At 47.0% G+C, this 72089-nt stretch overlaps 1 protein-coding gene across 1 annotated transcript; it reads left to right on the top strand.

Moving 5' to 3' along the window:
- Positions 1 to 51200: 51200 nt before the first annotated feature.
- On the top strand, positions 51201 to 54529 carry LOC109787494 (uncharacterized). The gene is made up of 6 exons (XM_020346040.4): positions 51201 to 51513; positions 52463 to 52545; positions 53032 to 53118; positions 53258 to 53406; positions 53595 to 53726; positions 54080 to 54529. The coding sequence occupies exons 1-6, from the start codon at positions 51384 to 51386 to the stop codon at positions 54267 to 54269; spliced, it is 771 nt and encodes a 256-aa protein (XP_020201629.3). The 5' UTR covers positions 51201 to 51383; the 3' UTR covers positions 54270 to 54529.
- Positions 54530 to 72089: the final 17560 nt, after the last annotated feature.

Below are 72089 nucleotides of genomic sequence, written 5' to 3'. Positions count from 1 at the left end.
GCTTGTACTAGCTGCCCCCCTTCAAATCCGCCCGCTGTTGTTGGCTCCCTTCCCGCTCAATATTTGGGGAGGGGACCAGGGCCTATATAAGTAGAGCTAGCCACCACAGTAGAAGGGGGGTTCTCATCCGCCAGTTCACCGAGCACAAGAACACCTCAACCTCAGGAGGTTGTTCTTCCCCTTGTATTGTTCATCATCAGCCCAAGAGGCAATCCACCACCGCCACACTGGAGTAGGGTATTACACCACAACAGTGGCCCAAACCAGTATAAATCTCGTGTCCTTCTGTGTTGCGAGTTCGTCGAGTTCGTCCGCGAGATCTTAGTGAGCTAGGGCGTGGATCGGTAGGAGGGAAAGACTTCGCGCGCACCCCAGAGTTCGAACCTTAAGGGTTTGCCGGAACCCCACCTCCGACATTTGGCGCGCCAAGTAGGGGTGCGCCGTAGCTCCTCTCCACCAGTCTGCGCCCCGCGCCGCTGCACTTCGCCCCCATGGCAGGTGCCCCACCATCCGCCCCTACGGCCGACATCGACAGCGGGGCATCTAGGTACCGAGCCCTGGCCCCGCCCTACGGCGGGTGCGGTGGCCGACCAAGTTCAAGCCAGAGATGCCGCCACATTACGACGGCGCGGCAGACCCGTCGTCGTTCCTGTTGGCGTACGAGGAGGCTGTCCTCGAGGCCAGAGGCGACGACAAGATCATAGCCAACTGGTTCCCCATGGCCCTCGCCGGCGAGCCATGCGCCTGGCTGCTCAACCTCCCTGGGTCCACGGTGGCGTCCTGGGGGAGCTCCGCGACCTCTTCGCTGCCCGCTACGCGGTGCCGGCGCACCACGCAGTCGCGGCCCTGCTGGGCGGCTCTCAAGCACCGCCTTCAGATCGCCACGTCAAGCCATTCCTCCGTCAGATCGGGGCCACCTCGAAGCACCCGGGGGCTCCGCCGGGCTGGGCTGCACCAGAGGCCAACCTCACTTTCGGCTCAGAAGACCACCCCGACTCCACCGCCGGCTCGTGCATGCTCCCAATGCTCTACATGCCCACCATCTGGAACGTGGCCGTTACCAAGACCCTCATCGATGGCGGTGCCGGCCTCAACTTGCTCTCCGTAGAAGCCTTCAGCCTTCTTCACGTGTCGCTCGAGCGGCTCAGCCTCAGCAAGCCCTTCTCAGGAGTTGGTGGTGGAGCTGCCCACTCTCTGGGGCAGATCCGCCTCCCCGTCACCTTCGGCACTCGCGACAACTACCGCACCAGGCTGGTGGACTTCGACATCGCACGCATCGGTCTCCCGTACAACGCCATCCTCGGGTACCCATCTCTCGCTCAGTTCATGGCGGCGACTCACCCGGCCTACAACCTCATGAAGATGCGAGGGAGCAAGGGCGTCCTCACCATCAAGGGGGACACTAAGGAGGCCATGACGGCACTCAGGCTTGCCTTCAAGACCGCGGCAGCAGCACAGCCCGCAGGCGCCGATACCCCCGAGGCCAAGGAGGCCGCGCCTGCCAAGAAGAAGAAGCTGTTCACCCAAGACAAGGCGGAAACCAAGCAGGTGCCGGTCAACGAGGACGGGTCTTCGGGAGCCACCTTTACCATAGGCGCCGGCCTTGACCCGAGTCAAGAGGAGGCCTTGGTGAGGTTCTTGCACGCGAACAAGGAGATATTCGCGTGGGAGCCCAATCAGCTGGTAGGGGTCCCGAGGGAGGTGATTCAGCATCATCTGAGGGTATGTCCCAACATACGCCTCGTCAAGCAACGAGCGAGATGGCAGTCCACTGAGAAGCAGGCCTTCATCGTCCAGGAGACACGCAAGCTGGAGGCGGCAGGTGCCATTCGCGAAGTTCGATATCCCGAATGGCTGGCGAACCCCGTCGTAGTGCCGAAGAAAGGCGGGAAGGAACGGATGTGCGTCGACTTCACCAACCTTAACAAAGCCTGCCCCCAAGATCCGTTCCCGCTCCCGCGCATCGACCAGATCATCGACTCCACCGCCGAGTGCGACATGTTGTGCTTCCTAGATGCATTCTCAGGGTATCATCAGATCAAGATGGCGGTGGAAGATGTGGAGAAGATAGCCTTCCTGACACCATGTGGGGTGTACTGCTACACCTGCATGCCCTTCGGGCTGCGCAACGCGGGCGCGACTCTTCAGCGGCTGATGCACATCGCCCTGGGGCGGTAGCTCGGGAGAAACACAGAGGCCTACGTCGACAACATAGTGGTAAAGTCCCGCGAGGCGAGGACATTGATTCAAGACTTGGAGGAGACCTTCGAAAGCCTGCGCCAAGTGAACTTGAGGCTTAACCCGGAGAAGTGCGTGTTCGGCGTCCCCTCCGGCAAGCTGCTGGGATTCCTCGTATCCCATAGAGGGATCGAGGCGAACCCGGAGAAGATCAAGGCCATCGAGGACATGAGCCCACCACAGACCCTCAAAGAGATGCAGAAGCTAGCAGGGCAGGTGACCGCATTGGGGCATTTCATCTCCAAACTGGGACAGCGCGCCTTACCCTTCTTCAAGCTCATGAAGAAGAAGGGCATGTTCGAGTGGACCCCGGAGGCCGACCAGGCCTTCCAATACCTCAAGAAATACCTTACCAGCCCTCCGGTGATGGTGGCACCACGGCCTCTCGAGCCCCTAGTACTCTACCTTGCCGCCACCCCATACTCCGCCAGCGCGGAGCTGGTGGCGGTTCGGGAGGAGCGCCAAGCCAAGGGCGCACTGCGCCAAGCCAGAGCTAAAGTGGTGCAGGGTCAGGAAGGCGCAGGAAAGGCCTCAGCGGCAGAAGACCAAGCTCAGCAGGACAACGTCGCAGAAACTCCCGAAGACATTCAGGTCTCAGGAACCCCTCCATCTCAGGAGATGCCCCAATCCCCGCAGGACCCGGGCCTCGATAGTGTGCCAGCCCTCGTCGAACACCCGGTGTACTTCGTCAGCATCATGCTGCGGGATGCGAGGGCACGCTACCCCATGCCTCAGAAACTCCTACTCGCACTCTTGGTGGCCTCACGAAAGATGCGACACTACTTCCAGGGCCACCCCATCAAGGTCGTCTCAGCCTACCTATTGGAGAGGGTGCTCAGGAGCCCCAACTCAGCTGGAAGGGTCGCTAAGTGGAACATCGAGCTGCAAGCATTCCAGTTGGAGTTCAGCACTACCAGGGTTATCAAGGGGGCCGCGCTCGCTGATTTTGTGGCAGAATGGATGGATACCCCCGACACTTGAGGAAGGCGAAGACCGGTCCACCTCACCAAGGAGCGAGGCTCTAAACAACTGGGTCATGTATTTCGATGGCGCCTTCGCGCACCAGGGCGCGGGAGCTGGAGCAGTGCTCATCTCGCACACTCAGGACAAGCTCTACTACGTCGTGCAACTCTGCTTTCAGCACGGCGAGAAGGTCTCCAACAATATCGCTGAATACGAAGGCCTCATAGTTGGCCTGAAGGCTGCGACAGCTCTAGGGGTGAAGCGTCTTACCGTCAGAGGCGACTCGCAACTCCTCGTCAACTTCTCCAACAAGGTATACGAGCCAAAGGACGAGCATATGGAGGCATACCTCGCAAAGGTGCGCAAGATGGGAAAGCAGTTCTCGGGCCTGGAGCTGAACCACGTGCCCCGGGGCACCAACAAGGAAGCCGACGACATCGCCAGGAGAGTATCCAAGCGGCAACCGCAAGAGCCCGGTGTCTTTGAGGAGCGGCTCTTCAAGCCATCAGCTACACCACCACTTTCAAGCACGACTCAGCCTCGAGAGGAGCTCCCACAGCCTCCAGCCACGGGAGCCCCAGCCTGTGGCCCGACCTCAGGAGCTCGGCTGCTCTTGGCGCTCGAGCCCCAGGAGGAATGCTGGATCAAGGAATTCAAGGAGTACCTGATGCAAGGGAAACTGTCGGAAAGGGAAGAGGACGCAAAGCGCGTGGCCTGGCAGGCCACGGCATACTGTATCCAAGACGGCGAGTTGTACAGGTAACGACCGAACGATGTCACGCTGCGCTGCATCTCCAGTGATCAAGGAAGGGAGTTGCTGGTTGACATACACGATGGGGACTGTGGGCACCATTCGTCGTCATGGACCCTCGTCGGCAAGGTGTTCCGCAGTGGATTCTACTGGCCTACGGCACTCAACGACGCAGCCGAGCTGGTGAAGTCCTCCGAGGCTTGCCAATTCCACGCCAAGCAAATTCACCAGCCAGCTCAGGGCCTCCAGACCATCCCGCTCACGTGGTCATTCGCGGTCTGGGGCCTGGACATCTTAGGCCCGTTCCCTCGGGCGCCAGGGGGCTACCGCTATCTCTACATCGCCATTGACAAGTTCACCAAGTGGGCGGAAGTGGAAGCTGTCCGTACCATCCCGGCCGGCTCTGCTGTCAAGTTCATCAAGGGCCTCGTGAGCCGCTTCGGGGTCCCCAACCACATCATCACAGATAATGGCTCGCAGTTTACTAGTAACCTCTTCAAAACCTACTGTGCTAACCTTGGAACGCAGATCTGCTAGACTTCGGTGGCGCACCCCAGGAGCAATGGCCAGGCCGAACGCGCCAACACGGAGGTCCTGAGGGGCCTCAAGACCAGGACCTTCAAGAAGAAGCTGGAGGCCTGCAGCGGGGGCTGGCACGACGAGCTCCAGTCCGTGTTGTGGTCCATCCGCACCACCGCCACCAAGCCAACGGGCGAGACTCCTTTCTTCCTCGTCTACGGAGCTGAAGCAGTCCTTCCTCACGAGGTCAAGCATCACTCCGCATGGGTCCTAGCATTCGACAAAACGCAGCAGGACGCCACGCGGGGATGGATCTCGTGCTGGGGGAGGAACGCCATCGCGAAGCTGCATTGAGGGCGGCAAGGTACCAACAAGCGCTGCGGCGATACCACTGCCGCAACGTTCGCTCCAGGACGCTCGAGGTGGGCGACCTCGTCCTGAGGCGGGTCCTCTCTAGGGAAGAGCTGCATAAGCTTTCGCCCATGTGGGAGGGCCCGTTCAGGGTCGTCCATGTCTCCAGGCCTGGTGTAGATTGCCTGGAGACGCAGGACGGGATGCCCATCCAGAACGCCTGGAGCATCCAGCACCTCCGGAAGTTCTACCCATGAAGCAAGGCCGAGAGCCTGTGAAGCAAGGCCCAGAGCCTGTGAAGAAAGGCCCAGAGCCTGTAAAGAAGGCCCGGTGCCTATGAAGAATCGCCGCCCGTGACACTCTCACGTAATAATGAGTGGGGTTGTACACACCCCGGACTCTCAGGAGCGCCGGCCTCAGGCCCTGGGGCTCCCGCCCATGCCTAGTGGCAGCACTAAGCTCCGCGCTGGTGAGAAGACTTGAAGACTAGACTAGGCGCCGGATGCGGCTTTTCATTTGCTTTCCGTGGTTGGCTCGCTTTTTCTTAAATCGAAGTTCGCCTTTGGTGTTCCTTGCTAATTCGGTTCCCTCGCCTCTTACTACATTTTCCGGCTTTGGTTCGCTTGTGTTCTTTCTCTCGCATACCTCGCGAGGGGGCTAGGCAGGTGCCCTCGCGAGCATTCCTCTCCTCTCTGCCTTCTCGCGAGCCACCCTCGTGCGAACCTAGAAACTGGCGCATCCCTCCTAGTCCGTGCCCCTCAGGTACCGCGACGCAAAGCGCCAGGTCAAGGCTCGGGGTGAACGGCGAACCTCTTAGCGCACCTCCTAACGAATTTTTGCAGTTCCTGAGCAAACAGGTCAAGATGGACACAAGGAAATAAATGCCTCACAAGGAGGAGGGCGCCCCGAACGTACCAGGTTAAGTTATCTTTGCGCAAAATGGCCACACAGCACTAAAACAACAAGCGTAGCATAATGGTTGATAGGTTATGGTTCGATACATGCCCCTCTGGGCCCATGCCAGTTTCATTTCGATGCAGGAAGGAAAAGGGAAACATAATAAAAGTGGCATTAGCCCCTGCAGCAGCCGACGGGGGCAGGGACGCAGTGACGTCTCGGGTCTAGTCGGACCCCTCTTCACGCTTCACCGATGCGCGGCGACGAGACGACCCGCTACCACCATCAAGGCGGGCGCGGCGGCTGATCAAGGCCGCCGCTGCTGGAACTGTCGTCGAGGGAGGAGTCACCATAGCCAGACGAGGCGCGGCCGGCGGTTCGTCCTCCTCCTCGTCCCGACCATCGCCAAGGCCGAGCACCTCCTCGCCGTCGTTCACCTCGGGGCAGCATCCGGTGCGACGACCGTCTTCCCCGAACACCCTCACGAAGAGGGTCGCGTCGCCGTCGAACTTGAAGTGGAGGGTGCACAAACTGCCCAGGCCGCGCGCGCGTGAAAACATCTGCCAACCGCGGGCCAGAGCTATGTTGCCCGCGATGGAAACCTCGACCGCGACCCAGGAAGCCCGGCTGCAGCAACCGTCCGTCTGCAACCAAAGCCCGCCGGGACCGGAGGCCGGCAGCTCGTCGGCGAAGAAGCGAGGGAGCTGCAGCCAGTTGCCGTCCGGATTCTCCAACCAGACAACAAACTCCGGCAACACCTCTGAAGCATGGAACCGCGGGCGGGGGGGGGTCGCGCAACCACGGCGCGCCTCCTCTTGTCGACAGAACTGCCGCGACCAGAGCGACTCCTGCCACGCAACGCGGCGCCGCCCTGGGAGCCGGGGGTCACGGCGGGGGTCGCGGCATGCTTGCGGGGACGGCCACGTCCTCGCTTGGGCGCCGGGGAGCCGGGCCCCTCCTGAGGGGCCTTGCCCTTCTCCGCAGCAGGGAACCTCTTCGACGGCGCCATTGTCGCTAGCAGTGGAGCGAGGAGGAAGAAGCAAGCAAGCAAGGAAGAGATGGGCGACGGGGGCTCCGCCCCCCTCCCCATTTATAGCAAAAGAAGACCAACCGGCGCCTCCCACGATCGTAGGTAATGATGGTTTTCCTTGCATGTCGCAGGGACTTGTCAAGTCATGCAGTTGCCAAGGCAGCGTGCGGAAGCGGAGATGCCCACGTCCAATAAACCGCCATGCGTCAACCGAGGCCGCGGGCTTTTGGGGCCCGCGGCGCTCCGTACTTGACCCTTGGCTTCGCCGCGAAACCAAGCCCGAGCGCACCTTGGGCCCAGGGGCTACTGTCGGCGTTCTGGGAACGGGGGTCCCCAGACTTGCCTGCCTGCGGCCCACGGCATGGCTAAGTCAGCGGGCCGTACGGCCCATCTTCATCAACAAGGCATCCAAGACCCTCGCGAGGGGCCAAGCCTCGTGAGGCGGATGATGCAAGACCTCCTCAGGAGTGGCCTAGCCAGGCAGGGTCACGAGGAGCGGAGATATCAAGGCGGGGCAAACCTCACGAGGCTCTCGTGACGTGAGCCATGACGATCGGCACCAGGCGGGCACCAGCGCGCAGCGTCCTTGTTTCCTCTTTGGTGCTAAGGAGGCGAGCGCGGGCGAGGAGTACCGTGGCATTAGGCAAAGGTCGCCATATCGGTGCAACAAGACCAAGACCAGAAGGACGGCAGGACGGAGGTCATCGCGGAGCCCAAGACGGTGTCACCACCAGAGCCTTTCGCAGGCGAATACCACTTTTGTCAGGATAGCTTGTACTAGCCGTCCCCCTTCAAATTCGCCCGCCGTTGTTGGCTCCCTTCCCGCTCAATATTTGGGGAGGGGACCAGGGCCTATATAAGTAGAGCTAGCCACCACAGTAGAAGGGGGGTTCTCATCCGCCAGTTCACCGAGCACAAGAACACCTCAACCTCAGGAAGCTGTTCTTCCCCAATATTGTTCATCATCAGCCCAAGAGGCAATCCACCACCACCACACTGGAGTAGGGTATTACACCACAATGGTGGCCCGAACTAGTATAAAATCTTGTGTCCTTCTGAGTTGCGAGTTCGTCGAGTTCGTCCGCGAGATCTTAGTGAGCTAGAGCGTGGATCGGTAGGAGGGAAAGACTTCGCGCGCACCCCAGAGTTCGAACCTTAAGGGTTTGCCAGAACCCCACCTCCGACACATGTGTTGTCATTTGATAACGGGATCACATCATTAGGAGAATGATGTGATGGATAAGACCCATCCGTTAGCTTAGCATATTGATCGTTCAGTTTATTGCTATTGCTTTCTTCATGTCAAATACATATTCCTTCGACTATGAGATTATGCAACTCCCGGATACCGGAGGAATACCTTGTGTGCTATCAAACGCCACAACATAACTGGGTGATCATAAAGATGCTCTACAGGTATCTCCGAAGGTGTTTGTTGAGTTGACATATATTGAGATTAGGATTTGTCACTCCAAGTATCGGAGAGGTATCACTGGGCCCTCTCGGTAATACACATCACAAGATTGCAAGCAAATGACTAAGGAGTTAGTCCCGAGGTGATGTATTATGGAACGAGTAAAGATACTTGTCGGTAACGAGATTAAACTAGGTATAGAGATACCGATGATCGAATCTCGGGCAAGTAACATACTGATGGACAAAGGGAATTACATATGTTGTCATAACGGCTTGACCAATAAAGATGTTCATAGAATAAGTAGGAGCCAATATGGGCATCCAGGTTCCGCTATTGGTTATTGACCGGAGAGGTGTCTCGGTCATGTCTACATAGTTCTCGAACCCGTAGGGTCCGCACGCTTAACGTTCGTTGACGATATAATGTTGTATGAGTTATGTGATTTGGTGACTGAATGTTGTTTGGAGTCGCAGATGAGATCACGGACATGACGAGGAGTCTCGAAATGGTTGAGAGGTAAAGATTGATATATAGGACGATGGTATTCGGACACCGGAAGTGTTTCGGAGGGTACCAGGTACTTATCGGGTCACCGGAAAGGAGTTTCGGGCACCCCCAGCAAAGATATGGGCCTTATGGGCCAAGAGAGGGAACACACCATCCCACAAGGGGCTGGTGTGCCCCTACAGAGGCTGGCCCTATGAGGAGGAGAAGGAAAGAGGGGAGGGACAGGAAAGTGTGGAGTAGGACTCCCCCTTCCTTCCCTCTCCCCCCTTTCCTTCCCCCTTCTTCATACAAAGAAAGGGGGCGCAGGAGGGTTGGAGCCCTAGGGCCGGCTGCCAGCCCCTTGGGGCGCGCCCTGGCTGTCCAAGGCTGCCTCCTCTCCCCTCCCACCTATATATATGTGTGACTTAACATGGCAGATGCCCTAGCAAAAGGACTTAGGTGTGGAGCCATCGCAGCTAGGTTAACTTGAAGGGGTTAAACGGGACAAAGGACACAAAGAATTTACCCAGGTTCGGCCCCTCTCAACGAGGTAAAAGCCTACTCCTGCTTTAGGTTGTATTGCTTGGGTTTCGATTACCAGGGAGCGAATACGCTTGACCTAGTTCTCGATGAGTTGTTTCTTGAGTTAACTCGCCGTCGGGTCACTACTTTATATACAGGTTGATGCCCGGCGGCTTACAGAGTCTCGACTGGCTCACAAAAACGTGACCGGCTCGACTTTTAACTAAGCTTGCCTTACAGATCAAGCTAAACATACAGCAGCTCACACCCGTGGGCCTCAAGTTGTCCCCGGGTCTTGGGCCTTCAATTGGTTTGCTTTATTAACCGCCAACTCCATATCTCCTTGGACCTTTAATTATCGGGCTTCTTCACCTATGAGCCGCCAATGGCATGACCCGGCCCCTCCTGCGCGGGTCATACCTAGTAGTTATATCCCCAACATTAGGCCCCAGGTTGATTTGTACTTGTTCACATCAATCTTCACTTCTTGACTTAGCAGAATCTTCCATCACCAATTCCTCATGAGTTTGCTATAACCCGCCATGACGTCACCTCATGGAACCACGGTAACCCGCCATGACATGAGGCGCATTAACTGCGCACAAAACCCAGGATATCTTAACAAATCCTTATCTTAATGAACCAACAAAAACCGAGGCGTCTTTGTAGCCACATAATCATTTTTCGGCCTCCGCGATTCCCGCGCATGCCATCTATTCACTTCCTTATAAATAGGGACAGGGGGTCCTCCTTTTCACTTTTTACCCTTGCTTCCTTGCCTTCATCTTCCTCCTCGCGACACCTCTATAGACCCGAGCTCCGACGCCACCGTCTTCCTCCAACGTCAATAACTCCGGCCGCTGCATCAACCTGAACGAACCAGAGAGACGCGGTGCCCTTCCGCTGCTCATCAGCATCAGCAAGTACTCATTTTGCTTCACCTCAAATTTGCACTAGGGTTTGCTCAGTTCATCGGATTCTTCGCCATTCTTCCTTTTCCTCTTTAGATCGCGTAGTTGGATCTGAATACAGTACTGAAGTTATGCAGTAGCAGTTTTAGCATTCGTTTCCAATCGCAGAAGATATCCCCTCTGTACAAGATCTCCTCTGAGCCCACGAGTTCTTCTGCTGTCGCCACCTTAGGTTTAGAATTTATTTTATTTTCTGAACTGCTGCAGATCCAAAATAATAGAACTGATCTATGGAACCTGTTCGTCCATCACTTAGCAAAAATTCACTTAGAGATCTGTCATACTGAAAACGTGTGGGCGGCTTTATATGATAAGCCGTAACCCGCCATATATCATTAGTCCCCTTTTTAAGCCGCCAGTACATGTTCACAATCTGTATAACCCGGCATTGTCTTCCATTTTAACCATGCCGATCTTTATAGCACTTATTCTTCTGCCTATGAACTGGCCTGGCATAATGTACTTACTTGTTGATCACTGGCCGACTTAACAATATAATCTTAAATTGGTAATATTTTCCTTTTTAGGATTTCATCAACAAAATGAAAAAACTATCACCTCATGCAACTAGGTTGCCTCCTGGGTTACCGAGCAGATGCTGAACGAGCATGTTCAAGTGGGCATCTTAGCCGCAAAGAACATGATTCACCGGAGAGTCCCAGGCACAGAAACCACTCCTGACCCCAAAGAGGGCAAAGTCATTGTTTTTACTGATCATATGCTCCGGGGGTTTACCCCACTCGGCTCAAAATTGTTTCGTGATGTGCTGCATTTCTTCAAGCTTCATCCTCAAGATATCGGGCCCAATTCTGTTTCAAACATTTGCAATTTTCAAGTGTTTTGTGAAGTGTACCATAAACAGGAGCCCACTATAGAACTGTTTAGAGAATTTTATTACTTAAACCGCCAGACCGAGTTCACGGACGGGCCCAGCTTAGAACTAGGTGGCATCTCAATTTAAAGGCGGAAAGAAGCCACGTTTCCTGCTGCCGCGCTTCCCAGCCATCCTAAGGACTGGAACCAGACTTGGTTCTATTGCAAAGACACCTCTCTAGAGGGCGAAAATCCTCTGCCGGGTTACCGTGACAGCCGGCTTAGCAACAGACATCCTCTCCCAGAGCGGATCAGCATAGAAGAGCAGGCCAAATATATGCCCATATTTTCAAAGAGAAGAGCCTTGATGGCCAATGGCTTGACTGGAGTTGATCTGGTTCGTTGCTGGGTTGCATGGTGAATCTTGCCGTTAAGTCGCCGGTCCGGCTTAATGTGCGAATATACCGGCAATGTGAAAGATCCGCTGTGTTACTCTCCAATCCGCCTGGATGACCAACAGATTAATGATATGACTAAGACTCTGCTCCATGAGAGCTTAGTGACTTGCAGCAAAGTGGGGCTGAACCCCTTCTGGACCCTCAACAAGCCGCCGGCTGTAAGTATTTTTCGAGCAACTTTCACTAACTCATTATTTATCAATCTGCCTTCTCATTATTACTTGAATTTCTGCAGGATGACTCCCCCTTCTGGAGCAGAAAACTTCAGGATAAGCTGGCCAAGAAAACCAGGACAAAGAATAAGGCTCCCAAAAAGCCTTCCAAGAAGAAAACAAACACCATAGAGCTTTTTTGCTTTGAATGACGCCAAGTCGGAGGTAGAACTTGACTCCCTTGGCTCTTTCTTTGTACACCTTATTGATGCTGAAAACTATTAGGATGATGCAGAAAGAAGTCAAGCGGATGTTGAAGAGGTAACTATCCTTTCCTCCGACTCTGGCTCAATCATTGATCCATTCATGAAACACACTCTCATATTAGCTACACCCAATGCTCAAGTACGATCATAGTGCCCCCTAGTTGGTGCTTTATAAGAGAAGATGGAGACTCAAATTAAAAAAATTGCATAAAGTAAACGAAAGGCCCTTCACGGAGGGAAGTAGGGATTTGTAGAGGTGCCAGAGCTCAAAGCGAAAATTGAGAGATAAAAAACATTTTGAGAGGCATACTTTTCCCACCAACGAAAACGACTTAGAGCTCCCAACATTTTCCATGCTAGATATATCATAGGCATTTCCCAAACAGAAAATAAAATGTATTCCTTTTTCAACCATATATTCACTTTCCATGGCTAGCCGTATCCACGGGTGCCTTCCATACCAACACTTTCCAAGGAATTTATTATTTGACAACATAAATTAAATTCATTTTCATTTCGAGACTGGGCATCCCTAATACCTTTGCCTTACTCTCGTGCAATGACAAGTGAATAAACACTCATCGTGAGAATAACACATCTAGCATGGAAAATATTGGCCACCCCTCACCGCCTCGCGAGCGGTACGAGCACACAAAAGAGAAATTTATTTTGAAATCAGAGATGGCACATACAAATTTGCTTAGAACGGCAAAAGAATACCGCATATAGGTAGATATAGTGGACTCATGTGGCAAAACTGGTTTAAAGGATTTTGGATGCACAAGTAGTGATCATACTTAGTGCAAAATGAAGGCTAGCAAAATATTGAGAAGCGACCAACCAAGAAACGAATAATCTGATAAGCGAGCATTGTGCATAATTAACACCGAATAATGCACCACAAGTAGGATGTAATTTCATTGCACAACTATTGACTTTCGTGCTTGTAAAGGGAATCACAAACCTTAACACCAATATTCTTACTCATCAACATGAGTCACATATCACATCATCATATCTCAAAACTATTACAAGGAATCAAGTTTATTTTGTCCAATGATCTTCATGAAAGTTTTTATTATATCCTTCTTGGATATCTATCACTTTGGAACTAATTTTCATGTGTTGCTTTTGATAAACTCAAACAAATATAAGTGAAGATCATGAGCATAATATTTCTTTCTCGCAAATTAGTTTAAGTGAAGCAAGAGAGAATTTCTTGAAAATTTTACTAACTCTCAAATAAATCTAAGTGAAGCAAGAGAGCATTTCTTCAAAAATACTAAAGCACACTGTGCTAAAAAAGATATAAGTGAAGCACTAGAGCAATTCCATAGCTCACAAAGATTTAAGTGAAGCCTAGAGAGCAATTCTAAAAAGTCATGGCACAATTTTGGCTCTCTAAAATAGGTGTGTCCAGCAAGGAATCAAGACTAAAAATAAAAAGCAAAACAAGCAAAGACTCATATCATACAAGACGCTCCAAGAAAAACTCATAGTATGTGACGAATAAAAATATAGCTTCGAGTAAAATACCGATTGTCATTAGAAGAAACAGGGGATGCCACTCGGGGTATCCCCAAGCTTAGTTGCTTCCTTCTCTTTGGATAATAGCTTGGGATGCCATGGGCATCCCCAAGCTTAGGCTCTTCTTACTCCTTATTCCTTCGTCCATTGTAACATCACCCAAAACTTGAAAACTTCAATCACACAAAACTCAACAAAACCTCCGTGAGATCCGTTGGTATAAGAAAACAAATCACTACTATAAGTATTGTTGCAACCCATTCATATTTTACTCTTGCATTATATCTACTGTATTCCAACTTTTCTATGGCAAAAACTCTTCAAAGAAAACCATATAATCATCAAAACAAGCACACAACGCAAAGAAAACAGAATCTGTCAAGAACAGAACAGCCTGTAGTAATCTGAATTGTTCGAATACTTCTGTGACTCCAAAAATTCTGAAACATTAGGAAAACCAGGGCAATTTGTATATAAATCTACTGTAGAAAATTCAACGTTTTTCGTCGCTTCTGTGAATATTAAAAATTGTAACTCTGGGTGCAAAAGTTTCTGTTTTTCAGCAAGATTAAACAACTATCACCCAAGAAGATCCTAAAGGCTTTACTTGGCACAAACACTAATTAAAACACAAAAAACACAATCATAACAGTAGCATAATTGTGCAAACACTCAAGAACAAAAAGCGAAAGACAAAAATAAATTTTATTCATTGGGTTGCCTCCCAACAAGAGCTATTGTTTCACGCCCCTAGCTAGGCATAAAGCAAGGATCTAAGTATTGTCATCCTTGTTTCTAGATCCATAAGATGCCCTCATGATTGATTCATATGGTGGCCTAATTCTTGTCCTAGGGAAGTGTTCCATACCCTTCCTTAGTGGAAATTGGAACTTAATATTGCCTTCTTTCATATCAATCACGGCACCAATAGTGCGTAAAAACGGTCTACCAAGAATAATTGGACAAGACGGATTGCAATCAATATCAAGAACAATAAAATCTATGGGCACATAATTCCTATTTGCAAGAATAAGAACATCATTAATGCTTCCCATAGGCTTTTTAATAGTAGAATCCGCCAAGTGAAAATTTAAAGAACATTCTTCAATATCAGTAAGACCAAACACATCACATAAAGATTTCGGTATTGTAGAAACACTAGCACCCAAGTCACATAAAGCAAAACACTCATAATTTTTAATCTTGACTTTGATAGTAGGTTCCCACTCATCATGTAATTTTCTAGGAATTGAAACTTCTAATTCCAACTTTTCTTCCAAAGCGTTCATCAGAGCATCAAAAATATGTTTAGTAAAAGCTTTGTTTTGTTCATAAGCATGGGGTGAATTTAGCATGGATTGCAACAAAGAAATACAATAAATCAAAGAGCAACTATCATAATTAAAGTCTTTGTAATCCAAAATAGTGGGTGCATCACTAACTAAAGTTTTGGCCTCTCCAAACCCACTTTCATCAATTTTCTCCAGAAGATTTTCACCCTCCGAATTATCGGGAGGCCTTCTAGCTAAAGTTGACTCTTCTTTAGTCCCTTTTTCATCAATCTTAATTTTACTAAACAAGGAATCAATAGAAGAAACACCAATCATTTTAAGATCTTCATCACTTTTATGAAAGCAATCACTAGAAAACGCTTTTCTAAAAATTCTCTTCTGGCTCTAAGCATAGCGGTTCTTTTCTTACTTTCATCCATAGATACATAAAGAGCTTTAATTGATTCCTCAACCTTAGGCACAAAAATTTTCATCTTGAGATTTTCTACATCATGAGAAATTCTATCAACACTTCTACACAAATCATCAATCTTATTCAACTTTTCTTCCATTGTAGTGTTGAAAACTTTTTGAGTGTTGATAAATTCTTTAATATTATTCTCAAGATCATAGGTGTTCCTATTATTATAAGAAGGATTTCCATAGGAATTACCATAATTTTTTTGAGGGATTTGACAGTAGGAGAGAACTCCTACTGTGTTTTTTCATATATCTATATAAATGGGGTGTTTACATAGACATACACGTCACATACATGAGACATCCACTCCTGGTGTCACCACCAGGAGTGGATAGCAAATACATCACTACTGTTTTTGCTAAACTGTGGTTACCAAAAGTGGGTCTAGAGTAAGCATGACCTAGTCAAGCGTGGCACAGTAGGAGAGCAGGGCAGCTCTACGAGATTCTTTGACCCTATGTTGCAACAGTCCAAGGTCTTCTTTGAAGCGTGTATGCCAAGATCCAATGCTGGGGTTGACTCCTCTAAAATGCTTGTTATTTCTTTCTTTCCACAGACTCCAAGCAGCAGTTAGGAATATCTTGGTGAAGAAGGGGTTAGGCCAATCTGTTTGGGCAGTCTGTAAAGCAGTGAGCCTGTTCTCAAAGTCAGGACACTCAATGTGCAGTTTGGCCCAACATCTCTTGCTGAACTGGCACATAAACACCATGTGGTCCACTATTTCTTCAATGTTTTGCCCGCAGAGAAGACAAGTAAAGTCATTTCCAATGTTGCAGTGTCTCCTCCGAAGCATGTTGCGTGTGTTGAGCCTGTCATGGAACAGTAACCAACCAAACACTTTGATCTTCATAGTACAATTGGACTTCCACAAACGTCGGAAGGCAGGGTGTGTTGTTGCATCGCGGAAGAAGTTGGTGTAGTAGTATTTTGGTCTGAACTCTACAGCGCCCCAGATATAGTGCCAGATGTCTGTCAAAGATGACGAGGGGGATAATCTGGTCGATTCCTCTTGTATTTCCTACATCTCTCGAAGGGCATGTGGCGATAGTGGTGGCTGAAAGGTTTCATGCAGAGTGGTGGCGGCACAGAGGTCAGCGACCATCATATCTTCACGAGAGGCAAATGAAAAGGCACGTGGGTGTGAGATTTCCAAAACTTCATGAGACCAGAGGTCTTTCCAGAGTAGCACAGTCGTGCCATCCACTACCTGTACACGAGAAATCCCTCTATATATAGGTGTTAACTTGAGAATGTCTCTCCACCAAAAGGACCCCACCGGGTCCACCACATGCGGCACTTGATCTGTATATTGGTTATCCCAGAGCATATTGACCCAAGGCACGTCATGCTTGTTGAAGAATTTATGCAGAAATTTCAATAGGAGGGCTTCATTATCGATTTTGATATTAATCACCCCCAGGCTCCCCTTGCTCTTGGGTATACATGCCAAATCCCAGGCCACCAGGGAATTACCATAATTATTAGAGGAATTACTAGGAAAAGGCCTAGGATTAAAATTACATCTATAAGCATTGTTATTGAAATTGTTTCGCGAGATAAAATTCACATCTACGGCATCACTATTTTGCTCAATCAAGGTGGACAAAGGCATATCATTGAAATCAATAGGAGCACTTTTACTAGCAACCAATTTCATAAGAGCATCAACTTCTTCACTCAAAGAAGAAATTTCTTCAACCTAATTAACTTTTTTACTAGTAGGAGCTCTTTCGGTATGCCATTATGAATAATTTGCCATGACATTATCAAGAAATTTGGTGGCTTCACCCAAAGTAATTTCCATAAACGTACCACCCGCGGCGGAATCTAAAAGATTACGATAAACAAAATTCAACCCCGCATAAAAATTTTGTATGATCATCCAAAGATTTAACCCATGAGTTGGGCAATTCCTTAGCATCATTTTCATCCTTTCCCAAGATTGTGCAACATGCTCATGTTCAAGTTGCTTGAAATTCATTATCTGGGTTCTAAGGGAGATAATTTTTTTGGGGAGAAAATACTTAGTAATAAAAGCATCTTTGCACTTATTCCAAGAATCGATACTATTGCGAGGCAAAGAAGAAAACCAAATTTTTGCATGATCTCGCAAAGAAAACGGAAATAAGTTCATCTTTACACATTATTGTCCACATCTTTTTTCTTTTGCATGTCGCATAATTCCACGAATGTGCTAATATGGGACGCGACATCCTCATTAGGAGTACCAGAAAATTGATCATTCATAACAAGATTCAGCAAAGCAGTATTAATATCACAAGATTCCGCCCTAGTGGCGGGAGCAATCGGAGTGCCAATAAAATCATTGTTGTTGGTATTTGAGAAATCACACAACTTGGTGTTCTCTTGAGTCATTGTGACTACGCAACAAGATTGCACTCAAAAACAGATCCGATGAGAAAATGGCGAACGAAAAAGAGGGCGAATAAAACGGAAATTTTTTGGGAAGTGGGGGAGAGGAAAACGAGAGGCAAATGGCAAATAATGTAATTGCAAGGAGATGAGATTTGTGATTAGGAACCTAGTAGATGTTGATGGTGTCTCCCCGGCAACGGCGCCAGAAATTGGCACATGGCCGGGAGACTATCTTGACGTGATCCTCCCCAACAACGGCGCCAGAAATTCCTTTTGATGTCTGCTAGACTACGTCGGTATTTCCCCAAAGAGGAAGGGATGATGCAGCACAACGACGGTAGGTATTTCCCTCAGTGACGAGACCAAGGTTATCGAACCAGTAGGAGAACCAAGCAACACTACGTAAACAGCACATGCACACAAATAACAAATACTCGCAACCCGACGTGTTAAAGGGGTTGTCAATCCCTTTCGGGTAACGGCGCCAGAAATTGGCAAACGGACGTGAGAAAGTTGTAATAATTTTATAGATAGATCTCGTGGGAATGCGGAATAAAATAAATTGCAGCAAGGTATTTTTGTATTTTTGGTTTAATAGATCTGAAAATAAAAGCAAATAAAATAGATCGCAAAGGCAAATATATTAAAGAAGAGACCCAGGTACCGTAGATTTCACTAGTGGCTTCTCTCGAGAAAAATAGCAAACGGTTGGTAAACTAATTACTGTTGGGCAATTGATAGAACTTCAAATAATCATGACAATATCCAGGCAATGATCATTATATAGGCATCATGTCCAAGATTAGTAGACCGACTCCTGCCTGCATCTACTACTATTACTCCACACATCGACCGCTATCTAGCATGCATCTAGTGTATTAAGTTCATGGAGAAATGGAGTAATGCAATAAGAATGATGACATGATGTAGACAAGATCTATTTATGTAGAAATAGACCCCATCTTGTTATCCTTAATAGCAACGATACATACGTGTCGGTTCCCCTTCTGTCACAGGGATCAAGCACCGTAAGATCGAACCCATCACAAAGCACCTCTTCCCATTGCAAGATAAATAGATCAAGTTGGCCAAACAAAACCCAAACATCGGAGAAGAAATATGAGGCCATAAGCAATCATGCATATAAGAGATCAAAGAAGACTCAAATAACTTTCATGGATAAAAGATAGATCTAATCATAAACGCAAAGTTCATCCCATCCCAACAAACACACCGCAAAAAGAGTTACATCATATGGATTTCCAAGAGACCATTGTATTGAGAATCAAACGAGAGAGAGGAAGGCATCTAGCTACTAACTACGGACCCGTAGGTCTACAAAGAACTACTCACGCATCATCAGAGAGGCACCAATGGACATGATGAACCCCTCCGTGATGGTGTCTAGATTGGATCTGGTGGTTCTGGAACAATTGATTTTTGTCGACACCCCTAGTGTTTCTGGAATATTGGGGTATTTATAGAGTAAAGAGGCGGTCTAGGGGGCACCCGAGGTGGGCACAACCCACCAGGGCGCGCCTGGAGGCCCAGGCGCGCCCTGGTGGGTTGTGCTCCCCTCGGAGCAGCCCCCAGGTGCTTCTTTGGCCCACTGGATGTCTTCTGGTCCATAAAAAATCCACAAAAAGTTTCACTGCGTTTGGACTCTATTTGGTATTGATTTCCTGCAATGTAAAAAACATGCAAAAAACAGCAACCGGCACTTGGCACTATGTTAATAGGTTAGTACCAAAAAATGATATAAAATGTCTACGAAATGATTATAAAACATCCAAGAATGATAATATAACCGCATCATGTTGGAAATATACCCTAGAGGCAATAATAAAGTGGTTATTATTATATTTCCTTCATGATAATTGTCTATTGTTCATGCTATAATTGTGTTATCCGGAAATCGTAATACATGTGTGAATACATAGACCACAACATGTCCCTAGTGAGCGTCTAGTTGACTAGCTCATTGATCAATAGATGGTTACGGTTTCCTGACCATGGACATTGGATGTCGTTGATAACGGGGTCACATCATTAGGAGAATGATGTAATGGACAAGACCCAATCCTAAGCATAGCACAAGATCGTGTAGTTCGTCTGCTAAAGCTTTTCTAATGTCAAGTATCTTTTCCTTAGATCATGAGATTGTGCAACTCCCGGATACTGTAGGAATGCTTTGGTTGTGCCAAACGTCACAATGTAACTGGGTGGCTGTAAAGGTGCACTACGGGTATCTTCGAAAGTGTCTGTTGGGTTGGCTCGAATCAACACTGGGATTTATCACTCCGTATGACGGAGAGGTATCTCTGGGCCCACTCGGTAATGCATCATCATAATGAGCTCAGAGTGACTAAGGAGTTGGTCACGGGATCATGCATTACGTAACGAGTAAAGAGACTTGCCGATAACGAGACTGAACAAGGTATTGGGATACCGACGATCGAATCTCGGGCAAGTAGCATACCGATGGACAAAGGGAATTGCATACGGGATTGATTGAATCCCCGACATCGTGGTTCATCCGATGAGATCATCGTGGAACATGTAGGAACCAATATGGGTATCCAGATCCCGCTATTGGTTATTGGCCGGAGAGGTGTCTCGGTCATGTCTACATGGTTCCCGAACCCGTAGGGTCTACACACTTAAGGTTTGGTGACGCTAGATTTGTTATGGGAAATAGTATGTGGTTACCGAATGTTGTTAGGAGTCCCGGATGAGATCCCGGATGTCACGAGGAGTTCCGGAATGGTCTGAAGGTGAAGATTTATATATGGGAAGTCATCATACGGTCACCGGAAGTATTCGGGGGTTTGCCGGTATTGTACCGGGACCACCGAAGGGGTTCCGGGGGTCCATCGGGAGGGTCCACCTGCCCCGGAGGGCCCTATGGGCTGTATGTGGAAGGGAACCAGCCCCTAAGTGGGCTAGGCACCATCCCCCCTAGGGCCCATGCGCCTAGGGTTGGGGGGACCCTAAGGGGGGCGCCCCCCTGGCTTGGGGGGCAAGCCCCCTCCCCTTGGCCGCCGCCCCCCTCTAGATCTCATCTAGAGGGGTCGGCCCCCTTCCCCCTTCACCCTATAAATAGTAGGGAGGAGGGAGGGCAGCATCACCTCATCGAAGGCGCAGCCCTCCCCCTCTCCAACACCCCTCCTCCTCCATTGAGCTTGGCGAAGCCCTGCCGGAGAACTGCAAGCTCCACCACCGCGCCGTCGTGCTACCGGAGCTCTTCCCCAACTTCTCCTCCCCCCTTGCTGGATCAAGAAGGAGGAGACGTCCCCGTGCTGTACGTGTGTTGAACGCGGAGGCGCCATTGTTCGACGCTTAGATCGGAATCAACCACGATCTGAATCGCTGCGAGTACGACTCCTTCATCCGCGTTCTTGTAACGCTTCCGTGTCGCGATCTTCAAGGGTATGAAGATGCACTCCCATCTCTCTCGTTGCTAGTCTCTCCATAGATTGATCTTCGTGATGCGTAGAAATTTTTTGATTTCTGCAACGATCCCCAACAGTGTCATCATGAGCTAGGTCTATGCGTAGTTTCTATGCACGAGTAGAACACAAGTTGTTGTGGGTGTCGATTTTGTCAATTTACTTGCCGTTACTAGTCTTATCTTGATTCGGCGGCATCGTGGGATGCAGCGGCCTGGACCGACCTTACACGTACGCTTACGTGAGACAGGTTCCACCGACTGACATGCACTAGTTGCATAAGGTGGCTAGCGGGTGTCTGTCTCTCCCACTTTAGTCAGATCGGATTCGATGAAAAGGGTCCTTATGAAGGGTAAATAGAAGTTGGCATGTCACGTTGTGGTTTTGGCGTAGGTAAGAAACGTTCTTGCTAGAAACCTATAGCAGCCACGTAAAAACTTGCAACAACAATTAGAGGACGTATAACTTGTTCTTGCAACATATGCCGTGTGATGTGGTATGGCCAAAAGGATGTGATGAATGATATATGTGATGTATGATATTGATCATGTTCTTGTAATAGGAATCACGACTTGCATGTCGATGAGTATGACAACCGGCAGGAGCCATAGGAGTTGTCTTAATTTATTGTATGACCTGCGTGTCAATGAAAACGCCATGTAATTACTTTACTTTATTGCTAACCATTAGCCATAGTAGTAGAAGTAACAGTTGGCGAGACAACTTCATGAAGACACGATGATGGAGATCATGATGATGGAGATCATGGTGTCATGCCGGTGACGATGATGATCATGGCACCCCGAAGATGGAGATCAAAAGGAGCAAAATGATATTGGCCATATCATGTCACTATTTGATTGCATGTGATGTTTATCATGTTTTTACATCTTATTTGCTTAGAACGATGGTAGCTTAAATAAGATGATCCCTCGCTAAAATTTCAAGAAAGTGTTCCCCCTAACTGTGCACCGTTGCGAAGGTTCGTTGTTCGAAGCACCACGTGATGATCGGGTGTGATAGATTCTAACGTTCGAATACAACTGGTGTGAGCCAGATTTACACATGCAAAACACTTATGTTGACTTGACGAGCCTAGCATGTACAGAGGTGGCCTCGGAACATGAGAGACCGAAAGGTCGAACATGAGTCGTATAGTAGATACAATCAACATGGAGATGTTCACCGTTGATGACTAGTCCGTCTCACGGGATGATCGGACACGGCCTAGTCAATTCGGATCATGTATCACTTAGATGACTAGAGGGATATTTATCAGAGTGGGAGTTCGTTAAATAATTTGATTAGATGAACTTAATTGTCATGAACTTAGTCTAAAAATCTTTACAATATGTCTTGTAGATCAAATGGCCCACGCTAATGTTGCCCTCAACTTCAACGCGTTCCTAGAGAAAACCCAAGATGAAAGACGATGGTAGCAACTATACGGACTGGGTCCGTAACTTGAGGATCATCCTCATAGCTGCCAAGAAAGCATATGTCCTTGATGCACCGCTAGGTGAAGCACCTGTTTTCCTAGCAACTCAAGACGTTATGAACGCCTGGCAGTCGCGTAGTGATGATTACTCCCTGGTTCAGTGCGGCATGCTTTACAGCTTAGAATCGGGGCTCCAAAAGCGTTTTGAGCAGCACAGAGCATATGAGATGTTCCAAGAGCTGAAAATGGTTTTCCAAGCTCATGCCCGGGTCGAGAGATATGAAGTTTACGACAAGTTCTACAGTTGTAAGATGGAGGAGAATAGTTCTGTCAGCGAGCACATACTCAAAATGTCTGGGTTGCACAACCGCTTGTCTCAGCTGGGAGTTAATCTCCCAGATGACGCAGTCATTGACAGAATCTCTCAGTCGCTTCCACCTAGCTACAAGAGCTTTGTGATGAATTTCAATATGCAGGGGAGGGAGAAAACCATTCCTGAGGTATATTCAATGCTGAAATCAGCGGAGGTGGAGATCAAAAAGGAACATCAAGTGTTGATGGTCAATAAAACCACTAATTTCAAGAAAGGCAAGGGTAAGAAGAACTTCAAGAAGGACGGCAAGGGAGTTGCCCCGCCCAGTAAGCCAGTTGCCGGGAAGAAGCCAAAGCATGGACCCAAGCCTGAGACTGAGTTCTTTTATTGCAAGGGAAACGGTCACTGGAAGCGGAACTGCCCCAAGTACTTAGCAGATAAGAAGGCCGGCAATACCAAAGGTATATATGATATACATGTTATTGATGTGTACCTTACCAGCACTCGTAGTAGCTCCTGGGTATTTGATACCGGTGCGGTTGCTCATATTTGTAACTCAAAATAGGAGCTGCGGAATAAGCGGAGACTGGCAAAGGACGAGGTGACGATGCGCGTCGGGAATGGTTCCAAGGTCGATGTGATCACCGTCGGCACGCTACCTCTACATTTACCTATGGGATTAGTTTTAAACCTCAATAATTGTTATTTAGTGCCAGCTTTGAGCATGAACATTGTATCTGGATCTCGTTTAATGCGAGATGGCTACTCATTTAAATCTGAGAATAATGGTTGTTCTATTTATATGAGAGATATGTTTTATGGTCATGCCCTGCTGGTCAATGGTTTATTCTTATTGAATCTCGAACGTGATGTTACACATATTCATAGTGTGAATGCCAAAAGATGTAAGGTTGATAATGATAGTCCCACATACTTGTGGCACTGCCGCCTTGGTCACATTGGTGTCAAACGCATGAAGAAACTCCATGCAGATGGACTTTTGGAGTCTCTTGATTATGAATCATTTGACACGTGCGAACCATGCCTCATGGGCAAAATGACCAAGACTACGTTCTCTGGAACAATGGAGCGAGCAACCAACTTATTGGAAATCATACGTACTGATGTGTGCGGTCCAATGAGCGTTGAGGCTCGCGGTGGTTATCATTATGTTCTCACCCTCACTGATGACTTAAGTAGATATGGGTATGTCTACTTAATGAAACACAAGTCTGAGACCTTTGAAAAGTTCAAGGAATTTCAGAGTAAGGTTGAGAGTCAACATGACAGGAAAATAAAGTTCTTACGATCAGATCGTGGAGGGGAATATTTGAGTCACGAATTTGGCACGCACTTAAGGAAATGTGGAATTGTTTCACAACTCATGCTGCCTGGAACACCTCAGCGTAATGGTGTGTCCGAACATCGTAATCGCACTCTATTGGATATGGTGCGATCTATGATGTCTCTTACCGATCTACCGCTATCATTTTGGGGTTATGCTTTAGAGACTGCCGCATTCACTTTAAATAGGGCTCTGTCGAAATCCGTTGAGACAACACCGTATGAATTATGGTTTGGAAAGAAACCTAAGCTGTCGTTTCTGAAAGTTTGGGGATGCAATGCTTATGTCAAGAAACTTCAACCTAAAAAGCTCGAACCCAAGTCGGAAAAATGCGTCTGCATAGGATATCCTAAGGAAACTATTGGGTATACCTTCTACCTCAGATCCGAAGGCAAGGTCTTTGTTGCTAAGAATGGATACTTTCTGGAGAAAGAGTTTCTCTCGAAAGAAGTAAGTGGGAGGAAAGTAGAACTTGATGAGGTATTACCTTTTGAACCGGAGAGTAGCGCAGCTCAGGAAGATGTTTCTGTGGTGCCTGCACCGACTAGAGAGGAAGTTAATGATGATGATCATGAAACTTCGGATCAAGTTGCTACTGAACTTCGTAGGTCCACAAGGACACATTCCGCACCAGAGTGGTACGGCCACCCTGTCCTGGAAATCATGTTGTTAGATAATGGTGAACCTTCGAACTATGAAGAAGCGATGGCGGGCCCGGATTCCAACAAATAGCTTGAAGCCATGAAATCAAAGATAGGATCCAAGTATGAAAACGAAGTATGGACTTTGACAGACTTGCCCGATGATCGGCAAGCCATAGAGAATAAATGGATCTTTAAGAAGAAGACAGACGCGGATGGTAATGTGACCATCTATAAGGGTCGGTTTGTCGCTAAGGGTTATCGACAAGTTCAAGGGGTTGACTACGATGAGACCTTCTCACCCGTAGCGAAGCTGAAGTCCGTCCAAATCATGTTAGCAATTGTCGCATTCTATGATTATGAGATATGGAAAATGGACGTAAAAACGACATTCCTTAATGGTTTCCTTAAGGAAGAATTGTATATGATGCAGCCAGAAGGTTTTGTCGATCCTAAGAATGCTGACAAGGTATGCAAGCTCCAGCGCTCAATCTATGGGCTGGTGCAAGCATCTCGGAGTTGGAACATTTGCTTTGATGAGATGATCAAAGTGTTTGGGTTTACACAGACTTATGGAGAAGCTTGTGTTTACAAGAAAGTGAGTGGGAGCTCTGTAGCATTTCTCATATTATATGTGGATGACATACTATTGATGGGAAATGATATAGAATTCTTGGAAAGCATAAAGGCCTACTTGAATAAGTGTTTTTCAATGAAGGACCTTGGAGAAGCTGCTTACATATTAGGCATCAAGATCTATAGAGATAGACCGAGACGCCTCATTGGTCTTTCGCAAAGCACATACCTTGACAAGATATTGAAGAAGTTCAATATGGATCAGTCCAAGAAAGGGTTCTTGCCTGTATTGCAAGGTGTGAGATGCCATGCTGTGTCATCCCCTATGCCTCGGCCATAGGGTCTATTATGTATGCCATGCTGTGTACCAGACCTGATGTGAACCTTGCCGTAAGTTTGGTAGGAAGGTACCAAAGTAATCCCGGCATGGAACATTGGACAGCGGTAAAGAACATCCTGAAGTACCTGAAAAGGACTAAGGATATGTTTCTCGTTTATGGAGGTGACGAAGAGCTCGTCGTAAAGGGTTACGTCAATGCTAGCTTCGACACAGATCTGGATAACTCCAAGTCACAAACCGGATACGTGTATGTTTTGAATGGTGGGGCAGTCAGCTGGTGCAGTTGCAAGCAAAGCATCGTGGCGGGATCTACATGTGAAGCGGAGTACATAGCAGCCTCGGAGGCAGCACAGGAAGCAGTCTGGATGAAGGAGTTCATCACCGACCTAGGAGTTATTCCCAATGCGTCGGGCCCAATGACTCTCTTCTGTGACAACACTGGAGCTATTGCCCTTGCCAAGGGAGCCCAGGTTTCACAAGAAGACAAGGCATATCAAGCGTCGCTTCAACTCCATTCGTGAATATATTCAAGATGGAGACATAGATATTTGTAAAGTGCATACGGATCTGAATGTCGCAGATTCGTTGACTAAACCTCTTCCACGAGCAAAACATGATCAACACCAGAACTCTATGGGTGTTCGATTCATCACAATGTAACTAGATTATTGACTCTAGTGCAAGTGGGCGACTGTTGGAAATATGCCCTAGAGGTAATAATAAAGTGGTTATTATTATATTTCCTTGTTCATGATAATTGTCTATTGTTCATGCTATAATTGTGTTATCCGGAAATCGTAATACATGTGTGAATACATAGACCGCAACATGTCCCTAGTGAGCCTCTAGTTGACTAGCTCGTTGATCAATAGATGGTAACGGTTTCCTGACCATGGACATTGGATGTCGTTGATAACGGGATCACATCATTAGGAGAATGATGTGATGGACAAGACCCAATCCTAAGCATAGCACAAGATCGTGTAGTTCGTCTGCTAAAGCTTTTCTAATGTCAAGTATCTTTTCCTTAGACCATGAGATTGTGCAACTCCCGGATACTGTAGGAATGCTTTGGGTGTGCCAAATGTCACAACGTAACTGGGTGGCTATAAACGTGCACTACGGGTATCTCCGAAAGTGTCTGTTGGGTGGCTCGAATCGGGACTGGGATTTGTCACTCCGTATGATAGAGAGGTATCTCTGGGCCCACTCGGTAATGCATCATCATAATGAGCTCAGAGTGACTAAGGAGTTGGTCACGGGATCATGCATTACGTAACGAGTAAAGAGACTTGCCGATAACGAGACTGAACAAGGTATTGGGATACCGACGATCGAATCTCGGGCAAGTAGCATACCGATGGACAAAGGGAATTGCATACGAGATTGATTGAATCCCCAACATCGTGGTTCATCCGATGAGATCATCGTGGAACATGTAGGAACCAATATGGGTATCCAGATCCCGCTATTGGTTATTGGCCGGAGAGGTGTCTCGGTCATGTCTACATGGTTCCCGAACCCGTAGGGTCTACACACTTAAGGTTTGGTGATGCTAGATTTGTTATGGGAAATAGTATGTGGTTACCGAATGTTGTTAGGAGTCCCGGATGAGATCCCGGATGTCACGAGGAGTTCCGGAATGGTCTGAAGGTGAAGATTTATATATGGGAAGTCATCATACGGTCACCGGAAGTATTCGGGGGTTTGCCGGTATTGTACCGGGACCACCGAAGGGGTTCCGGGGGTCCATCGGGAGGGTCCACCTGCCCCGGAGGGCCCTATGGGCTGTATGTGGAAGGGAACCAGCCCCTAAGTGGGCTGGGCACCATCCCCCTAGGGCCCATGCGCCTAGGGTTGGGGGGACCCTAAGGGGGGCGCCCCCCTGGCTTGGGGGGCAAGCCCCCTCCCCTTGGCCGCCGCCCCCCTCTAGATCTCATCTAGAGGGGTCGGCCCCCTTCCCCCTTCGCCCTATAAATAGTAGGGAGGAGGGAGGGCAGCATCACCTCATCGAAGGCGCAGCCCTCCCCCTCTCCAACACCCTTCCTCCTCCATTGAGCTTGGCGAAGCCCTGCCGGAGAACTGCAAGCTCCACCACCGCGCCGTCGTGCTACCGGAGCTCTTCCCCAACTTCTCCTCCCCCCTTGCTGGATCAAGAAGGAGGAGACGACCCCGTGTTGTACGTGTGTTGAATGCGGAGGCGCCGTTGTTCGACGCTTAGATCGGAATCAACCACGATCTGAATCGCTGCGAGTACGACTCCTTCATCCGCGTTCTTGTAACGCTTCCGCGTCGCGATCTTCAAGGGTATGAAGATGCACTCCCATCTCTCTCGTTGCTAGTCTCTCCATAGATTGATCTTCGTGATGCGTAGAAATTTTCTGATTTCTGCAACGATCCCCAACACATGGAACAATAAAAAATTATAGATACGTTGGAGCCGTATCAGAAGCAAATCTTCATCAACGTCACCATCTCCTCTCAATCCCTAGTTCATCTCTTGTGTTCAATCCTTGTACCAGAACGTCAGATTGGTACGTGTGGGTGACTAGTAGTGTTGATTACATCTTGTAGTTGATTACTATATGGTTTATTTGGTGGAAGATCATATGTTCAGATCCATTATGCTATTTAATACCCCTCTGATCTTGAGCATGAATATCATTTGTTAGTAGTTACTTTTGTTCTTGAGGTCACGGGAGAAGTCATGTTGCAAGTACTTATGTGAAGTTGATATGTGTTCGATATTTTGATGATATGTATGTTGTGATTCCCTTAGTGGTGTCATGTGAACGTCGACTACATGGCACTTCACCATCTTTGGGCCTAAGGGAATGCATTGTGGAGTAGTTATTAGATGATGGGTTGCTAGAGTGACAGAAGCTTAAACCCTAGTTTACGCGCTACTCCGTAAGGGACCGATTTTGATCCAAATGTTTAATGCTATGGTTAGATTTTATCTTAATACTTTTCTCGCACTTGAGTATGCTTGCGAGGGGGTTAATCATAAGTAGGAGGCTTGTCAAGTAAGAACAACACCTAAGCACCGGTCCACCCACATATCAAATTATCAAAGTAGCGAACACGAATCAAACCAACATGATGGAAGTGACATGGTGAAATTCCCGTGTGCCCTCAAGAACGCTTTGCTTATTATAAGAGACCGTTTTGGCATGTCCTTTGCCACAAAAGGATTGGGTTACCTTGCTGCACTTTATTTATCGTTATCGTTACTTGCTCGTTACAAATTATCTTGCTACCAAACTACATGTTACCGATAATTTCAGTGCTTGCAGAAATTACCTTGCTGAAAACCACTTGTCATTTTCTTCTGCTCCTCGTTTGGTTCGACACTCTTACTTATCGAAAGGACTAGATTGATCCCCTATACTTGTGGGTCATCATCCATTCATTTAGCTATACTAAGCATGTGCATGTGCATTACCCGGGGCAAATACTTTTTTAGGTTAAAGCAAAGCTTTATAACTTAACGGTGTCAATGGACAAAGAATTAGACACTATATCTCAGGTACGCCTATTAATGTTGGAAGCAATATTATTCAAACCATGACACCGGAGGAACACATAAAAGAAACCTTCCAGAACACACCAGAATACTGAAAAAGAGGAGGTACGCGATACAGTAAGTAAACGGACTGTGAAAAATCCACAAAAATATTTTCCGTAAGTTTTGGAATATTACAAAAATTAGGAAAATAAGAAATAAGCAGGAAGGCAACCGAGGAGGGCACGAGATACCAGCGTACGCCTGCCCTCCCTGGCGCACCCATGTGGGTTGTGCCCACCTCGGGAACCTTCCCGACTCTGTTTTCCTTCCATATTCTTGTTTCCCAAGATAAAAAATCTCTATATATATATACCCCGAACAATCTGAACACTGCATCGCAAAAAAATCCTCTGTTCTTGTTTCGTGTTATTTTCCTAACAGATCTGAAAATATGTCATCTCAAGATTCGGATGGAGAGAGCTATGTAGCTGACTATATCACAGACCCCAAGGTCGATGGGGATGTGGAGCGTCACAGCTGGACCATGGAGGAAGAAGAAGATTATGAGTTGAAGGGAAAGGAAGAGACAAGCTCTGATGAATAAGTCCAAGTACCTCAACCTGGAGACATGCATGTGGAATTCAAGAAGTCAGGTCTCCCTAATAAAGCAAAGAAACCTAAGACCCAGTTTATCCCTTTTCGTCTTCTATAGGAAAACAAGTAGGCATTATGCGAAAAGATATTAACTCTTGAGCAGGAGATCGATGCTTTGAAGGAGGAAAATTTCACCCTCAAGCGTAAGCTAAGGAAGAAGAAGGCTACTACCTCATCACCACCACCTTCATCATCTTCCCCACCAAAGGAGACTTCAGTACATGGGTCTGGGCACTCCCCTTGGCTTGTGCCAAGCGTGGGGGAGGTGCCCCGGTATCGTATCACCATCACTTTTATTACCTTTGCCAATTTTAGTTCGGTCTTTAATTATATCATGAATTAGTTGAATAAAGTTTAGCATGATCTATCTTCGAGCTTTAGTTTCGTGGTCTACCTATCTATGTAATCGGGTGAGAGTTATATCATAAAGTTTAGTTTGAAGTTTTGCTTCTTTACTTTTATGTTGCAATCGAATAAAAAGAAATAAATGAAAAATATCATATGTTAATCTTATGGTGAGTAATGACATCACATAAGGAAAGGTATAAGTGGTAAAATTTATTGGAAGTTGACAGAAATAGCATTGGTCAATGATGCAACTCATGAAAGAATTAATAAGGGAAGAGAAGATTCACATGCAAATACACTATCTTGGACATCTTTTATGATTGTGAGCGCCCATTAATTATTACATGTCAAAATTGTTGACGTTGGACAAGGAAGACAACGTAATGAGTTATGTTTGTTCATATTCACAAAGAAGTTGCATTTTCATAGATCCTTTAACATGTGGTGCTTGCTCAATATCTTTGCTAGCCAAAAATTCCGCACTAAGTAGAGATACTACTTGTGCATCCAAAAACCTTAAACCCAAATTCATGTTTTGAGAGTCCACCACACCTACCTATGGATTGAGTAATATCCTTCAAATAAGTTTTCATCAGTGCAATAAGGCAATAAAAATTGCTTCTAAATGTGTTCGGTCATTTAGTGTAAGAGAAAATTAAGCGTTGTACGAACTTGTGATGGCAAAGTAATAAAAGCGACAGACTATTGCTATCATAAGGGGAAATATAACATGATGTTCTTTTGCATTAAGGGATTTGGCATAAAAACCAATAAGCGCATGACAACCTCTGCTTCCCTCTGCGAAGGGCCTATCTTTTACTTTTATGCATTTACTTTTATGTAAGAGTCAAAGTATTCTTCCCTATTCCTTTTTATTTTCTCTTTGCAAGCATCATGTGGTGAGGAAAGAACTAGGCACATATATCCAGTTGGATATGAGTGAGCATGAGTTATTATTGTTGACATCACCCTTGAGGTGAATATGTTGGGAGCCGGAACTATAAACCCCTATCTTTCTATGTGTCCGGTTGAAACTTTTTGCTCATGGGTATGCTTTGAGTGTTAACAATCATAGAAGACAAAAAGATGGTTGAGTATGTTGACTTGCCAAAAGGCTTCGATACGAGACCCTTCCTGAAAATACGATGAATTGTAGTTGCAAAGTTGACTGAGAACATAGTTTGTTGGTTTTCAATAGAGTTTATGATTTTTTTACTTCGATGTTGTGATGAATTGTTACTTGTTCATGAGAGGTTATATGATAAAAGTTATATGAAAAAGTTTGTTGTTGTTGTTGTTGTAATAATAAGCATGATGCTACTATGTCTGTATTTTGTTTTTTATCGACACCTCTCTCTCTCTCTCTAAGCATGTGGACATGTTTTCGATATCGGTCTTTCGCTTGAGGACAAGTGAGGTCTAAGCTTGGGGGAGTTGATACGTCCATTTTGCATCATGATTTCCTACTGTTATTTATAATGTTTTTGAAGGAAATATGCCCTAGAGGCAATAATAAAGTTTTTATTTTATATTTCCTTATTCATGATAAAGGTTTATTATTCATGCTAGAATTGTATTGATCGGAAACCTTAATACATGTGTGAATACATAAGAAAACACTGTGTCCCTAGTGAGCATCTACTAGACTAGCTCGTTGATCAAATATGGTTAAGGTTTCCTAACCATTGACATGAGTTGTCATTTGATAACGGGATCACATCATTAGGAGAATGATGTGATGGACAAGACCCATCCGTTAGCTTAGCATAATGATCGTTCAGTTTTATTGCTATTGCTTTCTTCGTGTCAAATACATATTCCTTCGACTATGAGATTATGCAACTCCTGGATACCGGACGAATACCTTGTGTGCTATCAAACATCACAACGTGACTTGGTAATTATAAAGATGCTCTACAGGTATCTCCGAAGGTGTTTGTTGAGTTGGCATAGATCGAGATTAGGATTTGTCACTCCAAGTATCGGAGAGGTCTCTCTGGGCCCTCTCGGTAATACACATCATAAGCTTGCAAGCAAACGACTAAGGAGTTAGTCACGAGGTGATGTATTACGGAACGAGTAAAGAGACTTGCCGGTAACAAGATTGAATTAGGTATGAAGATACCGACGATCGAATCTCGGGCAAGTAACATACCGATAGACAAAGGGAATAACATATGTTGTCATAACGGTTCGACCGATTAAGATCTTCGTAGAATATATAGGAGCCAATATGAGCATCCAGGTTCCGCTATTGGTTATTGACCGGAGCGGTGTCTCGGTCTGAAGGAAATATGCCCTAGAGGCAATAATAAAGTTGTTATTTATATTTCCTTATTCATGATAAATGTTTATTATTCATGCTAGAATTGTATTAACCGGAAACTTAGTACATGTGTGAATACATAGACAAACAGAGTGTCACTACTATGTCTCTACTTGACTAGCTCGTTAATCAAAGATGGTTAAGTTTCCTAGCCATAGACATGAGTTGTCATTTGACGAACGGGATCACATCATTAGAGAATGATGTGATTGAGATGACCCATCCGTTAGCTTAGCACTATGATAGTTTAGTTTATTGCTATTGATTGCTTCATGACTTATAAATGTTCCTCTGACTATGAGATTATGCAACTCCCGAATACCAGAGGAACACCTTGTGTGCTATCAAACGTCACAATGTAACTGGGTGATTATAAAGATGCTCCACAGGTGTCTCCGAAGGTGTTTGTTGGGTTGGCGTAGATCGAGATTAGGATTTGTCACTCCGTGTATCGGAGAGATATCTCTGGGCCCTCTCCGTAATGCACATCTCTATAAGCCTTGCAAGCAATGTGACTAATGAGTTAGTTGCGGGATGATGCATTACGGAACGAGTAAAGAGACTTGCCGGTAACGAGATTGAACTAGGTATGATGATACCGACGATCGAATCTCGGGCAAGTAACATACCGATGACAAAGGGAACGACGTATGTTGTTATGCAGTTTGACCGATAAAGATCTTCGTAGAATATGTAGGAGCCAATATGAGCATCCAGGTTCCGCTATTGTTCATTGACCGGACATGTGTCTCGGTCATGTCTACATAGTTCTCGAACCCGCAGGGTCCGCACGCTTAACGTTCGATGACGATTTGTATTATGAGTTATGTGATTTGACGTACCGAAGGTTGTTCAGAGTCCCGGATGAGACCACGGACATGACAAGGAGTCTCGAAATGGTCGAGACGTAAAGATCGATATATTGGAAGGCTATATTTGGACATCAGAAAGGTTCCGAGTGATTCGGGTATTTTTGGGAGTACCGGAGAGTTACAGGAATTCGCCGGGGGAAGTAGTGGGCCTGGGCCATACAGGAAAGGAGAGAAGGGCCTCAAGGGGTGGCCGCGCACCCCCCATGGCAAGTCCGAATTGGACTAGGGAGGGGGCGGCGCCCCCCTCTCTTTCCTTCTCCCTCTCGTACTCCTTCCCTCTCTCCCCTCTTGGAAAAGGAAGGGGACTCCAACTAGGATTGGGAATCCTAGTTGGACTCCCCCTATAGGCGCACCCCTCCTAGTCCTGCATCCTCCTCCTCCCTCCTTTATATAAGTGGCCAAGGGGGCACCCCAAGACACACAAGTTGATCTTTAGCCGTGTGCGGTGCCCCCCTCCACAGTTTTCCACCTCGGTCATATTGTCGTAGTGCCCTGTGTTGGTAACTTCATCATCACCGTCACCACGCCGTCGTGCTGACGAAACTCTCCCTCGGCCTCAGCTGGATCAAGAGTACGAGGGACGTCACCGAGCTGAACGTGTGCAGATCGCGGAGGTGCCGTTCGTTCGGTACTTGATCGGTTGGATCGCGAAGACGTTCGACTACATCAACCGCGTTACTAAATGCTTCCGCGGTCTATGAGGGTACGTGGGCACACTCTCCCCCGCTCGTTGCTATGCTTCTCCTAGATAAATCTTGCATGCTCGTAGGAATTTTTTTTGAAATACTACGTTCCCCAACAGTGGTATCAGAGCCAGGTCTATGCGTAGATGTTATATGCACGAGTAGAACACAAAGAGTTGTGGGCGATAATAGTCATACTTCTTACCAGCATGTCATACTTTGATTCGGTAGTATTGTTGGATGAAGCGGCCCAGACCGACATTACATGACCGTGTTCATGAGACTGTTTCTACCACCGTGCTTCGCACATAGGTGGCTAGTGGGTGTCTGTTTCTCCAACTTTAGTTGAATCGAGTGTGACTGCGCCCGGTCCTTGTTGAAGGTTAAAACAGCACACTTGACGAAAAATCGTTGTGGTTTTGATACGTAGGTAAGAACGGTTCTTAATAAGCCTGTAGCAGCCACGTAAAACTTGCAACAACAAAGTAGAGGACGTCTAACTTGTTTTTGCAGGCCATGTTGTGATGTGATATGGTCAAGACGTGATGAGATATAAATTGTTATATGAGATGATCATGTTCTGTAAAGTTATCGGCAACTGGCAGGAGCCTTATGGCTGTCTCTTTATTGCATAAGATGCAAGTGCCATGTAATTGCTTTACTTTATCGCTATGCGATAGCAATAGTTGCAAAAAGCAATAGTTGGCGAGACGACCATGTGACGACACGTTGATAGAGATCAAGATGATGGAGATCATGGTGTCATGCCGGTGTGATCATGACGGTACTTTGGAGATGGAGATCAAAGGCACAAGATGACGATGGCCATATCATGTCACATACTTTGATTGCATGTGATGTTTATCTTTTATGCATCTTATTTGCTCAGTACGACGGTAGCATTATAAGATGATATCTCACTAAATTTCAAGGTACAAGTGTTCTCCCTGAGTATGCACCGTTGCGACAGTTCGTCGTGCCGAGACACCACGTGATGATCGGGTGTGATAAGCTCTACGTTCACATACAACGAGTGCAAGCCAGTTTTGCACATGCAGAATACTCGGGTTAAACCTGACGAGCCTAGCATATGCAGATATGGCCTCGGAACACTGAGATCGAAAGGTCGAGCGTGAATCATATAGTAGATATGATCAACATAGTGATGTTCACCATTGAAAACTACTCCATCTCACGTGATGATCGGACATGGTTTGGTTGATATGGATCACGTGATCACTTAGATGATTAGAGGGATGTCTATCTAAGTGGGAGTTCTTAAGTAATATGATTAATTGAACTTTAATTTATCATGAACTTAGTCATGATAGTATTTGCATATCTATGTTGTAGATCAATAGCTCGCCTATAGCTTCCCCGTTTATTTTTTGATATGTTCCTAGAGAAAAATAAGTTGAAAGATGATAGTAGCAATGATGCGGACTAGGTCCGTGATCTGAGGGTTATCCTCATTGCTGCACAGAAGAATTATGTCCTTCATGCACCGCTAGGTGACGGACCTATTGTAGGAGCAATATAGACGTTATGAACGTTTGGCAAGCTCGGTATGATATCTACTTGATAGTTTAGTGCGCCATGCTTTACGGCTTAGAACCGGGACTTCAAAAATGTTTTGAACGCCACGAAGCATATAAGATGTTCCAAGAGCTGAAATTGGTATTTCAGACTCATGCCCGAGTCAAGAGGTATGAGACCTCTGACAAGTACTTTGCCTACAAGATGGAGGAGAATAGCTCAACCAGTGAGCATGTGCTTAGATTGTCTGAGTACTACAATCACTTGAATCAAGTGGGAGTTAATCTTCCAGATAAAATAGTGATTGACAGACTTCTCTAGTCACTATCACCAAGTTACTAGAACTTCGTGATGAACTATAATATGCAAGGGATGACGAAAACAATTCCCCGAGCTCTTCGCGATGCTGAAATTAGCGAAGGTAAAAATCAAGAAAAGCATCAAGTGTTGATGGTTGACAAGACCACTAGTTTCAAGTAAAAGGGCAAGGGAAAGAAAGGGAACTTCAAGAAGAATGGCAAGCAAGTTGCCACTCCCATGAAGAAGCCCAAAGGTAGACCCAAGCCTAAAACTGAGTGCTTCTACTGCAAAGGAAATGGTCACTAGAAGTGGAACTGCCCTAGATACTTGGTGGATAAGAAGGATGGCAAAGTGAACAAAGTTATATTTGATATACATGTTATTGATGTGTACTTTACAAGTGTTTATAGCAACCCCTCAGTATTTGATACTGGTTCACTTGCTAAGAGTAGTAACTCAAAACGGGAGTTGCAAAATAAACAGAGACTAGTTAAGGGCGAGGTGATGATGTGAGTTGGAAGTGATTCCAAGGTTAATAAGATCACCATCGCACACTCCCTTTACCTTCGGGATTAGTGTTGAACCTAAAATAAATGTTATTTGGTGTTTGCGTTGAGCATGAATATGATTGGATCATATTTATTGCAATACGGTTATTCATTTAAGTCAAAGAATAATTGTTGTTCTATTTACATGATACAACCTTCTATGGTCATACACTCAATATAAATGGTTTATTGAATCTCGATCGTAGTGATACACATATTCATAATATTGAAGCCAAAAGATGCAAAGTTAATAATGATAGTGCAACTTATATGCGGCACTGCCGTTTAGGTCATATTGGTGTAAAGAGCATGAAGAAACTCCATGCTGGTGGACTTTTGGAATCACTTGATTATGAATCACTTGATGCTTGCGAACCATGCCTCAAGGGCAACATGACTAAGACTCCGTTCTCCGGAACAATGGAGCGAGCAACTGACTTATTCAAAATAATACATACTGATGTATGCGATCCGATGAGTGTTGAGGCTTGCGGTGGGTATCGTTATTTTCTGACCTTCACAAATGATTTGAGCAGATATGGGTATATCTGCTTGACGAAACATAAGTGAAACATTTGAAAAGTTCAAAGAATTTTAGAGTGAAGTGGAAAATCATCGTAACAAGAAAATAAGGTTTCTACGATCTGATCGTGGAGGTGAATATTTGAGTTATGAGTTTGGTCTTCATTTGGAACAATGTGGAATAGTTTCGCAACTCACGCCACCTGGAACACCACAGCGTAATGGTGTGTCCGAACGTCATAACCGTACTTTATTAGATATGGTGCGATCTATGATGTCTCTTACCGATTTACCACTATTGTTTTAGGGTTATGCATTAGAGAGAGCTGCATTCACGTTAAATAGGGCACCATCTAAATCCGTTGAGACGACACCATATGAACTATGGTTTGGCAAGAAACCTAAGCTGTCATTTCTTAAAGTTTGGGGCGGCGATGCTTATGTGAAAAAGTTTCAACCTGATAAGCTCGAACCCAAATAGGAGAAATGTGTATTCATAGGATACCGAAAGGAAACTGTTGGGTACACCTTCTATCACAGATCCGAAGGCAAGATATTCGTTGCTAAAAATAGGATACTTTCTAGAGAAGGAGTTTGTCTCGAAAGAACTGAGTGGGAGGAAAGTAGAACTTGATGAGGTAATTGTACCTTCTCCCGAATTGGAAAGTAGTACATCACATAAATCAGTTCTTGTGATTCCTACACCAATTAGTGAGGAAGCTAATGATGATGATCATGAAACTTCAGATCAAGTTACTACTGAACCTCATAGGTCAACCAGAGTACGGTCCACACCAGAGTGGTACGGTAATCCTGTTCTGGAAGTCATGTTACTAGACCATGACGAACCTACGAACTATGAGGAAGTGATGATGAGCCCAGATTCCGCGAAATGGCTTGAGGCCATGAAATCTGAGATGGGATCCATGTATGAGAACAAAGTATGGACTTTGATTGACTTGCCCGATGATCGGTGAGCCATTGAGAATAAATGGATCTTCAAGAGGAAGACAGACACTGATAGTAGTGTTACTATCTACAAAGCTCGACTTGTCGAAAAGGGTTTTTGACAAGTTCAAGATGTTGACTACGATGAGATTTTCTTACTCGTATCAATGCTTAAAGTCTGTCCGAATCATGTTAGCAATTCCCACATTTCATGAAATCTGGCAAATGGATGTCAAAAACTACATTCCTTAATGGACTTCTTAAAGAAGAGTTGTATATGATGCAACAAGAAGGTTTTGTCAATCCTAAAGGTGCTAACAAAGTGTGCAAGCTCCAGCAATCCATCTATGGACTGGTGCAAGCATCTCGGAGTTGAAATATACGCTTTGATGAGTTGATCAAAGCATATAGTTTTATACAGACTTGCGGCGAAGCTTGTATTTACAAGAAAGTGAGTGGGAGCACTACAGCCTTTCTGATAAGTATATGTCAATGACATATTGTTGATCGGAAATGATGTAGAATTTTCTATAAGCATAAAGGAGTGTTTGAAAGGAGTATTTCAAAGAAAGACCTCGGTGAAGCTGCTTACATATTAGGCATCACGATCTATAGAGATAGATCAAGACGCTTGATAAATTTTTTCAATGAGTACATACCTTAACAAGTTTTTGAAGTAGTTCAAAATGGAATAGTCAAAGAAGGAGTTATTGCCTGTATTTGCAAGGTGTGAAGTTGAGTAAAGACTCAAAACCCGACCATGGCAGAAAATAGAAAGAGAATGAAAAGTCATTCCCTATGCATCAGTCATAGGTTCTATAAATTATGCTATGATGTATACCAGACCTATTGTGTACCTCACTATGATTTTGGCAAGAGGGTACAATAGTGATCCAGGAGTGGATCACTGGACAGCAGTCAAAATTATCCTTAGTGGAATAAGGAAATGTTTCTCGGTTATGGAGGTGACAAAGAGTTCGTCGTAAGGAGTTACGTCGATGCAAGCTTTTACACCGATCCAGATGACTCTACGTCTCAATCTGGATACATATTGAAAGTGGGAGCAATTAGCTAGAGTAGCTCCGTGCAGAGCATTGTAGACATAGAAAATTTGCAAAATACATACGGCTCTGAATGTGACAGACCCATTGACTAAGCTTCTCTCACAAGCAAAACATGATCACACCTTAGTACTCTTTGGGTGTTAATCACATGGCGATGTGAACTAGATTATTGACTCTAGTAAACCCTTTGGGTATTGGTCACATGGCGATGTGAACTATAGAGTGTTAAATCACATGACGTTGTGAACTATTGGTGTTAAATCACATGGCGATGTGAACTAGATTATTGACTCTAGTGCAAGTGGGAGACTGAAGGAAATATGCCCTAGAGGCAATAATAAAGTTGTTATTTATATTTCCTTGTATCACGATAAATGTTTATTATTCATGCTAGAATTGTATTAACCGGAAACTTAGTACATGTGTGAATACACAGATAAACAAAGTGTCACTAGTATGCCTCTACTTGACTAGCTCATTAATCAAAGATGGTTAAGTTTCCTAGCCATAGATATGAGTTGTCATTTGATGAACGGGATCACATCATTAGAGAATGATGTGATTGACATGACCCATCCATTAGCTTAGCACTATGATCGTTTAGTTTATTGCTATTGCTTTCTTCATGACTTATGCATGTTCCTCTGACTATGAGATTATGCAACTCCCGAATATCGGAGGAACACCTTGTGTGCTATCAAACGTCACAACGTAACTGGGTGATTATAAAGATGCTCTACAGGTGTCTCCGAAGGTGTTTGTTGGGTTGGCATAGATCGAGATTAGGATTTGTCACTCAGTGCATCGGAGAGGTATCTCTAGGCCCTCTCGGTAATGCACATCACTATAAGCCTTGCAAGCAACGTGACTAATGAGTTAGTTGCGGGATGATGCATTACGAAACGAGTAAAGAGACTTGCCGGTAACGAGATTGAACTAGGTATGATGATACCGACGATCGAATCTCGGGCAAGTAACATACAGATGACAAAGGGAACAACGTATGTTGTTATGCGGTTTGACCGATAAAGATCTTCGTAGAATATGTAGGAGCCAATATGAGCATCCAGGTTCCGCTATTGGTTATTGACCGCAGATGTGTCTCGTTCATGTCTACATAGTTCTCGAACCTGTAGGGTCTGCACGCTTAACGTTCGATGACGATTTGTATTATGAGTTATGTGATTTGATGTACTGAAGGTTGTTCAGAGTCCCGGATGAGACCACGGACATGACGAGAGTCTCGAAATGGTCGAGACGTAAAGATCGATATATTGGAAGGCTATGTTAGGACATCGGAAACGTTCCGAATGATTCGGGTATTTTTCGGAGTACCGGAGAGTTACAGGAATTCGCCGGGGGAACTAGTGAGCCTTAATGGGTCGTACGGGAAAGGAGAGAAGGGCCTCAAGGGGTGGCCGCACCCCCCCCATGGCAAGTCCGAATAGGACTAGGGAGGGGGCGGCACCCCCTCTCTTTCCTTCTCCCTCTCGTACTCCTTCCCTCTCTCCCCTCTTGGAAAAGGAAGGGGACTCCAACTAGGATTGGGAATCCTAGTTGGACTCCCCCTATTGGCGCGCCCCTCCTAGGATGGCCTCCTCCTCCTCCCTCCTTTATATACGTGGCCAAGGGGGCACCCCAAGACACACAAGTTGATCTTTAGCCATGTGCGGTGCCCCCCTCCACAGTTTTTCACCTCGGTCATATTGTCGTAGTGCTTAGGCGAAGCCCTACGTCGGTAACTTCATCATCACCGTCACCACACCGTCGTGCTGACGAAACTCTCCCTCGGCCTCAGCTGGATCAAGAGTACGAGGGACGTCACTGAGCTGAATGTGTGCAGATCACGGAGGTTCGGTACTTGATCGGTTGGATCGCGAAGACGTTCGACTACATCAACTGCGTTACTAAACGCTTCCACTTTCGGTCTACGAGGGTACGTGGACACACTCTCCCCCGCTCGTTTCTATGCTTCTCCTAGATAGATCTTGCGTGATCATAGTAAATTTTTTGAAATACTGCGTTCCCCAACACGGTCATGTCTACATAGTTCTCGAACCCATAGGGTCCGCACACTTAACGTTCGATGACGATATAGTATTATATGAGTTATGTGATTTGGTGACCGAATGTTGTTCGGAGTCCCGGATGAGATCACGAACATGACAAGGATTCTCGGAATGGTCGAGAGGTAAATATTGATATATAGGACGATAGTATTCGGACACCGAAAGTGTTCCGGAGGGTACCGGGTACATATCGGGTCACCGGAAGGGGTTCCGGGCACCCCCGGCAAAAGATATGGGCCTTATGGGCCAAGAGGGGAAACATACAGCCACCAGGGGCTGGTGCGCCTTCCATATGGGCCGAACCAGGGGGAGAAGGAAGGAGGGGATGAGAAAAGGAAAGGGGAGGATTCGGCCTCCCCCTTCCCTATCTCCCCCTCCTCTTTCCTTCCCCCTCCGGCAAATAAGGAAGGGGGTGCGCCACTTGGGAGGACCCAAGTAGTATTCGGCCTACTTGGGGCATCCTCATGGCTGCTCACTCTTCTCCCCACCTATATATATGTGGGAGGGGGCGCCTGGCAAAACCAGACAATTGCCTAGCCGTGTGCGGCGCCCCCTCCACCGTTTTCACCCCCGTTCATATTTCCGTAGTGCTTAGGCGAAGCCCTGCGGAGATCACTTCACCATCACCGTCACCACGCCGTCGTGCTGACGAACTCGTCTACTACCTCGACGTCTTGCTGGATCAAGAAGGCGAGGGACGTCACCGAGATGAACGTGCGCAGAACTCGGAGGTGCCGTACGTTCCGTACTTGATCAGTCGGAGCTAGAAGAAATTCGACTACATCAACTGCGTTGTTAAATGCTTCCGCTTACGGTCTACGAGGGTACGTAGACACACTCTCCCCCTCGTTGCTATGCATCTCCATGGATACATCATTGCATGTGCGTAGATTTTTTTTGTTTTCCATGCAACGATTCCCAACAGTTTTTATGCATAATAATGCTTTATGGAGTAATTCTAATGCCTTTTCTCTCATAATATGCAAGGTTTACACAAAGAGGAAGAATGCCGGTAGTTGGAATTCTGGACCTGAAAAAGCTATGTCAGAGTTACCTATTATGTACATCTCCAAATGGGCTGAAAATTTACGGAGAATTATTTTGGAATATATGAAAAATACTAGACCAAATAACTACCGGAGGGGGGCCACCTGGTGACCACAAGACACCAGGGTGCGCCAGGCCCCCCATGCGCGCCCTGGTGGGTTGTGGCCAGCCCAGCCCACCTCCGGTGCCCATCTTCTGGTACTTAAGGTATTTTGACCTAGAAAAAATAAGGAGAGTAATTCCAGGACGGAGCGCCGCTGTCTCGAGGTGGAACTTTGGCAGGAGCACTATTGACCTCCGGCGGAGCGATTCCGCCGGGGGAACTTCCCTCCCGGAGGGGGAAATCGAAGCCATCATCATCACCCATCTTTGGGAGGCAAATCTTCATCAACATCACCATCTCCTCTCAAACCCCAGTTCATCTCTTGTATTCAATCTTTGTACCGGAACCTCAGATTGGTACCTGTGGGTGACTAGTAGTGTTGATTACATCTTGTAGTTGATTACTATATGGTTTATTTGGTGGAAGATCATATGTTCAGATCCATTATGCTATTTAATACCCCTCTGGTCTTGAGCATGAATATCATTTGTCAGTATTTACTTTTGTTCTTGAGGTCACGGGAGAAGTCATGTTGCAAGTAATTATGTGAAGTTGATATGTGTTCGATATTTTGATGATATGTATATTGTGATTCCCTTAGTGGTGTCATGTGAACGTTGACTACATGGCACTTCACCATCTTTGGGCCTAAGGGAATGCACTGTGGAGTAGTTATTAGATGATGGGTTGCTAGAGTGACAGAAGCTTAAACCCTAGTTTATGCGCTACTCCATAAGGGACCGATTTTGATCCAAATGTTTAATGCTATGGTTAGATTTTATCTTAATACTTTTCTCGCAGTTGCGTATGCTTGTGTGGGGGTTAATCATAAGTAGGAGGCTTGTTCAAGTAAGAACAGCACCTAAGCACCGGTCCACCCACATATCAAATTTTCAAAGTAGCGAACACGAACCAAACCAACATGATGAAAGTGACATGGTGAAATTCTCGTGTGCCCTCAAGAACGCTTTGCTTATTATAAGAGACCGTTTTGGCATGTCCTTTGCCACAAAAGGATTGGGTTACCTTGCTGCACTTTATTTACCGTTACCGTTACTTGCTCGTTACAAATTATCTTGCTACCAAACTACCTGTTACCGATAATTTCAGTGCTTGCATAAATTACCTTGCTGAAAACCACTTGTCATTTCCTTCTGCTCCTTGTTGGGTTCGACACTCTTACTTATCGAAAGGACTACGATTGATCCCCTATACTTGTGGGTCATCATCCATTCATTTAGCTATACTAAGCATATGCATGTGCATTACCTGGGGGCAAATACTTTTTTTAGGGTAAAGCAAAGCTTTATAACTTAAAGGTGCTCGGGTAAATCACTCGAGACACAAACAGCCACTTGAGCCGGTATAATAGACCTCCACCCAATACATTCGATCGGTAAACAAAGATGACCTAATTTGGCTAGTTCATGCGCAACAGAGTTTGCAGTAGGCGATAAGCAGAAACAATAAAACGATCATACTAGACAAATCTTGATGCAAAATAAATATATAAATAAAATTATGTGTTAGGTTTTATAAATCATATTTTTATCAGTTATTAAACTCGCGAAATAGGTATGTGACCGCAATTAATTTGCTTTATTGGGTTTCCAAAGATACGGGATTGATTGTTATTCAAAGGGGTGATGGGGAGAAAATGAAATATGGAACCTTACGTTCTTTTTAAGTAGTACAGATTCACTCCTCGGTCTGCTAATAATGCTCTATTTTTCCTTTTTAACTTGATAATGCTCTCATTTGCTTAAACAAAACATTTATTGCACGGAAAATTAAAATCACATTTTAAAAATTGACGCAAATGATTATCAAGTGCCTGACTAATTAGGAAAAACAAGACATGAACAACATTTATATTCAAAGCTGAAAACAGAGTTTGTGTGAAGGCAAAATGTAGTAAGAAATGTTTGGCTACTAGTCTTAAGGGTTGAGCGCTCACTTTTGGCCTCTGTCAACTGGGAGGAGATGAGCGGTGGGAGGAGAATGAGGAGGAGGAGGAAGAGGTTGCCTACAATGCCGACGAGGGGTTAATGCATTTGCTACATGCGCAAATGCTTGATCAAGGCATGACAATGCCTAGGCTTGTGCTTGATGTTGTCGTGGTACAAGAGATTGATTAATTGTAGGAAGGGGGATGGTAGTTGTGGTGATAGGTGATATGTCCTTGATGTATTGGTAATTTTTGAAGTTTAAATGTCTCTATCTTATGATTTTTTATGCAATTTTTTTATTTATTTGGACTAACATATCAACAAAAACGTTCAATGTTGGTTTCTGTTTTTAGCTGTTATTTCCTCAAGGCAAACATGCATTTTGGACTTACGAAAAGAAAATAAGAAAAATATACGATGATGATCTTTGGACCAATATAAAGCGACAAGACGTTGACATGACCCATGAGGGCCTAGTCGCCTAAACCCCCAAGGCGTATGGGGATCCTAGAAGCCTCTTGGAGCTCTCCTTTTACCGCATGCTTGCTCATCAAGTTTTAGGGGATTGCCAAATTGTTTCAGTATGTAATTGATGACAATAATTTTCTTAGCAATATTCGCTTGTACTACATATGTTAATAATGCTATATTTTTTCCTTTTGAACTTGATAATGCTCTTATTTACTTAAACAAAGTATTTATTGCACGGAAACTAAAATCACAAATTTTTAAATTTGATGTAAAGTTTTGCATGTTCATTGGCCATGGAAAAAATTCCCAACTAATTAGGAAAAGCATGATGAAAACAAAAACTATATTCAAAGATGAAAACAATGTTTGTGTGAAGGTAAAATCTAGTAAAAATGTTCGGTTACTAGTCTTAAGAATTGACCGCTGGCTTTCGGCCTGTCAACTGGGAGGAGATGAGTGATGGGAGGAGGACAAGTAGGTAGAGGGGGGCAGGTGCCTACAATGGTGACGAGGGGCAAGTGTTTGATCAAGGTATGATGATGTCCTTGGCTTGTGCCTGATACTACCGGTGGCTACAACAATTGATGAGTAGCAGGAAAGAGATGGTGGCGTGTGGTGACATTCCTCGTTCTAATGCTAGAAATAAGATTGGATAAGTAAAGTTTGATGTGAGGTTAGTGTGGGGACACCATGCTCTAATCGTATCCTTGGATTGAGGTCCAAATGAAGAGGGTTTAAGAATTGTTCACGAGTCCTCTTTTAGACTATTTTTCTTTCACTAGTCATCTTTTTTTTGGAGGGCACTAGTCATCAATTGAGGCTTCCAAACCCTAATTTCTCTCGTGTTAGAACTTTACTTGGAATAGTCTCTATGTATTTATTATCACGCATGTTGATTTATGTAAGATTGCAGAGGAAAGGTTATATGTTTGAAAAATCAAACTTTTGATCCTTCAAACAGTTGGAGAGTCTAGTTTGGGCCCCTCGACTTTAGTGATAGGTGGTCCTGATCTCTAACGGCGTTAAAACTGTCCTAATATGGTCTCTTGCCCCTGCAAAGAGTAGCAAAACTGTGACATGTTAGTCATTTCCCACAGTCGTGACGAAGTGTGCATAAAAGTTGAAAACAAATAAGAAAGGGAAGGAAAGACAAACTTATCCTTTTTGGGAAAGCATTATTATTCTGGTATTTTTAAAATATATTAGGACTCTAGGAAGTTGATAACAGTGTGGAATGTTTTTGAACATCATATAATTTGATAAAATTATCGTTGTTTTAGTTTTTTTTCTTATTTTACCATGTTATTAGCATTTTTGGAAGTACTCTTTATTAGTTTTCTACTCCTTCTGTAAATGTTTTGTAGTCCTAATTATCCTTGTGATTCTTGTATCTGTTTTCATGTTTGTTCTCTAACTTCCCCGAAATTTTCAATATGTTTGTGTTTTATGGAGCTTTGAGCTTTTATATTTATTTGATTTTTTTATCAAACCTTAAATGAAAATACTTTATTTGCGCAACTTGATTAATCTTACCGCCATCTACAACTATCCACTCGTTGTTAGGTTTTGCATTACCCACGTCACGTCATTCCCACTGATAACTACTCTACAAGGTGAGAGAGACATAAGTAGAAACGCAAACCTTTCCGTAAAGCATGTGGGCAAAGATTGCATTACTTAATGTAACCACAAAAACCAAAGATAACCGGTCTAGATCATGCCGCATCTGCCTACATTGTCACGTCGCTTGATCAGTACATATATAAGCTGTCACAGTAGCTGAAAGCCTGGAACATACACATAGGTTGGCTGCAATATAGGTTTTTTTGGATTGATCGATAGGCAGGTTCATGCCACGGTTCGTAGGCCGGGTCTAGTCATGCCCTGGGTACGAGCTACGAAGGGGACCGATCGTCCATTTCGTGGTGGGCACGCACGACGGTCCGTTTATCAACCTTTTCCTCCTGGCCCCTCTTCTTTCGGTTGCCCACGATGAACCCGGGCTGGATCTCGACAGATGTCCACGATCTTCTTCGGTAATCGGTAAGTCTAATGTAATGTAATCGCCGTCAAATCGTCCTAGTCGGAGGCGGTGCAGTGCAGGTGCCGACCAACATAAAGGCATGGGATTACGACTTGCATGCGCCTCTTTGCTTCCCCGGATGGCAAATTTGATAAATTTGACCTGTGAATAAAATCAAATCACAGAATGAACTGCCCGTAAAATTATTTCACGCGGCTGACCTTTTTGTGTGACGCCCAACACGAAGGCGCCACACTATACTGTGCAACGCCTCACAGATAGGCGCTACACGCCTGGCCAGCGTTGCACCCCATACTGCCTAAAAATTGCTAAGTCATTGTGCAGAGCCTAATAGCTAGGCGATGCACTGTATAGTGTGGCGCCTAACTCTCAGGCGCTGCACACTGACTTAATAATTTTCGTATCACATGGATGCGACGCTGGCCAGGCGCGTAGCGCCTATCTGTGAGGCGTTGCACAGTGTAGTGTGGCGTCTTCGTGTCGGGCGTCACACAAAAAGGTCAGCCGCGTAAAATAGTTTGACGAGCAGTTCATTCCGTGATTTGATTTCGTCCATAGTTTAAATTTGTCAATTTTGCCTCCCCGGATCGCTTCCAGGGGGGAAAGAGTGTCAAAAGTAGCATGACTTCATCGTACACAAGAGGCACGGCATAGATAAGCATCACATGTTCGCGTCGTGAGCACCATCGCACCGGTGGCTGTGGCTGGCTGGCTAGTTGAGAGGAGATCTCAACCGGTCCTCGGTGGCAAATCCTTGCGCACTAGCACTGTCTAGCGCCAACCCCTTTTTTTTACCAGGAAGTGCACTTGTGCTCTCACTCATGTGGGATATTTTTACAGTCTTGAGAGGTTTGTGTGGTGCATGTGGTCGCTTGTGCTCTTTGAGCTGGCTATATGTGACGTTGCGTTGCATTGGTGCGAGGAAGATGGCATTATTGGGTGATGATTTATGCAAGAACGTACGCACGCCCCATCACATCAATCAATCACCTGAGAATTAAATACTATTATCTTGGAAATAATTACTCGCTGTCTCTTCAAATAATGTTGCTCAAACTGATTTTCCTTTTGGTTTGCGTGGGTTCACATCCAGAGACTACAAGGTGGCCGCGTGACAGTGCACGGTCACGGCCTTTTGAGTTGGATCAAGCAATCGCGACCTCTGTGATCTCCTCTCATCATCTGCACGCCAAAGGAAAAAAAAAGGAAGTATAGGAGTGAATGGCAAGCAGTACCTAACCGTACCAGCGCATCGATGACAAGAAAGAATACACGATTTGCGTGCGTGTGCTTATAATACTTGCTCGAACCGAAAACCGACATGCCAACATGCATGCAGAGTTTTAGCGCGAAATAAATAAAAATATAAAATGCATGCAGAGTTGCAGGCTCAGCTCGGCTCGAGTAGTAAACTGGCAGCCATCGGCCGACTAGCCGGAGCCGGTAGGCGGAAAGGGGGGGAAGACAGCACCGTTGCGCCGCGTCTTAACTTAACAACCATATCTTAATCGGAATCCGGCAGCCCTAGCCCGTGCCGGCCTAGCCATAGGCCGAGGAATCAATCACCCGGACGTGTCTTGCACATACGGCAAAGGGGCAAGCCCCATCACTTGACCCGATCGACTGCCCGATGACCAGCAACAGGAAGCGATATGCCTAGCTAATTGCCTAGGCGAACGTACGTACGGCGCCACCGCCACGTACGAGGTGCGACGGTAACGACACGAGCCTTGCTGTTGCTGCCTCAGCCGTGCGCCGCGGCACAGAGCCATAGCCTGCACCGCACCGCACGCACGTTATGGCGCCGGCCGGCAGCGAGACCGACCCGAGGAAACGATCGAGCAGGGACGTGCCTGTCGTCGCCGCCCGAAGCTGTGGCTCTAGCCAACGGACGCGAGCGCGTCGCTCTCGGCTCGCCGTCTCGCGGGCGGCAGGATGAGGAGGTGGGTGGAGCGGCCCCAGCTACCCGCGCCACCTGGCGCGGCACGGGCCAGTCGACCGCCCCCGGGGCCGGGGTCGCCGTAACGGCTCTCGCGCGCCTGCCTTGCCTGCGCTGCGTGTGCGTGTGCGTGGCGTGGTCCGATGGCGACGGGGAGCGCTCGCGTTTTGTCTGCTCCCATCGACAACACACGGCTCAGCGCGCGCGCGCGATGGATTTCAGGATTTGGACGGCACTTGTTTTCTAATTCCACCCTGATTTGGGGATGTCATCTTGTCTCTCTCGCGGTCGCGGGCAGCACCGGCTTCGTCACCGTGTCGTTTGCATTGCCTTGTTTGGTGACCGCCGGTCGCATATACAAATGCACGGCGGCCGCGTGCGCGGATACGATGGTGGCGTAGGGCCATCCATCTATGTGAGCAAGTTCATTCAATTGTGCCGGGTTGGAACGGACAAACGGCTCCTTTTGCTAACTTGTTTGTTTCACTTTTCAGACAAGATTAGAGAAGGGAACGCGAATCAGCCAGCAAAATTTGTAGCAGTTGACCACACCAGCGTGGAGGACGATTACGTGCACTCAACAGCGTACGCGATCCTGTTCAAGTCCAGCAAATCGTATGTATATTCCCCAATCTGCTTTTGGAGTGTTGCTCACTTATCAAACACAGGATATGTATCTTCTATCCTAAGCAAAACCATCCATGATCACCATCACGCGAACCGACTTCATCGTGCTGGACCTGCCCTAAGAAGAACGCATGATTGATTACTGAAAGGTCGGTGCAGCGGCATCAACAGTTTGGCGCAGCCACAGAAATAAAGGATCAGCTAGCTGAACGATGTGCTCGTCAAAGCACCTGCCGAGTGCCGAACAAATAAAAGAATCGCGAGCGGCACCAGCAAGAAGATCCTGGGGACGATATGATGTGTCCAGCCTGAGCAGGATTTGATTGGCACGCAGGCATGGAGCTTCCGTGTCCATGCTGTCATTGTCCATGCTTGTGATATTCTGTGCGATCCATTGTCCATGCTGTCATTCTTCTAGTATCCTTCCACTGCGACTCGGTGTCATGAGTTTTCTTCTTCATGAATGATAGTATAAGCAACCGGAGACTATGAGGGTGTTTGGTTCAGGGATTTTTTAGTCCCAGAGACTAGAAAAAGTCCCTAAAAAGTCCCTAGGAACCAAACGGGAGGGACTTTTTTACAGGGACTAGAAAAAGACTCTACTAGATAGTCTTTTTTGATTAGTCCCTGGGACTAGAAAAAGTCCTAGTACTTCTGAACCAAACACCCCCTATGTATGTTCACTGCTCTCGAGAATTCCGTTTCACTCGGGGGACGAATATTTCAACCGTGTTTCTTGTCCTTCTCTAAAAATATGCCATGGGGGTGCTCGCCCCTTTGGTCTCGTTTTTTAGAATTGCGTTTCAAAAAAAAAATGCTCTCGAGAATGACTGGACCAAGACAGCAGACGAGTTTCCTGCCATCCAAACTGCTCTGGTGTGCAACTTTTTTTTAGAAATAAGGCGCTTGCGCGGCTTTAGCAAACTAAAGCGCTTAAAGCGGTACTACAAGGTTCGATTACACAAAAAACGAAAGGTTCGATATAGACCTGAAGGGCCATGGCGCACAAGCCAACGAATGACGATACAAAACTAGACTGGAGATACACGACGATCATCTGAGCTTGATCACCCTCCATGATGGCTGCTTTCCTCCTGAGAGCCTCTGCCTGTTCGCGTAGTTTGTCGCATAACGTCTCAATAGCGAATGCTTCGTGGTTTTGCTCAATGGTTTCCACAACTGTAATAATAATAATCACTTTGTACAATGCATCAATTGAGTGTTTAATAAAGATGCCTTCGATAAAAGCATTGTTTATAATATTCCATAGAGCCCACGATAAGGACGTGAAAATCAACCAGGCCACTTTGCGTGAGAGTTCCGTTAGCCTCCTGCTTAGGATGTGGAATGCTGCGAAAGAAGCAAGTGCCCGCTCCACCAAGTAACGTCACACACACATCCCTAAAGAAATTATGCCAGAATGCATTTGAAAAAAATATATGATTTGTGTCTTCGACAGTTCCACAAAGTGGAAACAAGCCGTCTCCTCCGTGGCGCTTTTGAACTTTCACACCCGAAGGCAGCTCATCACCCATAAGCTGCCACATAAAAATCTTGATGTGCCAATGCCATGGTGTGCAACTACTTCAGGCATTTTGGCTCTGACGTCAATCCAAATTTTTCCTTAGCAAGTTTTGGCATCAGATCGGACCTGGAAGGCATATGATTTTGTAATGTACTTTTTTGGGGCCAGATTCCCTCCAATCGTTGATTTTTTTTCGTGGGGATCGTTGATTTGTTCAATCTTTTTTTGCCAATGCCTCGAACAAAATTATTTGAAATGGTGTCTGAGGACCAAATTTTGGCAGGACAAAATTGTGGCAGATACGGTGAGGACAAATTTGGCACCAAATTGATCATGCATGCCAAAAAAAAATCAGGTGATCGGATCCTGGGTTTACCAAAAACCCATGCCGTGGTTTCTGCCTTACGTGCATGCTGTAGAGTCGGCCTATCAATTATGGGCCGGACGACTTCTCCCATTGGGCCTGCTTTTTCCGAGCTGTCCTCCACGTGACGACCCAACAAGAATCCCGTGCGTCCTCCCACGCATCGCATCGTGATCTGCTTCCAGACGAGTCCCTCCCACCACCCCCCCCCCCCCCCCCCCCCCCCGCCTCCTGCATCTCCTCCGCTGTCCCACTGTCCTCCCGTGATTCTCCGCGTCCCGCCGCTCCTAGAGGCTAGAGCCACCGCCACTTGCTCCCCTCCCCCTCCGCGCGGCGCTCACGGCGATGGATGAGTGGGTTCGCCAGGCCGAGGCGTGGGCGGGCCAGGCCGAGCGCTGGACCCGCCAGCAGCCCCCGGAGCAGATTTACGTCGCCGTCGCCGTGATTGCCGTCACAATTCTGGTGCTCCTCGCAGGTGATTTGCCGAGCCTAAGCTTCTTCTCGCAGTGTGTCCTTGCTACCGGCTGTTCGCGCAGTAGTCAAGAGCGTGTGCAGAATGCGGTCCCTGAAAAACTAGGCAGATAGATGCGGCAATTTGGCAACTTAAGAGCTGTCCCGGGAGCAGGTCCGCTTTGCCTGAAGGTTTCGGGCTTGTTTGAATTTGTGCGCTTCATGTGTAGCTCTAGTTTTTGACTGATAGTACAAACTAGCTGTGGATGAGCAGTTGTGTCGTTGGCTCCAGTGGAATTTCACCACGTTCAAATACGATTTTATCGTAATTGAGTCCATGCCTTGGGTCAAACTGAGAGCTGGTGCATAGTTTGTGTAATTTAGCTTGAATGGGGCAGCAGTTTGCCGTTTCCTGTTTAATTATACTGGATAAAAAACATAATCTACAGTATGGATGTAGTATACTGTCTGTATATGCTGTGATGCATTGTTGATTTTGGATTTGTACACATCCTTACTTCTTTTTTATATCATTGACTCAGAACGGAAGCAGAGACGTTCAAATTGTCAGCTGATTTATACTTTATACTTTACAGTGGGCCATAAGGTGTAGCAAGTTAGTGGTGAAGTTTTGTTGATTTTATCCGCATTTAATATTTGAAAGTGCATGCTATAAAATCTTAATACTGCAAAATGTTGGAAATTATGAGTTCTTAAACATCAATGCTTCTGGCAGAGTGAGAATGATATGATAATATGTGTCGTGTTAATCTAGAGATAATTTGTTTTCAGAGTGCAACATTTGAACTTATTACCTTAGTTTATATCAATGGTGCATCTCAAGATTTGAAATACATTGTTGTATTGCTGTACTTGCCTACTTGGTAATATTTCTGTTTTTGTGATTATAATTTCACTGGTGCTATAGATGTGCAGCAATTGATGAGCAGTGTATGTCTGATTTTTCTTAACAGCTTCTTGTCTGAAATCATCGAAATCAAATACCATTGTGCTATCCGGGCTAAGTGGAAGTGGTAAAACTATTCTTTTCTACCAGGTAATTGTCTACTATGGCAAGTCCCTCTCCCACCTCGGTATTACAGTTACTCACATTCTAGTGGCCAGAGTAAGGACCTTGCATATCTAGGTTTGCTAATTTGATTGCCAGTTTTTCTGTCTCTCTTCATTGCCAAGTTTTAGTGAGGGATTAGGCTATGATATTTGTTTGCAATCTGCCGTTGTTTATCCTTCATTTCATGCAGACTAGAAAATGACTATCTTAGCTTAACTTCTACTCTGATTGCTATCGTCGTATGACTTATCTGTTGTTTCTCTTGCTTAGTTGCCTTGATTTTACTGTCTGAATTCTTATACTCCAATTTTTGTGTTGCATGCCTGCATGTTGTTATTTTGATTAACCGAGACATTTTATTTTATTTACTTTTCTCCATTTGTTTTTTCACTCATATTATCCTTGACGCAATTCAACGGTGGTCTATACCATCGTTTTTGGGTGCTAATTTGGCCTTTCTCTTCCTGTTAGCTTCGTGATGGGTCATCTCATCAAGGAACTGTGACATCGATGGATCCTAACAATGATACGTTTGTGCTACATTCAGAGCTTGAAAGGGTTAGGCTGTTTTCTTGGAGATGAATCTTTTTTACATCTTTATATAAATATAAATCAAAGGCTACCATTCTTTATACAGACATATTCATTTTCTGGCTGCAATATTAGTTACTTGACTTTGCTTTTGTTCACTCTGCAGAAAGGCAAAGTTAAACCTGTCCATGTTGTTGATGTTCCTGGTCATGCAAGGCTGAAACCCAAGCTGGATGAATTCCTGCCTCGGGCAGCTGGAGTTGTTTTTGTTGTTGATGCTCAGGATTTCTTGTCTAGCATGCAAGCTGCTGCAGAGTAATTTTGCTGACTTTATATCCGTTCTCAGGAAAATTTATGGTTTCTACTCCTGTTGACCCCGTCACATGACGGATCAAAAATAAGAGGGTGCTTATGAGCTCAGTTCATGTTCAAACATGTAAAAATAGTATGATCTGGTGCAGTTAGTAACTTGATAATGTTCTTACAGTTATCTCGCATCACAGGTACTTATATGACATTTTGACGAAGGCTACTGTGGTAAAGAAAAGGATTCCTGTTCTTATATTCTGCAATAAAACAGACAAAGTTACCGCTCACTCGAAGGAGTTCATCAAGAAGCAGCTGGAAAAAGAAGTGTATGTTTTATTTTTCACATAAACATATTGGCATAGTTAGAAACCTAGAATAATAATGCATTAACTTGGGCTGGAATCTACAGTAAATTATGTGATTTCATGGATTTTGCCTCTATTTACTGCATCTTGATGTATCCTATTTTTTTTCAGTTATGCTAGAAAAAACGTTTACATACTTATATTGTCGTACGTTCTGTTCTTAACGAACTGATCCTGAAATAACTGAGGCCATTCCATAAACTCATAAACTTAAATCATCTAATAATGGAGGATGCCCCAACTACTTGGACAGACTAGGTTAAAGCGATTCTCAAATTCTACAAGGCCCAACAATGATTATTTTTGTTTTGCAGGAACAAGCTTCGGGAATCGAGGAATGCCATATCATCTGCTGACATCACTGATGAAGTTGAGCTTGGTGTCCCTGGAGAGGCATTCAACTTCAGTCAATGCCAGAACAAGGTGACAGTTGCTGAAGGCGCTGGTCTCACCGGTAATGTTTCAGCAGTCGAGCAATTCATCCGCGAGCACGTCAGGGCTTAGATTTGTCTCGTCCTTTCAGAGTAGTGTTTATGTCTCTGCAGAATTGCTGTCTGAGTTTGCGACTAGTTTTACCTGATGAAAGAAGGGCTACCATGGGTGTGCTGACTCTGTAGATGTGTAACGATTTGCACTGCTAGCTCTTGACTGACGTTGACTCACATGATTGGTGGTTTCACATGAACATTTCACAAGTTTCAGAGGAAACTGCCATGTTCCGAAAGGGGCATCGATGATTTCAAAACAGTTGGTTATTCTGTCTATGATACCCTGTTCGTTGTTGCTGCTTTGCCGTTAACCATTCTATCTAGACTTCAAAATGGAAAAGTTTGTTTAGCCTGAGGGCTCTCAATTTTCTTTACACGATGTTAAGACAACTCGGAGCATCGCATCACATCAAAAGTATAATCAGGTAATTTCATTACATTGACCAAAAGTATAATCAAGTATAATTGTAGTTGATAGTTTTTTCAATAAATTTTGGTCAAATTTTGCATTGTTTATAGGGAAAATTTATACGCCACATATAACAATGAATAAACCAGCAAAATTCTTTCTAATGTTTTAGATATGGAAGAAATAATTTTTCTGTAGAAATATCACAAGTACCACTGCGCCTTGGGCTGGGTTGCCACAAGAAAAACTATACCCAAAATCCTTCATAACCGCGTGAATTACAAAACATCAATTTAAAGTGCTCTTAAAGTTCTAAGTCCGGTTGCTCAAACGGATGCCTTTACCTACTTATAAAATTGAATAATTAACGGAAATGATAAATCCTGAATGTTCGGATTTTACCCATGGCAAATCGAACATTTTTTATGGCAACTTTAGTTGACGTGAGATGGCAAGTTTAGTTGGCAAGCATGACAATTTTCTGGTGAAAACCAAACCGATGACAAAATTGCCATGTTTACCAACTAAACTTGTCATCCTCATTCAACTAAAGTTGCCATAAAAAGTGTTCGATTTGTCATGGACAAAATCTGAACATTCGGGACTTATTGGGGTCCATAATTAAAAGGTTCACCCATCTGGGCTAACTGCTTATGATGGCGTGTATAAAGACGATTAGGAGTGTCATATGGGATACAATACTGAGGTGAAGGAAAGAAGAACCAGAAAAAAAGTTTGTTGTTACTAATTAAGAGATAACCTATTAGTAACAATATTTCTCATCATATATTTAGGCATATCTTATTATTAAGGCTAAGAGATAACTCAGTTAAAAAAAAGGACTAAGAGATAACTATTGTACGTCATATTTGAATTGCCTCTCTAAGTTAGGTGGCAGATTTAAGATAAGGTTGTCCTATTGTACAAAATTTTAAAAAAGAGAGGGAATACCCTCGGTCTCTGTTTCGAGTGAGGCAACCTACCATATACTCCCTCCGTTCCTAAATATAAGTCTTTCTAGAGATTTCACTAAGAGACTATATACGGATGTATATAGACATATTTTAGAATATAGATTCACTCATTTTGCTCCGTATGTAGTCCCTTATTGGAATCTCTTAAAAGACTTATATTTTGGAACGGAGGGAGTATTATTCATTATTAGTAGGGTGAAGAAGTCAGCTTAGAAAGGAAAAAAGTGGAAAACATGAGGACATCCACATAGGACATGCCTGGCGACAACATACCTAAATCTTACCACCAATCCTATGACGACGTATTAGCAGACAGATGGTGCAACGCTCCAAGATAACACCTTCAAGAAGGAACCGCCGCTCGCGCGCTGATGTTGGCTGGTCAAACCAAAAGTGAGACCAAGGGTTATCGCCCCAAAACAGATGTTAGAACCAACACCTTCAACAAGATAACGCCGCATGGACGTCAATGCTGCCTAATCAAGCCAGAAGGTCGGCGAGAATACAACAACAATGATTACCGCCATAGTCACTGTCCACCACTCTACAGTCCTGCTCACACAGAACTAGTCGGCCAAAGGAGAAGTCGTCGGAAGGGATGCCATCGCGTTGCTTGTTGCGACCACTACCGCACCACCGTCTCGCAGATGGTTGTCATGCACACCAACATTGCCTAGCAGTCGATGCCACCAGATGTGTCGCCTCGCACAACTAACCTGACCAAGCCAATGCTCGATGCGTGTAACTAGATCCACCTGTTTGAGTAAACCACACCGACGTCAAACTATGTAAGAACGTGCCTGCTGTCGGATGTGGGGTTCCGGCAAAACCCTTAAGGTTCGAACTCTGGGGTGCGCGCGAAGTTCTTTCCCTCCTACCGATCTATGCCCTAGCTCACTAAGATCTCGCGGACGAACTCGACGAACTCCCAACACAGAAAGACACGGGATTTATACTGGTTCAGGCCACCATTATGGTGTAATACCCTACTCCAGTGGGTGGTGGTGGATTGCCTCTTGGGCTGATGAAGAACAATACAAAGGGAAGAACAACCTCCTGAGGTTCAGGTGTTCTTGTGCTCTGTAGACTTGTGGGCGAGAACTTGATCCCCCCTCCCTACTGTGGTGGCTAGCTCTACTTATATAGGCCCTGGTCCTCTCCCCAAATATTGAGCGGGAAGGGAGCCAACAACAGCGGGCGAATTTGAAAGGGGACAGGTAGTACAAGCTATCCTGGCAAAAGCGGTCTTCGCCTGCAAAAGGCTCTGGTGGTGACGCCGTCTTGGGCTCCACGGTGACCTCCATCTTGCCGTCCTGCTGGTCTTGGTCTTGTTGCACCGATATGGAAACCTTTGCCTGATGCATCGGTTCTCCGCGCCTGCGCCTGCTTCCTTAGCACCAAAGGGGAAATAAGGACGCTGCACGCGCTGGCGCCCGCCTGGCGTCGATCGTCATGGCTCACGTCACGAGAGCCTCGTGATGTTTTGCCCCGCCTTAATATCTCCGCTCCTCGCGAGGCAGCCTGGTGAGGCCGCTCCCAAGGAGATCTTGCGCCACCCGCCTCGCGAGGCTTGGCCCCTCGCGAGGGTCTTGGATGCCTTGTTGATGAAGATGGGCCGTACAGGCCCGCTAGCATAGCCACACCGTGGGCCGCAGGCAGGCAAGTCTGGGGACCCCCGTTCCCAGAACGCCGACAGTAGCCCCCGGGCCCAAGGCGCGCTCGGGCTTGGCTTCGCGGCGAAGCCAAGGGTCAAGTACGGAGCGCCGCGGGCCCCCAAAGCCTGCGGCCTCGGTCGACGCGTGGCAGTTGATTGGACGTGGGCGTCTCCACTTCCCACGCTGCCTTTGAATCCGCCTAGCAATGCGGCCCCCACAGTCTACACAGTTATTCCTCCGTTGCCCGTGTCTTGCTTCCCCAATCTCTCTGCCTCCTCGAGACTCTACTCCTCTCCGATCTGACCTACATCCTGCCAGCTCCACTGCCATGGCGCCGAAACAAGCAGACAAGGGGAAGAAACCCTTGCCTTCGCCGAGCGCGCCTCCGGCCGTCCCCGGGTGCTCAACGATGAGGCCATGGACAAGGTGCGTCCAATGCTCGCTTCCAGCTTCAACGAGTGGGGAGAGACGGTGGCTTGGCCCGCGTCTCGCACTCGCATGGCCCGGGCCGCCACTGAGGTCCCAATCTTCATAGATGCCCTCTGGGCTGGTCTGATTTCTCCCTTCTCCGCCTTCTTCAACGCGGTGCTCGAGCATTACCAGATCCACATGCTGCATCTCGACCCCCAATCTGTGACCCTCCTTGCCGTCTTCGCCTTTTTGTGTGAAGCCATGATGGGCATCGCTCCTTCGGTGGCCTTCTTCCTCCATTTCTTTTCATTGCATCTGACTGACCCTCGTCAGAGCTCGGGGTGCATGAGCTTCCAGGCTGCGGCCGCGACGGCGGGCGCGGGGATTGACTTTGAGCTTCCTCCATCCATGAGCGAGTTCCGGACACGATGGGTGTTTGTCGACGCCGGTGTGCTCAACCCTCTGCTCCATGCTCTGGCGGGGCCTGCTGTTCCAAACTCCGGTTGGGGCCATCAGAAGCTCACGAGCCCCCGCCTCGCTCCCGTCTGGGCCAGGCTGAGGAGGTTGAAGGACCGTGGTGTGACCGCGCCTATGGTGGTGAAGGAGTTCGTGAAGCGCCGAGTCGCTCCGCTTCAGCGCCATTCCCGCCCGATGCGGGCCTTGCTCAGCAGTCAGGACCACATGAGGTTTCAAGAGGAAGGGCTTCCTCTTAAGACACGGGAGACAGTGCTTATGGTCCTGACGGGAACCCCTCTGCCGGACGACATGCCCAGGAAGAGCTGTTTGTTGTACCGTTGCGAGAACAAGGATGAGTTTTCCGCGAGCATGCCTTCCTTTGATGAGTGGGGCCTGCGCCCGATCGGCCTGGTGGGGCCCCGCGAGAATCCTGTCGACGTGGTCCCGCTCCTCGTCACCGGTGCCGAGCTCGCCTCGAGTGAGGGTGCAGGAGGGCGAGCTCCGACGGAGGCCGGCAGCCCCAGCGCTGAGGAGCACATGTTGCACGGAGATCCAGGAGCGTCGTCCTCGGGAGCTCGCGATCCCTTCCCTGGGGCGTCGGTCACTGAGGCGACGCAGCATACAGTTCCCGAGGTCAACGCCCCCGAAGCCTCGGGAGGTCATAGCGAGACGGCGCCCGACTGTTCGCCGCAGCCAGGCACTCCTGAAGTTGTCTCTCCAAGCTCTTCTTCGGCCCCGCCTCGCACTGGCCGGCACGTCCAGCGCTTCAGTCGGCTTTGTGTGGACTTCGAGGAGCTCCGCAAGAGGAAAGGATCCCCAAGCGGCAGCGGCATCTTCGGGCTATTGAAGCGGCGAAAGTACTTTGCTATCGACAAGTAAGTACTGCACCTTGTGATTTCTTGATTGCTGCTTTCCTTCCTGACGCTAGCTCTTCAGGACCCCTTCTGCCAGGGCCATCGGGCCCCTCGTGAAGCAATCCTCGCCTTCCTCGGCACCCCTGCTGGCCTTGTGCACCCCGAGCCTGCACGCCGTGCCCGGAACTGGGTCGGCAAGGGGGGTGCACTCACCTTCATGGAGCCTTGAATCTGTGGCCTCGCTGCCCTTCCTGCACGGTCTGGCTTGGAGCCTGGCGGGCGTTCCCCGATCTCCTCCTCTGGTGATGGACAACAACTGGTTGACTTCGTCCTTCGACTCCTCCTCAAGCAGCGGGCCGCATCCGGCCGGAGCTTCTCGCGAGGTCGGGCCAGCGCCTGGTGCAACACCAGCCCCCTGCCGAGAGGTGGTGCGCCACTTGATGTCCCGCCTGCAGCCCCCGAGGTGGAGGACGAGGTGGGCCGTGCCTTCAAGTCCGAGCGCGGGCGAAGCGTCGTTCGCCATGAGCTCTTCCAAGAGGCGATGGGCGCGATGAGCCGACTCGGTGAAGAACTTGCGGGCGTCGACTCACGCCTAGAGGCTAAAGGTCTGCGGCTGGTGGAGGAACGGCGTAAGCTGGGGGTGGTCATCAACCTTGGCCGCTATCAGCGTGATCTCGACAACGCGAAGGCCGAGGCGTCCCTCAAGGTTTCCCGCGAAGCTTGTTCTCGAGCCTTGGAGGAGGCTCGCGAGGCTGACTGTCACATCCCTAGTCTGGCATGCACTTAGGCTAGCTAGATATGCTTGCATCATGTCTAAATTTATTGAAATTTGAAATGGGGATGAACAAACCCTAGCACCAAATGAACTCAACTAGGGTCAAATTCAAATGTTTTCAATGAACCCAAAATGCCTTCAACAATGTTTGATAATTTTGGCAAGGCTTTGAGTCCAAACCAAAAATAGTGAACATTTTTGTAGAATATTTTGGATCATTGGATTAAATCATAAAGTATTTGAATTTGGGCATTTAAATGCTATAATTATTCTAAATGCTCAGATTATTCTGAAATGATTTGAGGGTTGTTGGAAATAATTCAAAAGGTGCCCACAAATATTTTCAGGAGTTTTGGAAGTGATTTAGTATTTTTACTAAATCAAAACATAATAGCAAAATAGAAAAACAGAAACAAATGAGAGAGAGAGAGAGAGAAGTGCTTACCTGTGCAGCCCACCAGAGCCGGCCCAGCTCCTGCGCTGGTCCAGCACTGTGCGGCCCAGCCCACCGCAGCCGCCACCGTCTTCAACCTCCTGCCAGTAGGCAGGAGGGCGTGTGCCCGAGGCGCGCGTGCACGCGCCGGCCACCTCCTGCTTGCCGCTTCCTCCTCGACGCGCCTGGCGACGGCACGCGCCACCCCGGTCCCTCTCTCCCACTCCCTCGCCCTTCCCCGCCTCTGCCGCTCTCTCTCCCGAAACCGAACGTAGCCATCGCCGCCGACGAGCTCCACCACGGCCACAGCTATCTTCGAGCCTCTCTGACGCGCCCCCGAGCTCCACCGTGACGTCCCCGTCCTCTCCGCTGAGCCACGCATCGCCGGCAGCCCTGCAACGGCCTCACCAACCCCGTCTTCAACCTCGGGCACCCGAGCTCTTCGTCGTCGATTCGCGCCGTCAAGGACGTCCCCGAGCCCACTGACCTACTGCGCCGCCTCCCTGTGAGCTCCTGCTCCCAACCCCTCTCTCCCCGCCGTCGAATCCCTCCTCTAGCCCCCTGGCCACCGCGGCCGAAGCTCGCCGCCGCCGCGCTTGTCGCCGTCGTCATTACGGAGGGCCAACGACGCGTCCGAGCACCTGGTCGAGCTCCTAGGGCCCCGTAGCTTCTCCTTGTGCTCTCCGTTCGCTTGGAATCGAGCTGCAGCCCCGCGCCCGCATCTAGCCGAGCTCCGGCCACCGCCATGGTTGCCGTGGCCATCGTCTCCGGCCACCCCGCAGCCTCCCGCGTGATCCCCTGGATGCGCGCGAGGTTGGGCATCCCTCTGGTGCCTCCAGCGCGTCGAGCTGACCCCTGTAGCGCCGTCCCGAGCAACTCCGGCGATCCTCCGCCGTGGGGTTTGGTCGCCGGCGTCCAACTCCGGTGGTTGGTGACGTGGCACCGTCATTAGCGCCTAACTAACCCCCCTAGAGTCACTGACAGCGGGTCAAAGCCGGAGTCAACGCGGGATTAGTGTCTGTCTCACTGACCAGTGGACCCCACCGGTCAGGTTTGACCCGGACCAGCCACCGTTGACTTGCTGACGTCATCCTGACGTAGTGCTGATGCAGTAATTTAATTACTGGAATTATTCTTATACAGGAAATTCCAGAAAATGCCCAAAACTTCTAAAATTCATAGAAAATTATCTGTAACTCCAAATAAGATAAATTATATATGAAAAATGATCAGAAAAATCCAATCTATCCATCTGTAAAATTTTCATGCATGTTAGAGCAGCTTATAGCTACTGTTTAGGACAAATCATGTAAATGGCATTTGAATTTCCACATATGGAGTTTGAATTTGAATCTTGGATTCGAACCAACTTCATTTAACCTGTTGCTAGTTGCATTAGCCCAAATCACAGCATATTGACATGTCATGATCATGCATCATATTGTGCATTGCATTGATCATGTTTCTTCTCTGTTTGCCGGTGTTGTCCCCTCTCGATAGACGTGGTTCCGACGATGAGTTCGATGACACTGATGAAGAGCTATATGATCTTCGGAAGTGCCAGGCAAGCAAAACCCCCTTGTTCATTCTGATACAATCCCACTCTCTCGCTCCTGCTCTCTTTTATTGCATTAGGACAACAACGATTCATCTGTTACATGCTGCGGTAGTTGAACCCCTTTCCTCTGCATGACCTGTCATTGCCACAGTAAATAGATGAAACCCACTAGCATGAGTAGGAGTTGTTTGAGCCCTGATGTGCCTACTTATTCATGCTTGTTGTCATGCCTGCTACTGCTTAGAGTTGTGTCCGGTATGATTCATCAGGGATGAATCGGAGGTGTGATGAACATGTCCTACTGTGTGTGAGCTAAGTGTGTGAACACGATTTGGTAAAGGTAGCGGTGAGAGGCCATGTAGGAGTACATGGTGGGTTGTCTCATTGAAACCGTGCTCAGGAACTGAGTTCTGTGTTTGTGATCCATGAACAGTTACTACCACACATTGGGCTCCGGGCGCTCCAAGCTCTCTCGACTTATTAATCAGCCTGATCTCTGTTCAGGAGTTGCAACTAGTTTCTGGTGTTTGTAGGTAGTGTTAGTAGTCTACCAAGTGGCACCCGGTACAGGTGGGCTTGGGACAGACTAGGCACACGTGGCCTGGTGTACCGAGTGGCACCCGGATGGTGGGCTCGGGAACCCTGCACACATCGTTTGGGGCCATGAGCGACACCCCGGCCGGATCTCCTTGCGGATGGAACCCGAATAGGCGATAAACCTGGACGAGAGACTTGTGTGGTTAGTCAGGTCGTGGCCGACTCCCTCGCCAGGCTTCCGCTTGAAGGTTGCCGAGGTACACGACGTGTACATGGTGGTAAGTGGCGAGAGCGTGTGTGACGAAGTACACCCCTGCAGGGTTAACATCATCTATTCGAATAGCCGTGTCCGCGGTAAAGGACTTCTAGGTTGCCTATAACAGTTCATAGACAAGTGAAAGTGGATACTCTAAAATGCGCAAGATAAGCGTGAGTGCTATGGATGGCGTTCTCGTAGGGAGACGGGAGCGGATCCATAGTGGTGTATTGATATGGTGAATATGTGGACTCGTGTGCGCCACCTCAAAAGAGTTGCTTGCAGTCGTAGTTCAGGATAGCCACCGAGTCAAAGCTGGCTTGCTGCAGTTAAACTCCACCACCCCCTTTGTTGATACCGATGCATATGTAGATAGTTCTGATGTAAGTCTTGCTGGGTACATTTGTACTCACGTTTGCTTATTTTATGTTTTGCAGAGAGACGTCAGTCTCGCTAGTAGTTCCGTGCGGACTTCGACGTTTAGCTTGATACCTCAGCTACGATCTTGTGCCCTCGGCAGGGTCTTGTAGATAGTCAGGCTTCGCAGCCTTTTTCTTTTGTAGATGTCTGTACTCAGACATGTTAAGCTTCCGCATGTGCTTTGACTTGTATGCTCTGAATGTTGGGTCATGAGACCCATGTTTGTAATATCTGGCTCCTCGGAGCCTAATGAATGAATACTCTGAGTTGTAGAGTCTTGTTGTGATGCCATGTTGTATTTGCACATATCGAGCATATTATGTGTATGATTGAAATGCTTGGTATGTGTGGGATCCGACAACCTAGTTGTTTATCCTTGGTAGCCTCTCTTATGGGGAAATGTAGTCTTGTGCTTCCATGAGCCATAGTAGTCCGCTACAGCCCGGTTCACCGGAGTCCTGCTAGCCCAGCACTACTGCTCTGGAACACTTGACTGGCCGGCATGTGATTCACTTCGTTCCTGTGTCTGTCCCTTCGGGGAAATGTCACGCGGTGACATCCGGAGTCCTGCCTAGCCTGCTACAGCCCGGGTTCCCGGAGTCCTGTTAGCCCAGTGCTACAGCCCGGATTCACACGCTGCTGACCGACATGCTCGATGTTGATTCATGTATGCCTGTCCCCGTAAGTTAGTGCCACTTTGGGTTCACGACTAGTCATGTCGGCCCGGGTTCTCTGTCATATGGATGCTAGCGACACTATCATATACGTGAGCCAAAAGGCGCAAACGGTCCCGGGCCATGGTAAGGCGACACCCGTGGGAATACCGTGCGTGAGGCCGCAAAGTGATATGAGGTGTTACCGGCTAGATCGATGTGACTTGGAATCGGGGTCCTGACAGCTTTGGTATCAGAGCCTGACTGCCTGTAGGTTTACCAAGCCAAACTGGTCGAAGTTGAGTCTAGAAGTGCTTTAGTTATATAAGGGAATTGATTGTGGAAGGGAACGTAAGGCTCTTTTTACTCCTTTACCTTATAGCCTTCTGATCTGAGTCATCCTCTTCTCTTCTACGGGGATTAAGAACTAGGCTTCTCATCTTTCTATCAGGATCACGTGTTACTAATCCGTAGACTCGTAGGATTGTTGGTCTGAAGCCTCAGTTCAGTTCTACTACTTCCATGTGTCGACAGTTGATCTCGGAACCTTGATATTGTGATTCTGAATGGTTATGCCACCATTTTTGCAGGATGTCTCAAATCTTTTTGAGCATTTACAGCCGTTATGTTGTCCGAGTCATCCCAGGTTTCTAAATAGTCCGATGCATTTGCAAATCCCTTATTCCCGTTCTCGAGGTTCCTTTGGGCCAAATTAATCACACTAATCATCGAGTTGAGGTACTCTGTTGCCTTGACATATATGTTGGAGTTATTATTATGACCCTAGGTGTCTTAGAGGACCACTTAGTAATCTAGCAATGCTTGCATCCCCAGTGTGATGATTCTGGCCATTATTCTCGAAAGCATCCCGTGATGCCATTTAGTTAGTAGGCATTCTATTTCTGGGTTCTTGAGCCCAAGATTCACTCCACCCTACCTCATGTTGTTAGTATTTGCTAGTTCCTTTAAGATATTAGTAACCTTTGCGATAGTCCTCGAGGTCCGTGGTATTTCCTTCTTCCAAATACCATGAACCATTATGGCAGAAGTTCTTTTAACCAAAAGATCACAACCAGAGTGCTCTTGATGAGTTCTCCATTCTGCATTGTGAATCTGCCAGTCCTTCTTCTTCTGCATGGGTTATCCGGAAGAAATATGTTGAACTTGGTTTGACCTACTAACCTATGCATCCACAACTCAGAAAGTTATATGTTCCTTTGAGTTGTCTCTCTTTAAGTTGTATTCTGACCTTTGTCTATCAATTGATAGTCAGGACTAGTTGTGCATCTGTGTTATCGATGCCTATTATTCTTGTGGTCCGTCAAGCCATTCTATTCCGGAATGACTAGGAGAAACAAACTCCAGTACCTCATCCATTTCGAGGATTGGGTCAAAGCAATTGTATTCCGCAGACCAAAATGCCAATCCAGCTTTTGCTCTGCTCTACCTTGGAGCGTTACCATCTTTATGTCAAGAGTGTCATGAGAATTGCACCACCTCTTATGAATTCTTGACGCAGTGATACTTCTCGCCATCATTATTCATTCCTCGGTCCCGTGTTGTCACAACCGGGATACCGACAAGTGAACCGTGATGTGTGAAATCAATAATCTGAGCAACTCGTTGCTTGGTAGTTAATGGCAATACTCTCATTCTTAGCGTGCTGGTTATTGAATCATCATCCTAAGATTGATCGTGCTACCTAGTCCTTATTTTTGGTGCACTCTTCAATCAATGAGTTAGGATTTTGTCAAACCCTTGCTCAGCTGATCATATCGTCTTGCCCTGAAAAGCAAGATTATTCTCGAGCTTAGTAACATATCGGTGGTTCATGATTTTCCGAATATCTTCTCAGAAGTATCACCAGGTTGTCACCTGACCGCTATGTTGAGCTCGTGATCAAATGGTTTTCCTATAAACCACTCTTTCTCCAAGAATCTGTGTTGGATACCTTGAGCTAGTTGGTTAAGCTAAACAACAACTTGGAGAGTTGGAAGATAAAAGCTTGTCCGACCACGCTCATCCCTAAGGGATATCTTGTATGTGTGTTGGAGAAAGATGATTTCTTCATCGATTGGTCCTTGTGATCAGTTGTTGAACCTATCGTCTTGCCCAAACCTTGATTTGAGTGTGGGCCATCGTCAAATCAAGTTAGAACCAACGATATTCGTAATGTTGTCTTACTCATGGTTGATTCCTCGAGCATACACCATTACATCCATTGGTCTGACCAATGCTATCACCATGTTCACTTAATTGTGGAATTTCATCTATATGGAAGCTTGGATGGATTGTTGTTGAGCCCATCGGCAACATTCTTATCTTCTCCATGACTCGTGTTGAACATTAAGTTAGTGTTGGAAACTTGTGCTAGCATTTTCTTCGTGCTATCTCATGAAGGATATGTTTGGATGGGAGAAGTGACTTTCTTTAATTCACATGCATTTGATGTAAGCTGTCGCCGTGGATCCGAGAAAGATTGTTTTTGTTTTCTCTGGAACCATCCCAAGTCAGTCATGCATGTGCGAAGTATTCTATGGTTTGATAGGCTCGCTACCTCCATTCTATATGTGTCCCTAGGACACCAAGCCACTGATTGATTTGTTCAAGGAGAAGAAGTTTCTTCATAAGAGCTAATCATATGACTTATGTAAGGACTTCGTTATCCGCAATGATGGTTCCCAACCCGAACTCGGTAGTGTTTTATTAGACTACCATGTGGTCATGCTTGTCTAGGATAGTGTGTTCACAGGTGTGTAGCAGAACCAGCTCATGTTTTGGAGCTTGCTATCATAGTTCATTTCCCGAGAATCTCGCAACATCATCTTGTCGGTTTGTGTTGCAAAATTTCTTTTTCCAGACATGCTGTCTGAATTGTTCCGTTACCAACCAGATCTGAATCTCAGGCAGATATGATGGTTGGAGCTATTCCAAGATCTATGATGTAGGTCCCGACAAGGTTGATGTTCTGGCCGACACACCTAGCCGGAGATCTATCATTGTAGTATCTTGATTAAGCTATTTGACCATCTTCTCCATGAGGATTTCGTGTGACTTATTCTAGAAGTTGTTCCTTATGGATCCTTTGTGCTCCCGAAGTCAGACCTTTACTTGATGGCCATGTTGATGCTTTTAAGCATGATCGTGGTACCTAGAACGTCAAGGAGAACATTAGAAGCGGAATGCTAAATGTCTCTCAGTCGATCATCCAGATCTCGTTTCCTTGGCCTCGCTAAGGTGAAATCTGAGAAAGCGTTGTCTTTCTTTGCATCTGCATTGTCCATCACTATTTATCATGGTAGTAAGGTATGTTGCCAGGATCCTCGGCACGGATGTTGGTAAAACCTTGATGAATATGGAAGTGCTCAAGTTCTTGAAAGCACACTCAGTCACTAGGTTATATCCTTGGTATCAACTGGAATGTGCCTTCCATTTGCCAAGTTGTTCTATAACCATAGTTTCCTTTCCAAATTGAGTGTGCCATTCTTTTGAATTCTTTCAAACGATCATTTGTAAATTGCCTTACGCTGGTATGAAGAGTTTCAATGATCTCTGAATCAAAAGTAATTCTTTTTGCCACTTAAGGGATATTTCTACGAGCCACCTTCCCTAAGGTGCCCCGTTCTGGAATCGTGGCAACTATCTCCTCGCTACTTTGAAACCATGCACCATCCTACCTAAGCGTGGGATTGTTGCCCACCAAATCAAATCTCATCGTTTGCTCTTCCATCCCTTTCGATGTGTTTTGTGTCTCAACTCGAGATGTTTCAACATCTCATTCCGCGAGTTGATCTTATATAGCTCGATCTTCGAGAAGGTCAATCCTGTAGAGTTCCCCTCTCTTCCGTCATCATAGTTGGATGAAGATCTCGAAAGAAAAGATGTCAAGATCAAGATGATGCAATGAATCAACATCTTCGAGAAGAACAATGGGATCATGAAGATTATGTTACTTTGCGTTCCCCTTTCATCTTACCCTACGCTTGAATCTCAGGACGAGATTCTTTTTTAGTGGGGGTGAGTTGTCACATCCCTAGTCTGGCATGCACTTAGGCTAGCTAGATATGCTTGCATCATGTCTAAATTTATTGAAATTTGAAATGGGGATGAACAAACCCTAGCACCAAATGAACTCAACTAGGGTCAAATTCAAATGTTTTCAATGAACCCAAAATGCCTTCAACAATGTTTGATAATTTTGGCAAGGCTTTGAGTCCAAACCAAAAATAGTGAAATTTTTTGTAGAATATTTTGGATCATTGGATTAAATCATAAAGTATTTGAATTTGGGCATTTAAATGCTATAATTATTCTAAATGCTCAGATTATTCTGAAATGATTTGAGGGTTGTTGGAAATAATTCAAAAGGTGCCCACAAATATTTTCAGGAGTTTTGGAAGTGATTTAGTATTTTTACTAAATCAAAACATAATAGCAAAATAGAAAAACAGAAACAAATGAGAGAGAGAGAGAGAAGTGCTTACCTGTGCAGCCCACCAGAGCCGGCCCAGCTCCTGCGCTGGTCCAGCACTGTGCGGCCCAGCCCACCGCAGCCGCCACCGTCTTCAACCTCCTGCCAGTAGGCAGGAGGGCGTGTGCCCGAGGCGCGCGTGCACGCGCCGGCCACCTCCTGCTTGCCGCTTCCTCCTCGACGCGCCTGGCGACGGCACGCGCCACCCCGGTCCCTCTCTCCCACTCCCTCGCCCTTCCCCGCCTCTGCCGCTCTCTCTCCCGAAACCGAACGTAGCCATCGCCGCCGACGAGCTCCACCACGGCCACAGCTATCTCCGAGCCTCTCCGACGCGCCCCCGAGCTCCACCGTGACGTCCCCGTCCTCTCCGCTGAGCCACGCATCGCCGGCAGCCCTGCAACGGCCTCACCAACCCCGTCTTCAACCTCGGGCACCCGAGCTCTTCGTCGTCGATTCGCGCCGTCAAGGACGTCCCCGAGCCCACTGACCTACTGCGCCGCCTCCCTGTGAGCTCCTGCTCCCAACCCCTCTCTCCCCGCCGTCGAATCCCTCCTCTAGCCCCCTGGCCACCGCGGCCGAAGCTCGCCGCCGCCGCGCTTGTCGCCGTCGTCATTACGGAGGGCCAACGACGCGTCCGAGCACCTGGTCGAGCTCCTAGGGCCCCGTAGCTTCTCCTTGTGCTCTCCGTTCGCTTGGAATCGAGCTGCAGCCCCGCGCCCGCATCTAGCCGAGCTCCGGCCACCGCCATGGTTGCCGTGGCCATCGTCTCCGGCCACCCCGCAGCCTCCCGCGTGATCCCCTGGATGCGCGCGAGGTTGGGCATCCCTCTGGTGCCTCCAGCGCGTCGAGCTGACCCCTGTAGCGCCGTCCCGAGCAACTCCGGCGATCCTCCGCCGTGGGGTTTGGTCGCCGGCGTCCAACTCCGGTGGTTGGTGACGTGGCACCGTCATTAGCGCCTAACTAACCCCCCTAGAGTCACTGACAGCGGGTCAAAGCCGGAGTCAACGCGGGATTAGTGTCTGTCTCACTGACCAGTGGACCCCACCGGTCAGGTTTGACCCGGACCAGCCACCGTTGACTTGCTGACGTCATCCTGACGTAGTGCTGACGCAGTAATTTAATTACTGGAATTATTCTTATACAGGAAATTCCAGAAAATGCCCAAAACTTCTAAAATTCATAGAAAATTATCTGTAACTCCAAATAAGATAAATTATATATGAAAAATGATCAGAAAAATCCAATCTATCCATCTGTAAAATTTTCATGCATGTTAGAGCAGCTTATAGCTACTGTTTAGGACAAATCATGTAAATGGCATTTGAATTTCCACATATGGAGTTTGAATTTGAATCTTGGATTCGAACCAACTTCATTTAACCTGTTGCTAGTTGCATTAGCCCAAATCACAGCATATTGACATGTCATGATCATGCATCATATTGTGCATTGCATTGATCGTGTTTCTTCTCTGTTTGCCGGTGTTGTCCCCTCTCGATAGACGTGGTTCCGACGATGAGTTCGATGACACTGATGAAGAGCTATATGATCTTCGGAAGTGCCAGGCAAGCAAAACCCCCTTGTTCATTCTGATACAATCCCACTCTCTCGCTCCTGCTCTCTTTTATTACATTAGGACAACAACGATTCATCTGTTACATGCTGCGGTAGTTGAACCCCTTTCCTCTGCATGACCTGTCATTGCCACAGTAAATAGATGAAACCCACTAGCATGAGTAGGAGTTGTTTGAGCCCTGATGTGCCTACTCATTCATGCTTGTTGCCGTGCCTGCTACTGCTTAGAGTTGTGTCCGGTATGATTCATCAGGGATGAATCGGAGGTGTGATGAACATGTCCTACTGTGTGTGAGCTAAGTGTGTGAACACGATTTGGTAAAGGTAGCGGTGAGAGGCCATGTAGGAGTACATGGTGGGTTGTCTCATTGAAACCGTGCTCAGGAACTGAGTTCTGTGTTTGTGATCCATGAACAGTTACTACCACACATTGGGCTCCGGGCGCTCCAAGCTCTCTCGACTTATTAATCAACCTGATCTCTGTCCAGGAGTTGCAACTAGTTTCTGGTGTTTGTAGGTAGTGTTAGTAGACTACCAAGTGGCACCCGGTACAGGTGGGCTTGGGACAGACTAGGCACACGTGGCCTGGTGTACCGAGTGGCACCCGGATGGTGGGCTCGGGAACCCTGCACACATCGTTTGGGGCCATGAGCGACACCCCGGCCGGATCTCCTTGCGGATGGAACCCGAATAGGCGATAAACCTGGACGAGAGACTTGTGTGGTTAGTCAGGTCGTGGCCGACTCCCTCGCCAGGCTTCCGCTTGAAGGTTGCCGAGGTACACGACGTGTACATGGTGGTAAGTGGCGAGAGCGTGTGTGACGAAGTACACCCCTGCAGGGTTAACATCATCTATTCGAATAGCCGTGTCCGCGGTAAAGGACTTCTGGGTTGCCTATAACAGTTCATAGACAAGTGAAAGTGGATACTCTAAAATGCGCAAGATAAGCGTGAGTGCTATGGATGGCGTTCTCGTAGGGAGACGGGAGCGGATCCATAGTGGTGTATTGATATGGTGAATATGTGGACTCGTGTGCGCCACCTCAAAAGAGTTGCTTGCAGTCGTAGTTCAGGATAGCCACCGAGTCAAAGCTGGCTTGCTGCAGTTAAACTCCACCACCCCCTTTGTTGATACCGATGCATATGTAGATAGTTCTGATGTAAGTCTTGCTGGGTACATTTGTACTCACGTTTGCTTATTTTATGTTTTGCAGAGAGACGTCAGTCTCGCTAGTAGTTCCGTGCGGACTTCGACGTTTAGCTTGATACCTCAGCTACGATCTTGTGCCCTCGGCAGGGTCTTGTAGATAGTCAGGCTTCGCAGCCTTTTTCTTTTGTAGATGTCTGTACTCAGACATGTTAAGCTTCCGCATGTGCTTTGACTTGTATGCTCTGAATTTTGGGTCATGAGACCCATGTTTGTAATATCCGGCTCCTCGGAGCCTAATGAATAAATACTCTGAGTCGTAGAGTCTTGTTGTGATGCCATGTTGTATTTGCACATAACGAGCATATTGTGTGTATGATTGAAATGCTTGGTATGTGTGGGATCCGACAACCTAGTTGTTTATCCTTGGTAGCCTCTCTTATGGGGAAATGTAGTCTTGTGCTTCCATGAGCCATAGTAGTCCGCTACAGCCCGGTTCACCGGAGTCCTGCTAGCCCAGCACTACCGCTCCGGAACACTTGACTGGCCGGCATGTGATTCACTTCGTTCCTGTGTCTGTCCCTTCGGGGAAATGTCACGCGGTGACATCCGGAGTCCTGCCTAGCCTGCTACAGCCCGGGTTCCCGGAGTCCTGTTAGCCCAGTGCTACAGCCCGGATTCACACGCTGCTGACCGACATGCTCGATGTTGATTCATGTATGCCTGTCCCCGTAAGTTAGTGCCACTTTGGGTTCACGACTAGTCATGTCGGCCCGGGTTCTCTGTCATATGGATGCTAGCGACACTATCATATACGTGAGCCAATAGGCGCAAACGGTCCCGGGCCATGGTAAGGCGACACCCGTGGGAATACCGTGCGTGAGGCCGCAAAGTGATATGAGGTGTTACCAGCTAGATCGATGTGACTTGGAATCGGGGTCCTGACACTGACCGCCGTTGCGAGGCTGCGGAGAAACCGCGTGGGAGCTCCAGGCCTGGAGTGCGTCCCTCAAGCAGCAGGTGGACGCGCGCAGAGCCGCCCTTGCGTCGCTGAGGGGGAAGCCCGCTGAGGAAGAGGAGGTCCGAAGGCATGAGGAAGCGCTGGCTCTGGAAGCCGTGGAGCGCAGCCTTGAGCTCGAACAACTGGAGACGAGGGAGCGCCAAGTTGCTCAGGCGGAAGATGCCGTCGGGGCTCGCGAGGCCAGGGTCCAAGAGGAAGTCTACCGCCGGGTGGCCGAGGTTCACGCAGACC

This window comes from Aegilops tauschii, chromosome 7, assembly GCF_002575655.3.
Source record: "Aegilops tauschii subsp. strangulata cultivar AL8/78 chromosome 7, Aet v6.0, whole genome shotgun sequence".
Lineage (NCBI taxonomy): Eukaryota > Viridiplantae > Streptophyta > Magnoliopsida > Poales > Poaceae > Aegilops > Aegilops tauschii.
Note: the sequence above shows the minus strand (reverse complement) of the source record. Positions and strands in the feature narration are given on the sequence as shown.

Coding starts and splice junctions, on each gene's coding strand:
- LOC109787494 (XM_020346040.4), top strand. CDS start 51,384: ATGGATGAGTGGGTTCGCCAGGCCGAGGCGTGGGCGGGCCAGGCCGAG. Junction 51,514..52,462: donor AATTCTGGTGCTCCTCGCAG/GTGATTTGCCGA, acceptor TTTTCTTAACAG/CTTCTTGTCTGAAATCATCG. Junction 53,727..54,079: donor AAGCAGCTGGAAAAAGAAGT/GTATGTTTTATT, acceptor TTTGTTTTGCAG/GAACAAGCTTCGGGAATCGA.